This window comes from Miscanthus floridulus, chromosome 7 (genome assembly GCF_019320115.1).
Source record: "Miscanthus floridulus cultivar M001 chromosome 7, ASM1932011v1, whole genome shotgun sequence".
NCBI classification, from domain to species: Eukaryota; Viridiplantae; Streptophyta; class Magnoliopsida; order Poales; family Poaceae; genus Miscanthus; species Miscanthus floridulus.
The window spans coordinates 57,287,945-57,348,892 of NC_089586.1; the positions used below are offsets into that span (position 1 = coordinate 57,287,945).

Genomic DNA, 60,948 nt, shown 5'->3' on the forward strand with positions numbered 1-60,948 from the left:
CGATTGTTGGGACGTCCATACTAGAAAGAATCCCACCAATCCATAGCTGCTCCCTGGAGTTGACCAAAAGCATACAACACCTTCTCAAGATCGCTGCATTGTGCTATGTTAAGTTGCTTCTCTACAGCACGCAACCAATCATCTACCTACATAGGATCTGAGGCATGAGTGAACACCGGTGGACGACCCTTCATAAACTCTCCATGCTTATCTCTGACCTAAACAGGCGGTGGTACTCTTGCAGGTTCATTATCCAAGCGCTGCATTATAGCTTACATCAACTGCGCTTGCATTCCCATTAATTGTTCCATGGTCACAGGTGGCAGCGGTGGTGGATTTATGAGAGCATCACGCCCACAACCATGGCCTCTGCCTCTTCCTCCTCTTGCGGCCATCTATTTTCCAACAAATGCACAAATTTTAGAGATTTCCAAATTATAGAGAGCTTACAAAAGATAAGAAACAATGCTGAGAAGTTCCTGGACAAGATTCCAAAAACAGCAGTTCAGTAAATCTATCATAACTTGAGTTTCAGAGATCCAACAGGGGTGTACCAAGAACGGTTGGAAAGCTTAGGAGATCAGCTACAACTTTTATTTAGATCACTTTTACAGATTCTGACATACACATGGTCAAAAATAGAGCTAAACCGAATCTGTTCTGGTTTCCAGTCTGCGCAGGAACATCAACTTGTGACAGCTAGATCTCACAAACCTAAATAGCTATTAACGTGATTCTAGAGGCATTTGAAAGATACAGAAGTCTAGTTATCTCCACAAAAAGTTCAGAATTTTTGGCAGCCCAGATTTCGAGATACAATATAAAGATCATAGGCTGCTCCAAAAAACAGCACAGCAGAGATAAGATAAAGCAAACCATCTGCATTAAGATTTCATCTAAACTTAAGGTTCCAATCTAAGGAAGTTGTGGACATGCCCACAAACTTTCAGCAAACAACCAAACTCCAAATCAACCAAGTTCACAATTAAAGACATCTGATCACTAAAGTTCACAAAGACACAACAAGACTAGACATGATCTCGAACTAATCAACGTTGCAATCTTAAACAAGGCACCTAACACCTATGGGGCGGTGTCAATCATGGTGAACGACCGGCGCTTCTTCTTGTAGATCGGTGGCTGCCCAAGTTGAGCAGGTAGTTCATCAACTTGCTTCTGGAGGCATCTCTCGGCCCTCTGTGATGCACGCAGCTCTCCTTTGACTTCTTCATCCACCCCCTGCATGGCATGGACATGCTGCACTGTTGCTTCTAGAGTTGGGTCACTCTCTGGTGGAGCCAAGACCTACCAAACGCCCTCATGATCATTGCAAGGAAGGAACCTGAAACGATCCTCCCTCATGGCCTCAAAGCGACGACCATGGTAGTAGATGTAGGTGTCATGCGCTGCATCTTCCATGCCATCCAAGGCATGGGCCCTCCTGGCAGTGGCACGGTGGACAGTCTCCACCTCATGTCCATTCTTAACGTCATTCCAAGCAGTGACAACCAGCTCCACCTTCCAAAAGGTTGCCTCCAAAGGATGCTGGTACTCTGCACAATGATAGCTGATGGAGGCGTGCAGATCAGGGTAGTAGTCATCCAGCACATGGGTGAGGAGGGTGTGGTAGTAGGCCGTCTCAGGGGCTGGCTTGAAGTAATACTTACACTTCCAGCCTATCTCCTCATCCACCACAGGGACAGTTGGGGATGGCGCAGGTGAAGGTGAAGTAGCTGATGACTCCTTAGGTGTAGCTACAACAGGATAGAACGGTGCGACAGCTGGAGTAGGAGCAGGTGCAGGTGTCGGGGTAGCCATCTCCTCATCGTCGGAGATGATCACAATCTCCTTCTCCGCCTATGGAGCACGTGGGGTGAACAAGGCACGGTAGCCAGCAGTGCTGAGGCGGGCAGTCTTCGGGTTATGAGACATCTATAGATTTAAAGTGAGATAGAATTAGAATCAAAAATTTTATATAATAGATTAAGGTATGAAAAGCATAAATGTTTTAATAAAATAACAAGAATAAGACAGTAAGCATAAACCCAGAGGAGCAAAGATGCTAAAACGATCGTTTCTAACTAGGCTTGCGTCCTACAGTCAACACGGCTCCGATACCAATTTGTCACACCCAATTTTAAGGATAAAATTGAATGCACTAACTCATGTGTGCCCAGGGATCAACCACACACACAAGCTGACAAATTATAAAAGAGTATCATCATAGTGTATCTTATATCACTATAATAACATAACTTAGTCTTATACATCACAGCGGAAAATGAAAGATAACTCTCTCTCGTGGAACACCAACACAGGGAAGGTCAACTGGTTGACCACAAGCCTAATAATCCTCAGAAAACTCCTCATACACGTTGTCATCTGTTACCCATCCGGGATTTTTATCCAAATAAAGAAAATAAACAAGCATAAGTACTTCCCGTACTTAACAAGATAACATGAGGATTCATGAGGCTCAAAAAGGATGACATTGGTTTACTGCTGTTAACACTTTTAGTAAGTCAAGATTTTATCATCAGTGATTGTCAAGTTATGCTTAAGCTCCCTTTTAAACCCACTTAATCAGATATCAGCATCATTTGGATCATATCATCATAAACCATCATAAATGAACAACATTGAGTCACCAATTATTCTGTGAGTTTTCCGAGCCGCTCGTGACCGTGAGCACGGCTATTATAACAGTTTGTAACCCTCTGTAGAGGTGGTGCACATTCACCGCGAGTCGTGATTCCCATATGCCCGGGTTAATTACTCCCATGTCACTGCCAAGGTGAGCGGGCAGGGTACACTATGAAGCTATTTTATAGGTTTCTCTAACAAGTTAGGGCCGCTAGGTTTTCTCGGCAGGCAGATGTAGGAACCCCCCTTTCCTATGGCACATATCCATCGTGGCTATACACATAGGAACAGAGGCAGTCCTATACCCAACGTGGCAAGCCCCTCTTGCGCCATAAAGGTAACCTCTAACAAGCTAGAAAAGATCCTATTACTGAGCTAAAGTCAGAGCCATATGACTCTCACGGTTGCACTGTCAGTCCCAGCTTTTGTCGACAGATAAGTCCTTATGAAGGGCCGGGAGCAACATGATCAAAAGTCATTTGCGCCTTCGCCCTATGGATCAGTTGTTATGATTCATGTTATACTTTTAGTTCCATAGAACCATTCACCATCATATAGATCATGTTCAGTTAGAGCACTAGCAATCTACCCATATGCAATTAACCCATAGGAGTCAAGGGAACAAGTCATCAAATGACTAGAATGTCCTTATGGTTATCAAAGTTAGACACATGCACATGAGTAAATGATTAAAGTGAATAGGACATCAAGGTAGGCCCATGCTATACTTTCCTTGGTTCACAAACTCTTGCTGGTCCTGCTGGTCGTCGAAGAACTCTTGATCTACAATGTTCTCCTCACCGTCTAAACGCGACAAACACAGCAACATACAACATTCCACAGGCATTCATGCAAAGTAAACAATCCTACAGTTAGAACAGTACACCAATAGTATAGAAAACAAGATAAAATGTTTATGAAAATAATCTACGTCTCGCTACGATCACGTCAACGCGAAGTTCACGAAAACGGAGCTAACACGCGAAAGTTATGAATTAAACGGGGTTTTCTATAGCACTTTATTTAATTAAAACTAATCATGAAATTCAAAAGTTGCAAACTTGATTAACAGTGGTACTAACACGTAGATTATGAAATTATGAAGTTAACGTAATTTGAACGAATCAATTCGGAGCTAAAATGACGATTTTATAACCAAAACAGTACAAATGGCATTTCTGTAAATACTGAAAACGTGCTTTGGTCTAAAATAGTTTAGTTTACATTTTCAAAAGAAGAAAGCGTACTCGGGAATTTGCGCTATGGACTGCAGGTCCAATTTGCTGAAAACTGAGGGGTTCTTTAGAAATTTGACCCACAAAGGGGTATCGGCTTACGTGAGCCATAGGATCAAGATCGGACGGCCTGAAATAGATCTGGGGGAGAGAGAAGGAGATGCCGGCGCCGGAACAGTGCGGCCACGGCGGCTCAGCCATGGACGGCGGTGAGAGCACGCCGGCAAGCTCGGTACAGGGGCTATGGCCCACGGTTTTCCCAACCGAGAGCACCGGGGGTTATCGGGGAAGCAGGGGATCTCGGCCAGGCCTATTCAGAGGCCGAAGGACGCGGCTGGCGAGGTGGCGGCCATGGCCGGCGACAAGGAGCTCCATGGCGCACTCGTCTAAGGCCCTAGAGGCCACGGTTCGTCAAATTGAAAGCACCGAGAGAGAGAGGGGAACAAGGCGAAGCTCACAGCGGGGAAGAACGGGGTCAGAGTCGGCTCGAGGATGACGGACGACGCGGATGGCGGACGGCGGACCACAGCGTCTCGGAGCGGCGGTTGTAGCCTCTGCTGCGCTAGGTGAATGCGAAGAAGAGGCGGGGAAGGCAGCAGGGAGTGCGCGCGGAGGGATTCGGCTTTGTTTTAAAGAGGTCGGGGACGGGCGACGCGCCCACGACGCCAGGAGTGGGGCGCGGTGGCGCAGCGGTGGTTCCGCGCGACTCGGGCGTGGGGTGCGGGAGGTTGGGGGCGGCGCCGACAGGTGGGGCCGGGTGGTCAGCGGCTGAAGAGGGAAGGAGGCGCGGCGACAACGGTTGTTCGCGGGATGCTGGGCTGGCACGCATGCTGAGCCCATGCCTTTGGAACCACACTGCAGAAAACGCACAGAGCTAAGGCAGCACAAGACCTGGAACGGGAAACGGACGACTGGACGAGGAGCCTACGCAGGAACTTCGTGATGCCGAAACCCTTGAACGCGCCGGCGGCACCACGAGACGCGCCAGGCCGCCGATTGATCGGCCGACGCGTCCAGCCCAACCCCCGACCCCGTTCCCGAACAAGAAAAACAGCGGCAGAGCGCGCGCCGACGCGCTTTCCGGGAGTGGCAAGCTCCAACCCGTGCAGGTTCATTCACTCGCGCCACCCGCCCTGGCGCCGCTTGCTCCTTGCGAGTAGCCACACTCTGCTGCTTCTGCTGCTATAAGCCTATAAACGGACCCCTGGCAGCAACGGAAAAAGAAAGGGAGAACGGAATCTCCCAAGGCCGGTGCGAGCACATTCACTAGCCACCCCTGCTCTGTGCTCTCCCGATCAGGATTCAGGAGCGCGCCATCATCCGCCAGCATGGACCACCACCACCACCTCCTCGCCCGTCGCCTCGGCGTGCCTCCTCTCCTCGTCATCCTCTCCTGCCTGGCGCTCATTCTCGCCGGGTGCAGGTGCAGCAGCAGCGCGCACGCAGCCCCACCGAGCCCGGTCTTCGCGTTCCCGGCCGCCGCCGTGGCCAAGGCGCATGCAGTGGCGCGCCACCATGAGCGCCTGCGCGTCACGCTCGACGCCGCCGCCACGCGCGTGGGCGAGGCGCTCGGAGCGCTGGCCGCCGTCACCGTCACGCAGGCGGCCTCCTCCTCGTCGTCGCCGCTCGCCGCGGTCGCCCGGGAGGACTGCGTGGAGCTGCTGGACGAGGCGCTCCAGCTCCTGGCCGGCGCGAGGGCGGCGCCCCGAGCCGGCCGCGGCGACGCGCTCACGTGGCTCTCCGCCGCGCTCACCAACCACGACACCTGCGCCGACAGCCTCGCGGAGGCCGGCGCGCCTCTCCACGCGCACCTTGCCGCCGCCCGCGTCGTGGTCCGCGACAGCCTCGCCATGTACGCATCGTCCACCACCACTGCGACCGCCACCGGAACAACCGAGGAGGCCGGCGGCGCGGCGGGCCTCGTCCGCAGCAGCTGCAAGAACGAGACGGCGAGACGGCAGGGCCCGTGCGGTTTCCCGCGGTGGCTGCCGGCGAGGGACCGGCGGCTGCTGCTGGCCCCCGCGGCGTCGCTGGCCGGGAGCGCCGACATTGTGGTCGCTAAGGACGGCACGGGGACGCACGCCAGCATCGCCGACGCCGTCAAGGCGGCGCCCGAGTGCAGCGAGCGCTGGACGGTGATACACGTCAAGGCGGGGCGGTATGACGAGAACGTCAACGTGGGGATGAAGAAGACCAACCTGGTGTTCGTCGGTGACGGCAAGGGCGTCACCGTCGTGGCCGGTAACCGCAGCGTCGCTGACAACTACACCACCTTCCGGACCGCCACCTTTGGTACGTGACACCATGCACGATTCTTCTTCCTCCACAGTTCACACTACACTAGTGATTCCAGAATCAAACTTTTACGCTCATTTTCATTCTCACTTTCATAAAAACAGATTTTTGAACGGAATCGAAAGCTTAGAAGTATCCTTCAAAGCTTGCATTTTCTCTGTTACAATAACTTGTAAGTAGTAGCTTTCTGAAAGTTTCATGAAGTTGGTAAGCTTTCTGAAATGGATCGTTTGGAAGTGAAGTGGCAGTAAGTGATCTACCGAGTAAATGAAATTTCATGAACTTGGAAAGGTTGGTGAGTTTTGTGAAATAGACCCGATGGGAGAAATGTGCGGCAGTAATGCCCATACTCTGTTTGTACATGGGGACGACATGGTACTGTTGCCAGTTGGTTTGGGGTAGTAGCGGCCTTTAACTGATGCGCGTTACCGATGGCCCGGTGATTTGGGGTGCCCGGCACTTGGCTGCTGCATGCTGCGACGACCGACGATGTCACGTCGCCTTCGATCGCTCTGCGATTCTGCCACGCATTCTCTCTGTGCCATGCTGCGTGCCTCTACATGTCATTGTCACGGTCTTTTTCATTTGTCTTGGTACATACAATACAACAACAACAACGTATCTGATCGATCCCACATGCATGTAACATGTTGGGGCGCTTGATGGACGTGCAGCCGCGTCCGGGTTCGGGTTCATGATGCGCGACATGACGGTGGAGAACCGGGCGGGGCCGGCGAGGCACCAGGCGGTGGCGCTGCGCCTGAGCGCCGACCGCGCCGTCGTCCACCGCTGCAGCATCGCCGGGTACCAGGACACGCTGTATGCGCACTCCAACCGCCAGTTCTACCGCGACTGCGACGTCTACGGCACCGTCGACTCCGTCTTTGGCAACGCCGCCGCCGTGCTGCAGCGGTGCAACCTCTGGGCGCGGGTGCCGCTGCCAGGACAGAAGAACACCGTCACCGCGAAGAGCCGGAACGAGTCGTGCCAGCTCACCGGCATCGTCCTCCACGCCTGCCGCCTCCTGGCCGGGCCAGCATTGGAAGGGCCCACAGCGGCCACCGCGTCGCCGGCGTCGTCGCCCGCCCCGGACCTGCTCCTCGCGCCTCCGACGTACCTGGGCCGGCCATGGAAGCCCTTCTCCAGGGTGGTGGTGATGCTGTCGTACATCGGCCTGCACGTGCCCCCGCAGGGGTGGCTGGAGTGGAACGCCACCGGCACTCCCGACGCACTCGACAGGCTCTACTTCGGGAGTACAAGAACTACGGGCCCGGCGCGGGGGTGGCCGGGCGCGTGCCGTGGCCCGGCCACCGCGTCATCAACAGCACCGCGGAGGCGGAGAGGTTCACGGTGGCGCGCTTCATCGACGGCGCGTCCTGGCTGCCGGCCACCGGGGTCTCCTTCGTTGCCGGGCTCTCGCTGCTGTAAGCAGCTTGTGTGCGTCTGCCATCTGCGTCGTCTTGATGGAAATCTAGACGACGAACCAGGTAGGCTGACAAGTAGGCGTGAATTGTACCTACGTGGGATGTACTTTGAGTGGCAGCAGTTCAAGTCATTTTGCAGTGAGATTTCAGATAACAAATCTGCAGCACAAACTGATTTGATTGCTTCTTGCGCTCCCTGCTGCGTCGGCTACCCTGAGCTGGCTCCGTGAACTTGGCAAATGCACATACCATCTCCAACTTCTCCCACATTTCTACGTAGTACTAAGTAGTTCACAAGAAGTCAAGAAGGTGGATTCAGACACCGCCGCCGACGGCCATATTCACTCCGGGGCGCGCTTGCTTCATCACCGCCTGCAGAGTCCAAGTGAAGTTGAAGGCAGCCGCCGCCGAGGCCACCGGTTTATCCCGTGAAGATCCACTATACTATTTGCTCAATACAGAGATGGTCAGGATGTGCAAGAGGCATTCTATGTTACGATGCCAGCCAAATGATGACAGTTAACACAACGGTCATCCATTGGACTACTTGTGTGCTATTTGTACCCCTCTAGCCAGCCATTTTCATGCTGTTGAAGCCACCTAAGGTGTAGACACACATATTTGTGAGCTTCGCCAATCGCCATCCAAAGAGTAATCTTGAATATTAAGCCAATTAGCAATTGGCTTGAAACATACAGTTCTGGTTTAGTCTGCTTAGCATAATGTTTTAAGCAGAATTGTACCCTAAAACAGCATCTACAAAGGCCCTTGGCCAAAACTTCATCGAGTAAAGGCAACAGTCTTTTGAAGAGGCAAGACCGAGACTCACTTGATAGTGAAAAGACAACTCCAGCCGTCTTAGTTCCAACATCTAAAGAAAATACAACATGCTTAGGGCAGTTCAAGTACTGTCTTTCAGGCATCTGCGGCATCTATCCTACATTCCTACATAAACTGATTGTAGAGCAATCAATGTTCATGCGCCACAGTCCTATGCGACATCCATATCAACAGCAGCACCAGACTATCACCTACAAGTCCATCGAAAGATGTTACATAATATAAAACGTTCAGATGCAGTCATTTGGTTTTAGCCCCATCTGCACTTTTACGACCATCATCGCAGTACACAGTGGTAAAGAAGGTGCTCTGATTCTTCTGAATAAACCTGACAGAAAACCCATCGGAATGATAAGTTAAAAAAAAAGGTTGGCAAGCATAACTCTGAAGCAAGAAAGCATACTTGAGAATGTCCAGCAATTTTATCTGTAGCTTGTTCGGCGCATCTTTCTCCATATTGACAAAAGCAAGTAACTCTGGCAATTTCACTGCAAACTTGCAAGTCAGCAATTTAAGATATTTTATTATGTAAACAAGGGCATGGTTCCATACTCAACATGCTTGGGTAATAGCCATATTAACATAACCAAGATATATCAATTATAGTAGCCATTAGATTACTAGATAGGAATATTGTGTACTGAAGAACAAATCAACTTTGTCATATTTGTAATTTTTGGGTTGTCTTCTTGAACTGAAGCCTTGTGGGCTAATTACTGTATCAACAAGGTACATTCATCATGACAAAGCACATAAAGATCCCCATCATTCATCAAGAGGAAGGGGATCTGATCTAGGGATTATTTCCCACCAACCCACACATCATGTATTACCAATCAGCACTTCAGCAGTGGACCTTCGGTGTTCAAAAGTTCATTCAAAGTTTCAAACACCTAAATAAAGAACACAAAAGACTCAAAAAAAAACACCTGATCAGTCTACTAGAATACTACTCTCTAAATTTCAAGTATGTATTTTTAGTAGTACCATGACAAACAAAATATATTTTAGGGAAAACCTAATTTTCAAAAGTTTCTATTTATTTTCAGTTTACTTTGGGGTGCGCCAGTTGTTTTCGAAAGTATATATTTGTTTTCAAAAGTGGACCTTCGGAAGCATTTTATCTGTTACCCCTTCCAGTGGAGATCAAATTTTTTAACTGGAAATTTGGAGGATGGCAGACCACTTTGCTTTTTTTCCCCTCCATACACTTAAGGCTCTCCTGCATCATAAGGAGGCCACTTATTACCGTTTGGACTTAATAAGCAAGAAAAATACCAAACTAGTTAGTAGCCAACTCTACTCCCTATGCCTATCTCGCTCTCCCAAGTCCCATCACCTTCTACCATCAACATCTCTGGACTACCACTCAGCACAGTATAAACCTTGTAACCAAATAAAGACACATGAAGATGATCCCACAGGAAGCAAGAAAAATATCAAACTAGTTAGTAGCCAACTCTAGTCCCTATGCCTATCTCCCTCTCCCAAGTCCCTTCACATTCAGCCATCAACATCTCTGGACTGCCTCTCAGCACGCTGTAAACCTTGTAACCCTCTAAGGACACATGAAGATGATCCCACGGGCTTAAGTGCAAAATTCAAAGGCATGTTATGCAAGATTACAGTAACAATAGCAGTGGCCACATTACCAGTGAGCAAGATATACAGTACGTGTGGGAAAAGAAACACTGCAATATCAGCAGCCATAGCATAATCAATATGATTTTTTTCATATTTAGCACTAAGTCAGAACACTGCAATATCAGCGCATGGTTGGATGCTTTTTTGTGGGTGACGTTGTACGTTGCGATTTAAACGCTCTTCGCTTTCGTAGTTTGGGGTGCGCCAGTTGGATGAACCCTCTGTGTTCAGTTCAACGTGGCTTAGGCTCGCTGCGTTTTATTGTCGTTGTAATTTTGTTGCTTTCAAGTAATGAAATTCAGCTTGGCCGTGGTGGAAAAAAAGTCAGAACTCAGAAAGTTCTCACTTTCCCAATTTGAATTCTATTTTGCAAATGGGTCCTGAACAGAAATATGGGCTCACACTAGTAGCAGGGAAAATGAAAAGAATAAACACCTTACTGGAAAAACAAACAATTTGATAATATAACCAACATAATTGTTCTGACCTCTTCGAGAGCATTTCGACAAGCAGAAAGAAATGATCGAAGAATAAACCAAAAACACATAAGAACTCACTTAGTGGACAATTGGACATACCAAAAAGGCGCAATAGGTGCTCAGCTCCATATACAGTTGATGGTGAGACATCACCTTTAACTTCTTCAGCATACTGATCACGCTCTTTCTTATATAAAAGCATTGCAGGCAATGCTTTATCAAAGTAGCAGCGTAATCCTTTCAGAATCTCAGCATAGGAGTCATTTATCCTTCAACACAAAGAAAAGCTATAACAATAGAAGAGCCAAACAATGCTGGTACTGACAACCAACCAAAATGAAACAAAACAACAACAACAACAAAGCCTTTAAGTCCCAAACAAGTTGAGGGTAGGCTAGAGTTAAAACCCAGCAGAAGCAATCAAGGTTCAGGCACGTGAATAGCTAGTTTTCCAAGCACTCCTATCTAAGGCTAAGTCTTTGGGTATATTCCATCATTTCAAGTCTCCTTTTATTGCCTCTACCCAAGTCAACTTCAGGTCTTCCTCTGCCTCTCTTCACGTTACTATCCTGGCGTAGGATTCCACTACTGCACCGTTGCCTCTGGAGGTCTCCGTTGGACATGTCCAAACCATCTCAATCGGTGTTGGACAAGTTTTTCTTCAATTGGTGCTACCCCTAATCTATCACGTATATCATCGTTCCGAACTCGATCCCTTCTTGTATGACCACAAATCCAACGCAACATACGCATTTCCGCGACACTTATCTGTTGAACATGTCGTCTTTTCGTAGGCCAGCATTCTACACCATACAACATAGCAAGGTCTAATCGCTGTCATATAAAACTTACCTTTTAGCTTTTGTGGTACCCTTTTATCACATAGGACACCAGATGCTTGCACCACTTCATTCACCCTGCTTTGATTCTATGGCTAACATCTTCATCAATATCCCCGTCTCTCTGTAGCATTGATCCTAAATATCGAAAGGTATCTTTCCTAGGCACTACTTGACCTTCCAAACTAATATCTTCCTCCTCCCGAGTAGTAGTGCTGAAGTCACATCTCATATATTCAGTTTTAGTTCTACTGAGTATAAAACCTTTGGACTCCAAAGTCTCCCGCCATAACTCCAGTTTCTGATTCACTCCTGTCCGGCTTTCATCAACTAGTACTACATCGTCCGCGAAAAGCATACACCAAGGGATGTCCCCTTGTATGTCCCTTGTGACCTCATCCATCACTAAGGCAAATAGATAAGGGCTCAAAGCTGACCCTTGATGTAGTCCTATCCTAATCGGGAAGTCATCCATGTCTCCATCACTTGTTCGAACACTAGTCACAACATTGTTGTACATGTCCTTAATGAGCCCAACGTACTTCGTTGGGACTGAAAAAAACTAGATAAATGGCAAGTGGGATAAAATGGAATTAGGAAAACTGTAGCATAATGCACAATAAAAAAGTAAAAGCATAATCATAGCTATCAATATGAATAAGCAAACTGGAATTTATAGCTTAAGCTATCATCACATTCATTGATGTAATTGAGATTATTCAATCCAACAGCCAACTAATGTTCATATATGTTAACATTGTTAGCATAACTAAACGAATGCCATGACATACTAAACATTATATTTGTTTCGGTTACATGGTAACAACAATACAATCAAACAGCAAAGGACATCCAACTGGCTATAAAAGTATGCTAAAACTAATGAAAGAAAGCTGTCTAACTGGAAAAGGAATTTGCAGGGGCAGGAGCCAGCTTTGCACAGTCAACAATCTGATGGAAACAACCCTTGCTGCTACGCATAAGTAAATTTGAATTATATAATGGTATACAAAAGGGAGCATGGTTCAGGTAAGGCTATTGCACTAGACCACGAGCAAAATTGCATATCGAAAAAGAATTCATGTCAGCAATAGAACACTCACTTGCCATCCTTCTTTGCCCGGTAGTCCAAATACTTCTTTAGAATATCATCAACAGTAGGTGATCGTGGTAGCTTCACAAGCTGCAGGCCAATGAAATCTCAGGTAGTTGTGTTGAACAAAAATTGGGAAGCAAATATGGTTATCTATTTCGAAGAAGACTTTCATCTGGTGTTCAGATCAGTTTATCACTAAGATTAGTTTGTTTTCTTTCAGCTGATATACAAATTCCCTATTTATCAGTGGGTCCAGAAAAAAATGAATCCAAGCTCAAATATTACAGTGTTCCTTTGGATCCTATTGCACGGACAAATCGTTCTTGAGGTTTGTTGCTTTGGAGAAATAAATAAATATGGAGAATGTTCTTTGGATCATATTGCATGGACAAATCAGGCATTTCTTATTTGACTGCCAGTTCAGCGAATTTCTGTAATATTCAAGTGGTCACCACAAGGGTTGACAAATTGCTGGATTTTCATTCAAAGTAATTGGAATACATGGAATAACAAAGTCTTTTTCTGAATGAGCTTGCCACATGAGGCTGCTGAAATTCCATGCCAATTAACACAAAACATTGTAATATTTAGTCTAGGAGACACCAAATGGTACATGAGACACTAATGAAAGGAAACACAGACAGAGAACTAAATACCTTACCCATCTGCGAGACAAACTCCCAATCATCCACAAGTTGCTTCTTCAGTGTCAAAGGAAACTGCAACACTAGTAGACTGTGTGATGATCTTTTTTCCTTTTCCTGAATCTTCAGATATAGCAATAAATATATTACAAGATTAGCACAGTGGTGTGTCAGTCTCTTAGCTTGCTAGAGCAGATAGCTAAAACGTTGAATTTATGAGTTGCTGGCATTAAGGATGAGTGGGTAATAAATTGATACCGGTAGTATGATAGCTCCAACACTTTGACATTAAGTATGCAACATTTTCGGTGCTTTATTTTGACACATTCAGCTGTGAGTAATTTTTTGTTGAATGTCATTATTATTGATGTCTGAAAAATGAATTCCAGTTTCTCGGATCGGTTTAGAAAACACATCTGCATGGATTGCTCAATATTTCTTTTAAGATGTGGAAATAGAGATAAAATGGTAGAACCATCCTTATAAAATGGAAAAGGAAAGAAGATCTTTGACTTGTCCCAGAGAAGGGAGTAGCCATTTAAAGAAAGGTAGGTTACTAGGTTACAACCAAGGGAAAACATTCACATCCAATGTGACACTACTAGGATTGCAAATACGAGTTTTGGGCCCTCCATAATCTCAAGAAATGAACTAGAACATGGAAGACAACATTCCATTTGGCAAATTGCAAAAAATACTCGAATGGAACCAAACGGTAGAAACAATGTAATAAATTCTTAGTAAACAGTAATTAGCAGAGCATGGGAAGGAAAATTACACTAGCTCGACAATACAATCTGAAAAGGCAGTGTTTTATCACTTTGGATCAAGAAAATGAAAAGAATAAATAATTCAAGGAAGCATAGGCATATAGCACAAAAGGTTAAGCCATTAAGGAATAGTCACCTCAGTCCCAGGCTGACTTTTACGTTTCTTCCCCTTAACTGAAATTTAAAAATGATAAAAATAAGTCACACAATATAACTCAAAAAAATAAATGTGTCGACTGCCATCAGATGGTAACAGACGAAAAATACAATATAAAAGAAAAGCTTGTACTCACTGAGACTCTTAGTGTCATCTTTATCAGCTTTTGCATCTGCTCAACAATGGCAATAGCCAAGTTAGTAAGACATTTCAAGAGCAAAGTACGATCACAAAACATGTAGAAACAGACATGAAGAGGTAGAAAACATGTACTGATGAACAGCATGAACAAGAAGTCTCCGATAAGAACTAATTAAAATGAATAATTGTACTATTATCTAAGGTGGTTCACTTTATATCACAAAATTATTCCAGCAATGGATGATAATTTTACATTAACTTTATATACCCCCCAGCATGCAATTTCACCTTGATCTGTAAATGATAAATGATCAAAATGTCCAGTTGTAGCAAAGTTGTCACAATTCTTGCCATTCTTGATTCAACTCTAAACTAGGCACCAACATGACATGAATTCTTTGCACATGACACTCCCAGACAGTAAGGAATTGAAGATAATAATTTGACAGAACTATTACCACAACTATGACTTAACTGGAGTGCAATCTTAGAACTATCCATGATAGTAGAGATAGATTGTCCTAATAGATAAAGGATCAGTACAACAAACAGACAATGTATCATATACAGGAGTAGAATCTATCAACCTGGTCATAACCAATGCCCTTTATTCTGAAAGACACAACACGGGGAGGGGAGGGCGAGCTAACCATTGGAGCCTATTGGTCTATGCTGTGTTGACCGTCCAGACTTCATTGTTTTGTCAACTACCTGGTTCTTGTCAAGATCTTGTTGTTTGCGCATGTTTTCCTCTGTTAATGCCAACAAGCGGCCATTTGCAACCCATTCATCCCAGCTACAAAGAAAATGGAAATTAAATATGTTGAGAAGAATGTCTGCTTAGTGGAAGAACAGCAGGGAAGGAAAACTAATTAAGTGTGATGACAACAAAATAGCAAGCTGCAATCAGGACCTCACAAATAAGAAACACTACCAAGATATGGTAGTTACTTGTTAACCTTTTTTTCCTGGAACACGCAAGTATCTTTATATTATGAAGAAAAAGGGACAAAACCCTTACAACACACACCCTCGTTACTTGTTAACCTTAAAAAACAACAGTGGTTCACTTCAACAGCAGTCTGCACCTATACTTGAGCCTAGCATGACTTATTTACAAAGCCTATTCTGCAATCCACTCAAACAATGTTCAATTTATCAACATAATCTTTAGCCAAAACAACAGTTTGCTTTACCATGGCTTGGCTTAATAAGGACCCAAATGAATGAAATCTATGAGCCAACCTTTTATACACATCTGTTAAATAGTTTGACCATATTTTACAATCTAACAGAAGGCACAGCCTACAAACACCCAACCCAACTGACCAACTCCCAAAACTATACCATGTGAAGAACATAAAATGAATTCTCCAGCTAAGATAATAACAATATCCTGTATGAACGTAAAAGCTGCCTCAGCCTCTATAGGTAAATCCCCCAGCTATTCGAAATAGGAGGCACAGAATCTGAGCATCAATCAACTATGAAAGAAACAAATAACTCAACAATGTAACTGTTAGTCATCATAGCTACTGGGAATAGGATACATAGAAGCCACAAAATGTTTGTGATGTGCTTACTTTTGATATAAAACTTGCTCCTACCTGCATTGATTATTTCCTTGGGAAATGGTTACATGCTTTTTCTAAAGACCATAGGAATTTGGCAATGTTGGGAGGATTAGAAATTCAGTATTAATTTGGACATTGTGGAAATTGAGGAGCTTGTTTCAAACATCAATTCTCTACTGACCCTATACAGACTACTTTCAGTTTGTGTTATTGGTTTAAATTATGGTCTTTGTTGCAGAAACAAGGCGGGCAAGGAATGTTGCCTGAATGAGCTCAGAGACCAAAGACTCACGATGCGACATGTCACAAGGTTGGGCACCATTGTAGGAAGGGTCAACTATCAGAGATTTTTTTCAGTTTCTGGTACAAGGAAGTTTGGTTGGATCATGTTTGGTTTGATCTATTGGTGAGAGAGTTCATACTATGTTGTAATAATGCTATTCATGTAAACATTGGCCATCCAGTGGCATTGTGTGATATCAAGTCATTCGGTAGTCTGATGGTTTCAGTAGCTACAGGTTTTATTAATGTTCTCTGTCTTTATTGTGCTAGTTCATATCAGTCCACTTTAATATGAAAAATGGAAGGGGTGTTTACCCTTCTATCTCAAAATTAACAAAAAAAATATCATGACTGTAATATGTTGCTTGTAGTATAGATACTTCAATATAGGTGATAACTCTATTTAAATCACAAGACAAGGCAGAATTAGGGAATATTCGCCAGATGGTAATCAACCCAAGCAGAGACTATAAGTGATTATACATAAAAAATGGTTGGGCATAATAAAGTTCACATAATGCAGAGGCACAACATGTAGATCAAAACTTGCTCAACGAATCATAACTTGTAAGACATTTTACATAGGCAGTGTTAATCAGTGGCAGACCAATAGAACAATAAATCATATTATTTTAAGGAAAATATATTTCGTTAAATGAAAAGGCGTCTGGTTTAACTGTATCACTGGCTCATGGCTGAGAAATGAGCAGTGTGTAGTGTCAAATCTCTGAAACAAACTGGTTCAGTGTACGTCAGCATTTATAAAATGGACACAAAACCATCTGATGAGCTAGAACAAGCACAGCAACAATCCATTGGGGTTTTATCACCATGGAGTAGGGATCTAGGAAATACCACAAAAGATATATGTACGAATGTGGGGGAGAAACATGGAAGACTTATCTAACATCCATCCATTCATGGAGTATGAAACACTTACTTCTTATTCCAACCCTACAAGAGAAGTAGCAAAGAATTAGAGAACAGCAGAAATTGCCAGGTATAAGCAGATTTATATGAGTAGGAAATATCTGAATGGCTAAGGTACGAAAGAATGAGGAACAATGCCTTTAAGAATACTTGCACGATGGAGTGAATTAAGACTTACGAGGTAATGGACAAAGTAGCGCCATTCATCTTCATGATTTTCGATCCTTTGGACCTTGAGAAATGGGATAGAACAGATAAAGTTCCATTATCAGTGAATTGAACAAGCAAAGGAAGAAGAGAAGGAACATGAATAGATCTGATGGGATGTGAGTGATATAAAGCCTAAACCTTAACAGCTAGCACAATGTATGTAGAGGGGAAAGTGAATCGAATCGACCGACGGCCTCGACCGACGGGCCGGCCCGATGGTATCCTAACCCTAACAAGGATCCACGAACAGAGCACAACACAAGCGTAACAAGTGAGCGTATCTAGCATCCAGTAAGAGGTCGTCATCCTAGGGCCAGGAAGGGAAGGGGAAGAAACGGCGAACCTTGGCCTCGTAGAGGAGCGGGCCGTGGTAGGCGAGGACCCTTTCGTTCTCCTTGAAGGATGGCTCCGACGAGTCCTTGCCTTTGACCTTGTCCTCCTTCTTCTCCTCCTTGTAGCTGGCCCCGCCGCTCGTGTTGGTATTCGAGGAGCTGCCCATGGATTCGATGCGATTCAACTCGCCTCTCACCGGAGAGCGAGGGGGAGAGCACAGAAGCGGCGACAGGCACAGTCGGGCAGCGGAGGGAGACTAGGACCAACCGACGGTAATAATTCCGGGGCAATGGGCCGTCTTTCTTTGCTTGGACGTGGAAAGTCCCAAATGGCCAAATGCAACTGCCTGTCGTACATGTGAGGAAAAAAGATCCTCTCAAAAAGAAAAAAAGTGAGTAAAAAGATGTCTTACGCCCTTCAATTATTATTAGGTCTGAATTTAAATTCCAACCAAACATTTGAACTCCCTTAGCTATTATAAAACGATATAAAAACAATAATGATATAATTAAGACGTCTGGACTGACGCCTCCCACGGCTCACTCCCGCACACGCCTCTTGTTACCGAAAAAATCTTATCCCTCACTTTCTCCTCCCCATTTTTATCCCTTCTGCGCTCGCGCCCTGCCCCACCCCGACACGTGGCCATGGCTATCTCCCTAGCCAGCGGCGGCGCCCTCACCCACACCGGCGTTCCTCCTCCCCCACCTCGGTGACTCCTTCCCCCCACCCCGACATCCTCACCCACCGGGAGCGTCCAACGCCCACGGATCTGGTAGCCCTCTCCCCCACCCCAACAAGATCCATGGAGGTGGGCCGGCGATGTTGCAGGGAGTGGCCCTCTATCACCCCCCGCGACCAAGCTCCCCCCAACCTCGGCGGCCATGGCGCTCCCCGCCCCCATCCCTACCATCTAAAAAGCCCTAGTTTGGTTTTAGCTAATTGATGAAATCTATTTAGACTAACCCTATGCTCTAAGTATGGATTTGAGATAGGTTGGTCCAATCCAGGTGAAAGGAGCTAGGTGGCACTCATGGATGGTGAAAGTGCATCTAGCCCTTTAGTGGATTTTGGATGATTGAATAACAACGCAATTAAAGATCTAACATTTTCTCTGAGTGTGAAACAGGGAATTGGTTATCTCACAGATGCTTAATGAAGTCAAAATGATGTATTGTTGTATAAGCAGTCTAGTTCAAGCACAAGACAACAATGCTGAGCAGCAGTAGGCTAGGTACGATAGACAGTTTGCTGAGTTCTTTCATCATCAGCAGGCTCAGTAGCAAACTCAACAGCAATAGATTCAGGAGCAGGCACAGCAGCAGCCACGTCCCAATGCTGGAGAGGAGTTTAGTTTCGCTTTCTGGCAGGATATTTTTTGTAGTGGTCCCGGGGCACTCGACCAGTGACTATAGCTTTGGTGGTCAGGGCTTCTACGGAGGTCTTGGTGCTCTAGGTCAGAGTTCTTCTCGCCCACCTAATGCTCCATGCTCAGATGATGACGGAGAAGGCAGAGATGGAGATGATGATGATGATAAGTGATCTTAGTGATCAGATGCAGCTTGCAGCCCCTCTTTGTGCTTAGTTCTTTTTGTCAAACCTTTATGGTGATGAATGACGAAGGGGGAGGATCTATGATTAAAGCTTCAGGGTTGTGCTTTATGAGTTTATCTTTTGTACCTAAATATATGTACTATAATTGTAGTCTTTTCAAGTGGTATCTTCTTTGTTATATCTTGTTGAGACGAGACAGCTTATGAGCTTTATCTATGTATCTCATGAGACATGATTTAATTAGTGGCTTGTGGACTTGAGAAATCTATGTGATGAGTGTTATGTGTGTGATATATATGATGTATTTACTTTTCATAAGGACCATGCATGTTTTAGATTGAAAATGTATGGTGTGATGCTTTCTATTTATTCTTATGTGATATATCATGTCATATGCATCACGATTTTTATTCTGTCACACACACTTGCACCCCCACGAATGCAATGATTTAGGGGGAGTCTCCTATATGTTTTAGTATGTGCAAATTAACATTTGAGGTCATTTGTGAATTCAGTTCATATTGCACATATTAAGGGGGAGCCTTCCATAAATCATTGAACCTAAAATCCTAATTGTTTATATCATTTTGTAAGCTTTAATCGAGTTGTCATCAATCACCAAAAAGGAGGAGAGTGAAAGTGCATCTAGCCTCTTTAGTGGATTTTGGATGATTGAATGACAACACGATTAAAGATCTAACATTTTCTCTGAGTGTGAAACATGAAATTGGTTATCTCACAGATGCTTAATGAAGCCAAAATGATGTGTTGTTGTATAAGCAGTCTAGTTCAGGCACAAGACAACAATGCAAATGTAATTCATGCAAATGCTTAATTATGGTGGGATATCAATGATTGATGGTGTTCTATGGAATTCATTGTATGATTCAACACAAGGTGTGACTTGATGGCTTGAGATGGTGAAGATAGCAGGGAAAGGCTTCGAGGAACTAAGCAAGGGTGAAGGGCAAGCAATGGCTTGGCGGCCGAAGAACCTAGCTAGGGTGAATAAGGAAGTACTTGCATTTAGTTGAGGTACTAATCAAGCTATGAAGGTCATATTGATATGGAGGATCAAATCTATATTAGACAAGTTGATAGAAGTGACTTGATGCATTTGGAGTTATTCATATTTGATGAATGGAATCAAGTCACGTGCTCAAGATGGCTATGCTTAAGTAAAAAGATCAATATCGACATGTTGACACACTCACTTGATGAAGATTGAAAGAGACGTCATCAAGTCGAAAGAAATCAACTCAAGTGGTATAATCTCGTTTTCCCTTTTAATCTTGAGTTTATAGGAACGTCGTACTATTAAGAGGGATGCATCATGTTGATAGATGATTATTCATAAGTGCTCAAGCCAACCTATGTGAGGTTTAAGTGAGAGAGACAAGAGATTCTAACTCTCTGCATAGTACCCATACATACCATACCTGGACTGTGTCTGGTATTTGGGGTGTGCACTTTTCTATCTAGTAGTTTTGGAAGAGTTGTGTGTCGGAAGTCCTGACGAGTGTCAGGAGTTCCGGGGGTAGGAAGTCCCAGAAAGCATCGGGAGTTCCAACACCTTACTGACTTGAGAGTTCACTATCCTAGTCATACCGGATGTGTCAAGTATGGCCGACCAGGGCCCAACGACTAGTTTTCAAATGAGCTGAGGGTCGGGAGTTCCGACTTGAATTGGTCAGGAGTTCCGGCAGTCAGAAGTCTCAGAAAGCATTGGGAGTTCCGACACCTCGCATACTTTAACTTAGTGATTGTTGGCGTAGTGCAAGTCATACCTAACAACGGCTAGAAAATGGCTAGTTTTTTCAAGGAGGCTATAAATACCCCTAAGCCTCTACCTTTAGAGGCTGCTGATTCTGCTGATCCTCTAGCATATTTTTTAGCCTTGCAAACACTCTCCAACCCTCTCTTAGTGAGTGATTCATCCCAATTATCAAATACATTTGTGGGTTAAGAGAGAATTCAAAAGAGAGCAATCGAACCATTTGAGCACTTGTGCATATTATCAATCTTGTGATTTGCATTTGTTACTTTTGGACTCTTCGGTCCTAGATAGTTAGGCGTCACTGGAGAGCACCTGAGAGATTGTGTTGTGCCTCGGAAAGTTTGTAACGGTCGATTCCACCGCCGCAAGGGAAGGAATCAACTAGTAGAAGGAGGAAAAAAAGTTGAAAAAGGCTCCGGCTAGAGTGACCTTCGTGGTACCCTATAGGGATGACCTTCGCTAGGTCGGCCGCAACCCCCTCAACGGAGAGTAGGACTCAACCGAGTGCAAACTTCGATAAAATAAATATCATGTCTCAATTCGCATTTCTTTTGATATTTGTGTTGCTCTAGCTCTTCTATAGGTTCTCTATATATCATATCATTTCTAGTAGGTACCAGCAGCTTGGATTGAAGATTAAAATCAAAAGGAGCAAGTTTGGGGCCGTTCCACTGAACATGTGTATACCGGACATGTCCGGTATCCCTACCGAACACGTCTGGTATTGGTGCCTGTGCAAAACTTAATTGTATTCTGATTTAACTCTTTGGTTGCAGGTGTTTGGCTCTCTAGATTTATTTAATATCTTTTACATACTCTGTGGCTAACTTATGAGGAGTAGTATTACTCTTATTTGTAGTTTCCATTTTAGAAACTCCCATTACTAATCGCTTCCACATTTAAAGGTGTTAATTTTTAGAAACGCCTATTCACCCCTCTCTAGGTGGTATCCTAGGTCCTTTTAAGTGGTATCAGAGCTAGAACTCACCTAAAGCTTCACCGCCGTGAGAAAAGGATGTTGACGCCTATTGGGTTGGAGCCAGTGCCTCTCTAGAATGATGGTTCAAACTTTCTACCTTGGTCAATTCATATACTCAATATTTTTAGGACTATTAGTCCTCTTGTTGAGTATATTGTGTATGCAAGCATACCTCTTCCTATAGTTGATTGGAGCAACTATAAAAATCTATCAAAAGAGGAAGAGATATGCGTGTAACTCAATGCTCAAGCAATTAATATCATTTTGAGTACATTGAGTACAGAGGTTCAAGATGAGGCAATCTTCAATGGACAACCACCTCTAGAGAGTGCTCATCTCATTTAGACTAGACTCATTGAGTTATATGGAAAATCCAAATGTGATGATGCACATGAGCTCAAGTTAATGAAAAAGTTGTCTATTGTGTCTTCATGTAGCAAAGAAGCCTCACAAAGACCTCAAGAGTGCCAAGACAGAGCAAGAAGCGCAAGCAGCACATGATCTGTTGTCTGCCTGCACATACCGAACATGTCCGGTATCCCTACCGGACGTGTCCGGTATGGCCAAGGCAGCAGAGCAGCAAGCAGCTGTTTGCAAGGATGCTCAAGACCGGTGGCGACCAAGTAATCAGTCAACCTCAGTATCTCATAATTCTCATCACTTGTGTCTCATGGCCAAGAAAAGTAAGAAGAAGACTAACAAGAAAGAACAAGCCAAGGAGATAGCACAAATAGATGATCAAGTGGAGAGTGATATTGAAATTGAAGATAGTTACACTCTTGATCATCTAAGTAGCAAAGACAAGCTCATCCTCATGAAGCTAGTTGAGAAGAATGATGAGCTAGAGGAAGAGAATTAGAAGCAAGAACAATCACTTCAACGGCAAGAAATGTTTCTCATCTCCAAGTTAGTAGAACTAAAGGAAATCAATGAGAGGTATGAAAAATTATCAATTGAGCATGCTTTAGTTACTAACTCCTCTTCTAGTGTTTCACAACTAGAGAAGGAAAACTTTGAGCTCAAGACAAGGCTAGATGAACTATCAAGCAAGTATAATGTGCTACAAGCAAACTATACTCATATAAAGTGCTCTCATGAGGAAGAAGTAGAATCAAGCATCATGCTTGAGGTGGCTCATGAGGTTGTGATCATATCGATAAAATTTTCTCAACCTCTCACGCATTCACTCACTAGTACACCATCTCAACTAAATATTTCTTGTACTAATGAGTGTGCTCCTCAAGCAAGTCAATCTTTTATTGAGCTAAATCTCATAGAAAACATAGAGCTCAAAGAAGAGATGGAAAGATTAAAGAAAGATGTGATTCGGTTGAAGGGTAAGGAGAAAGCACAACCTTCTCAAGATAACTGTGATAACATGGTGAAGAAGCTTGAGAAGGGTTCAAACCTTGCTTCCTCCAAAGCCCAACAAAAGAATCACATTTCAAGCAAGGCCAACACAACCAAGAGCAAGAAACATGGAAAAAGGTTATGCTATGGTTATGGATTATATGGACATGAGTGGGCTATGTGTCCACATAAGAGTTGGGGCGACAAGTGTGAAGCGGCCGAACAAAAGGCCTCAAACAAGTTGGCCAACCAAAAGAAAAGTGATGGACAAAGCGCTTGTCTCATGTGTAAGAAATTGGGGCATCCTACCAAGAAATGCCCAATTACAAAGAGGCAAGAAAGGAAGTCCAAGTTGCAACAAGAAGATGCTATGGATGCAATGAGATGGGCCACAAGATTGATAGATGTCCATACAAGCAAAACAAGCATAGAGCAAACAAGGGCCGCATATGCTATACTTGTAGAAGAAAGGGGCATCTAAGCTATTAAAAGCTCTAGTTTGGTTTTGGTGAATTGATGAAACCCTAAGTGCTAACCTAGTTTATCAAAATAATCATGAGATAGGTAGCACATTTCAAGTGGTGAAACAAATGAAGATCATGATATGATGATGGTGATGCCATGGTGATGATCAAGTGCTTGGACTTGAAAAGAAGAAAAAGAAAAACAAAAGGCTCAAGGCAAAGGTATAAGTGGTAGGAGCCATTTCGTTTCGGTGATCAAGACACTTAGCAAGTGTGATCACATTTAGGTTCGATAGCCATACTATTAATAGGGGTAAAACTCATATCGAAATATGGTTATCAAAGTGCCAATATATGCTCTAACTCATTGCATATGCATTTAGGATATAGTGGAGTGCTAACACCCTTGAAATATTTTTGTGAAAAAATATGCTAACACACATGCACAAAGGTGCTACACATTATGTTTAGCACTTAGGAGCAAGGGTTCAAAACTTCACCGGCAGATAGTCTGACAGTGCCACCGACGTCCTATATAGAAAAGACAAGGTTTTACAAAGTGTATCGGACGCTGTCCTCATGGGACCAGACACGCCCGGTGGCTAAACCGAGGCATCGGTTAGTCAATAGAGACTGACCAAACTCTGAGAAGAAAAGTGATCGGACTCTGACTGAACACTATTCGGCGTTCGGTCCTACTGACATAGTAGCGCACAAAGAAGAGAAAGGACCGGATGTTGATGCTGCGTTCGATCGTGATCGACCGGACATGTCTAGTCACAGTTGAGTGCCTCTAGAACCTTATTGGAAGTGATTGGACGCTGGGGTCCTGCGTCCGGTCATGATCAAACTAACACATCCGATTGTGAATGGAACCTCTCTAGAAATGACCGAACTTTACAGAGGTGCGTCTGGTCTTGGCACTGTGCTGCATCCGGTCATCACTTGACCGTTGGGATTAGGTGCTCAGTATTTGAAGAGAGGGATGACGTGGTAGCCATCCATTGATCGGACGCTGGTAGGGTGCGTCTGGTCGATCTGACCGGAGTGTTCGGTCACTCCGAGCTATGCCTAGTGAAGAGGTACAACAACTCTATTTCGTGGGGGCTTCTATTTAAGCCCCATGGTTGGCTCTAGCTCACTCTCTTGGCCATTTGCATTGACAGAGCAACCTTGTGAGCTTAGTCAAAGCCCTCCCACTCATCTCCATTATTGTTTCATCATCTTTGTGAGATTGAGAGTGAATCCAAGTGCATTACTTGAGTGTTTGCATCTAGGGGCACTTAGTGTTCGTATTTCGCTGTGGGATTCGCTTGTTACTCTTGGTGGTTGCTGCCACCTAGATGGCTTGGAGCAGCGATGATCGTTGAGCGGAGGTTGATGATTGTCTCTGGCTCCGATCATGGTGATTGTGAGGGGTTCTTGACCTTTCCCCGGTGGAGAGCCAAAAGGTACTCTAGTAAATTGCTCATGGCTTGTGTGATCCTCATCTTTATGTTGGTTGTGCGACACCCTATTGAGGGTTTGGCGTGTGATTCCAATTAGCGCGTAAACCTCTAAGTGAGTGAATTGCCACAACGAGGAGTAACTTGCTAGTAAGCAAGTGAACCTCGGTAAAAAAATCATTGTGTCATCATTTGATTCTGAGGTGATTGGTATTCATTCTTGTGATTGATTGGTTCATTCCTCGACTCGGCGGTATAACCATCTTGCTCTATCTCTTTACATTACCGCAAACTAGTTGTTAAGCTCTTTAGTGTAGCTAGTCGTGAGAGATTGTTAGTTTGGTTAATGAGGCTCTTTAGTTAGCCTTTGATTGCACACCAACTTAGTGTAGCAACATAGCTATTGTGTGGATAGAGACTATAGAAAGTAGAATTGTGGTAGGTGGCTTGTATTTTTAGTAGGCTAGCGCAACACTCGCTTCACCTCATATTTGTCTAACTGGTTTGCTAAGTGTTGTTGTAGAAGTTTTTAATAGGCTATTCACCTCACTTCTAGCCATTAGGACCTTTCAAATGGTATCAGAGCCGAGGTCACTATGATTTGAGGCTTAATAACCTTTGGTGTAAAAATAGCTCAAATCAACAACACCAAGCAGCCACCCTAATTTGATGGCACAAATTATCCCTATTGGAAGGCTAAAATGACAACATATATCAAGTTAATCAATAGGAAGGTTTGGAAGGTGGTGGAGACCAAGATTAAAATTGATGATGAAGAGGCTCCCACCGCCACCGAAGAGTTGCTACTCTAAAATAATGACATTGCTCTTAGTGCCATCCATGATGTTTTGGATGAGAGAACATTTGAGCAAATCAAGAACATTGAGAGAGCTTATGAGGCATGCAAAAAGTTGGAGGAATCATTTGAGGACACTAAGCCATGAAGGGTGCAAAGGCATACATTCTAAAAGAGAAGTTTGCAAGCTTCAAGATGAAGGAGGGTGAGAGTGTGCCGGAGATGTTCCATAGGCTTCAAGTGCTTGTCAATGATCTCAATGCACTTGGAGAAGAGGTGAAGGATAAGGACTTCTTCCATAAGTTCTTGAGATGCTTACACTCAAGATTTGGTACTTTGGTCACTATTCTAGTAAGGAGTGGTTTGGACACCATGCCACCAAACCAAGTGTTGGAAGATATAATGTCCAATGACACATATAGAGATGATGATGAGAAGGAAAAAAAGAAGGAGAAGAAAAATAAGAAGGAGGATGACAAGAAGAAGAGTGTGGCATTCAAGGCCACATCATCCAAGGGCAAAGCAAAGCAAGATACATAGAGTGAAAATGATGGTTCATGTGATGATGATGATGAGAAGATAGCTCTCTTTGTCAAGAGATTTGGCAAGTTTATGGTGAAGAATGGCTACCATGCTAGAAGGAAGAAATCTTCATCTAAGAACAAGGAAGAGTCAAGAAGGTGCTTCAATTGTGGAAGCAAGGATCATCTTGTTGCTCAATGCCCATACAATAGCAACAATAGTGATGATAATAAGAAGAACAAGAAGGAAAAGGAAAGAATAGAAGAAGGACAAAATGACCTTCAAGAAGAAGAAGAAGGGTGGTTCATATGTGGTCACTTGGGATAGTGATGCTTCCTCAAGTGATGATGATGATAGTGATGATGACAAGACCACCAAGATGAAGGCACTTGCAAGCATTGCTATCAATAAGAAGCCTTCTCTCTTCGACACTCCATTATGCTTCATGGCTAAGGCCACTAAGGTACAAACTTATGATGATGGAAGTGATGAGGAACATGATAATGAAAATAAAAGTGATAGTGATGATGATGAACCAACTAAGGATAAACTACTTGACATGCTAGATGATGCTAAAGAACACTTTGATATTAAGAGAAGGGAATGCAAAAGCTTGCGTAAGGAACTAAAAGCCCTTAAGCAAGTCTTTGATGAGCTCAATACATCTCATGAGAGGCTAGAGGAAGCCCATGAGAAGCTTGGCAAGGCTCACAAGAAGCTTAAAAAGCTCATTCCTCTTTGCTTAATGAGCAAAATAAAATGAAACATGTTGAGACATGTGATGTAGGCTTAATTTGTGATATAATTGATGAATCATTATATAAGCCTATCATTGTTGCTCCCACTAATCCTTCTTGTAGCATTTCTACTTCCACCTCATCTAGTAGTGATGGTTTCACTTGTGATGCCTAACTAATGGTTGAGAATGAAACTCTCAAGAAGGAGGTCAATAAGCTCACTCACACCTTGGCTAAGGCCTATGGTGGTGAGGACCGCTTGCTTATGTGCTTGGGTAGCCAAAGAGCTTCTCTCTATAAAGAGGGATTAGGCTATACCCCCAAGAAAGGCAAGGCAGCCTTTGCTCCTCACAAGACTAGTTTTATGAAGAATAATGGTCGGTTTTGCACTAGTTGCAAGCAAGTTGGTCATAAAGAGCATGAATGCAAGAACAAGAGCAAAAATACTAATGTATCATCCATTAAGCTTGATTCTTTCTATGTGCTTACCAAGGGTGCAAATGGTGTAAAGACTAAGTTTATTGATACATCATGGATGGGCTCAAAGAAGAAAGCCATTTGGGTACCAAAGAGCTTGGTCACTAACCTTCAAGGACCCAAGCAAGTTTGGGTACCTAAAAAGAATTAATCTTCTTTTGTAGGTCAATTACAAAGCCAAAGGAAGGCATTGGGTTCTTGATAGTGGGTGCACTCAACATATGACCGGTGATATAAGAATGTTCAACTCAATCAATACCAATGACAATGATGGCTATGATAGTATCGCATTTGGTGACAATGGCAAATGCAAGGTCAGAGGGCTTGGTAAGATTGCAATATCCAATGACATGAGCATATCTAATGTGTTGCTAGTAGAGAGCTTGAACTTTAATTTGCTATCTGTGGCTCAATTGTGTGATCTTGGTTTCAAATGCATATTTGGGGTAGATGATGTAGAGATCATAAGTGTAGATGGCTCTAACTTGATCTTCAAAGACTTTAGATATGAGAATCTATACTTGGTTAATTTCAATGCTAGTGAAGCTAAATTATCTACATGTTTGTTCACTAAGTCTAGCATGGGTTGGTTATGGTATAGAAGGCTTGGTCATATTGGAATAAAATAATTGAATAGATTGGTTAAGCATGACTTGGTTAGAGGCTTGAAAGATGTTGTGTTTGAGAAGGATAAACTTTGTAGCTATTGTCAATCTGGCAAACAAGTTGGAAACACCCATCCTAAGAAAAGCATGATGAGCACTAGTAAAGCATTTGAGTTATTGCATATTGATTTATTTGGGCCAACACAATACACTAGCATTAGTGGTAACAAATATGGCTTTGTGATAGTAGATCATTATACTAGATACACTTAGGTATTCTTTCTAGTAGATAAAAGTGATGTGTTTGCAACATTCAAATCATTTATCAAAGGCATTCACAATGAGTTTGAAACTACCATCAAAAGAGTTGGAAGTGACAATGGTAGTGAGTACAAGAACACTAGAATTGATGAGTTGTGTGATGAATTTGGAATTACACATCAATTCTCGGCCAAGTATACTCCACAATCAAATGACCTTATTGAGAGGAAGAATATAACACTCATTGATATGGCAAGGTCTATGCTTAGTGAGTACAATGTGAGTCAATCTTTTTGGGCCGAAGCTATCAACACGGCTTGCTATTGTAGCAACCGTCTCTATTGTCACTCATTGAAAGAGAAGACACCATATGAGCTCTTGAATGGTAGAAAGCCTAACATTGCATATTTTCGGGTCTTTGGTTGCAAATGCTATATCTTGAAGAAAGGCACTAGATTGGGCAAGTTTGATAAGAAATGTGATGAAGGATTTCTACTTGGATACTCAATTACTAGCAAAGCATATAGAGTTTGGAATTTGAATAGTGGTAATCTTGAGAAAGTTCATGATGTTGCATTTGATGAAACCAAGGGTTCACAAGAAGAAAATGAGAACTTAGAAGATGTTAGAGGCATTCAACTTTCAAATGCCATGAAAAACATGGATGCTGGTGAATTAAGGCCTAGGCAAGTGAATGATGATGAAGATGGTCAAGTGCAAGTGCTCTCTAACTCAAATGTGCAAGATGATACAAATCAAGCTAGTACAAGTGGCTCTCATGATAATGAACAAAATCAAGTGGCTAGTACATCATTTCAATCCAATGATCAAGCAAGTGTAAGCAATCAAGTTCCAATACTCTAACCAACCAATATTGCAAGGGATCATCCATTGGACACTTATCATTTGTGATATTTCAAGAGATGTGCAAACTAGATCAAGATTGGCTTCATTTTGTGAGCATTTCTCATTTGTGTCATCTATTGAACCAAAGAAGATAGATGAAGCATTGAAGGATGTTGATTGGGTGAATGCTATGCATGAAGAATTGAATAACTTCATAAAAAATCAAGTATGAGAATTGGTAGAAAGACCAAAGAGGACATAATGTGATTGGAACCAAATGGGTCTTTAGAAATAAGCAAGATCAAGATGGGATAGTAGTAAGGAACAAAGCAAGATTGGTAGCACAAGGATATACACAAGTGGAAGGTCTTGACTTTGTAGAAACATATACTCCTGTTGCTAGATTGAAAGCAATTAGAATCTTGCTAGCCTATGCTTGTACTCACAACATCAAGCTTTATTAGATGGATGTTAAGAGTGCATTTCTCAATGGTTGCATCAATGAAGAAGTATATGTTAAGCAACCTCCCGATTTTGAAGATGACAAGAAGTCCAACCATGTGTACAAGTTGAAAAAGTCATTGTATGGCTTGAAGCAAGCACCTAGAGCATGGTATGAGAGATTAAGGGACTTCCTACTCTCTAAAGGGTTCATGATGGGCAAGGTTGATACCACTCTTTTCATCAAGAAGATTGGCAAAGACTTATTTGTATTGCAAATTTATGTTGATGACATCATATTTGGATCAACCAATCAAGATTTTTGTGAATAATTTGGAAAGATGATGGCTAATGAGTTTGAGATGTCTATGATTGGAGAGTTAAGTTACTTCCTTGGTCTTCAAATCAAGCAATTGAAGAATGGTATATTTGTAAGTCAAGGCAAATATATCAAGGACATGATCAAGAAGTTTGGTATGAGTGATAATAAAGCCATTAGTACACCAATAGGAACAAATGACAACTTGGATAGTGATGTAAGTGGAAATATGGTGGATCAAAAATTATATCGGTCTATGATTGGAAGCATACTCTATGTGACCGCATCAAGGCCAGGATGTTATGTTTAGTGTATGCATGTGTGCAAGATTTCAAGCCTCACCAAGAGAGTCATTTGAAAGCTACAAAGAGAATATTGAGGTACTTAAAGTATACACAAAATGTTGGTTTGTGGTATCCCAAAGGAACAAAGTTTGAGCTAGTTGTTTACTCCAACTCAGATTATGCGGGATGCAAGGTTGAAAGGAAGAGCACCTTGGGCACATGTCAATTGTTGGGAAGATCACTTATTTTATAGTCATCAAAGAAGTAAAATAGTGTTGCATTATCAACCATCGAAGCCGAATACATATCTGTCGGTAGTTGTTGTGCACAAATACTTTGGATGAAGGCCACATTGAATGACTTTGGAATCAAGTTTAAAAAAGTGTCATTGCTATGTGACAATGAGAGTGCAATCAAGTTAACCAACAATCTGGTTCAACATGCAAGAACAAAGCACATTGATGTCCGCTACCATTTCATAAGAGATCACTAATAAAAAGAGGATATTTGCATTGAGAGTGTGGGCACCGAAGATCAACTTGCTGATATATTCACCAAGCCATTGGATAAGAAAAGGTTTTGCAAGATAAGGAATAAGTTGAACATATTGGATTTCTCAAATATATGTTGATGCACCCCCACTCATATGACATGCCTCTCCTTCAAGCAATCCAAGATAAAAATTGATTGACATGGCATACATCCTTGCTAAGGACATGTTTAGTGCATCTAGACATCTTTCACATTTACTAGGCTCATTCATGACATTCAAATAAATTTGATGATTATATGGTACCACTATTGCTTCTATGCTTGACTTGATCTAGTGGTAGCATATGACATGTTTGTGGGCTTGTAAAACTAGTGTTTGATCTAGAAAATGAGCTCTAAGTGTTTAACTCAACATGGTACAAGATAACCCTTATTTGGAGGTTGAAGAAGCTTGTCCTTGGATCAAACCGAGTTAAATATCTTTGGCAAATGATCTAAATTGGACCAAATTTGAGAAAATAATCCTCACCCCAGTGATTGACACTGATAATCTCAACCTATCTACATTTTGAACCTTTGTGGTCATTGATGACAAAGGGAGAGAAAAACAAAGATATTAGTGTTAAAGGAAGAAATAGTGTACTAAGATAGTGAAAAGACAACAAGGGGAAAATAAACAAAGATATAAATGATAGGGGGAAAACTTGACATAGGGGGAGAGATATGACAAAGGAAGGGGATCAATTCAAATGGGATTAATTAAAATTTTAAGCACACAAGTAGGGGGAGCAAGCTCATAAACTTGATTGATACATTTGAATGTGCATTTCATATGTTTGCTTGCATGGCATAAGTTTTAAATTTCAATATCCATGCTTGTGTGGTGTATGCTAGTTGTAGGTTTGAATGATGAAATGAAAAACTAGTATGCATATGTTAAAGTAACTAGACTCATGCTCACATTATGAAAATTAGACCCTTACTTCTAAAGTTAATCTCATAGGGTATTCTAGTTTTTATGTATGACTAGTTACTAATGGTGCTAAGGATGGTATATTGGTGCACTCCGATTGGTATCACGCTTCAAAGATCTATCTTTTATACCTTAGCATCATTTGGTAGACATTGTCTCCCATATTTCCTATCTAAGCATATATGCAAGCTACAATCCAAACTCATAGCACATATGTAGGGGGAGCAATTGCTACTATTTGGGATTCATGAAACTTGTCCATATCCTTTTACACATGGTAAATATGCTTGTGCAAGCAACATGGATTCAATTAAATTTTAATTCATATCTTCGTCGAGTGGAGGTTGGTGATTGTCTTCAGGCTCCGATCATAGTGATTGTGAGGAGATTCTTGACATTTTCCTGGCAGAGAGCCAAAAGGTACTCTAGTAAATTGCTCGTGGCTTATGTGATCCTCATCTTGTGTTGGTTATGCGGCACCCTATGGAGGGTTTGGCGTGTGATGCCAATTAACGCATGAACCTCTAAGTGAGTGAATCGCCACAACGAGGAGTAGCTTGCTGGCAAGCAAGTGAACCTCGGTAAAAAATCATTGTGTTATCATTTGATTCTGAGGTGATTGGTATTCATTCTTGTGATTGGTTGGTTCATTCCTCGACTTGGCGGTATAACCATCTTGCTCTATCTCTTTACATTACCGCAAACTAGTTGTCAAGCTTTTTAGTGTAGCTAGTCGTGAGAGCTTGTTAGTTTGGTTAGTGGGGCTCTTTAGTTAGCCTTTGATAGCACACTAACTTAGTGTAGCAACATAGCCATTGTGTGGATAGAGACTATAGAAACTAGAATTGTGGTAGGTGGACTTGCATTTTTAGTAGGCTAGCGCAACACTTGCTTCGCCTCATATTTGTCTAACCATTTTGCTAAGTGCTGTTGTAGAAGTTTTTAATAGGCTATTCATCCCCCCCTCTAGCCATTAGGACCTTTCAGCTATGAATGCCCAAATGGCAACACTCCTAAGCTAAACACATTTGTTTATAATGATATGCTTAGGAAGACCATAAATAGAGTTAGCACTAGCAAGGTGATGTGTTCACCACAAATTAGTACTAAAGTCGTTTGGGTACCTAAGCACTTATTGACTAACCCAAAAGGACCCAACAAGAGTTGGGTACTAAAGTGTACTTAGGTTAATGATATAGGTACTTGATGATGAGATAAAGGCTTCAGGGGTGGTTGAGCAAGCAAATTGAAAATATTCACTCAATCTAGTCAACCAATTCTTATCATAATCTCTTATATGGTTGACCCGAAGATAAATTATTGAACAAATCATCTACTTCATCCTCACCATTGGTAACAAGTGCCTAAACCTTTTAGGATAGCCACTTTGTGTGTTTTGTGCTCAATAGCTCACAAATTGGTCTTTTTGTGAAATATTGAAAGTGACTAATTAGATTCAATTGAAAAGTATTTTAATTTTGCCATATGATGCTTTTAATGGCTCTCTAGTAGAGCACTTCATGTGTTGAGATGCAGGGCATACAAGAAATACTAGATCTAAAATAAAGAATCACAAGTAACACTTTAATTGTTTCTGTCCTATACCTACCGGACGTGTCCGGTATGGCCAGGGATAGAAAGAGAAGTGTTTCTGTTCTGAACATGCCGACATGTCCGGTATGTCTACTGGATGTGTCTGGTATTGTAGGAATCAGAACACTGATTGGATTACAACTGAGTCTTTGATCTATATATTTTCATATATCCTTAATTTACTCAGAGGCTTGTGATTTATGAAATCTAAGTGGATTGTGAGCATCTCTTGAACTCAATTCTAAATATGGCATTATTACTTTGTGTTGGTCAAAATAGAAAATTGACTCCCACAATTCTTAATAGAATAAAGTGCTTGTTGAAAGTCATTCAAATTACTTGAGGCGCTTATTTAAGGGGAGCTCAGTTTCTATTTTGCACCACTGTGGACTAACAAATTTATCTAGCACTCTTTGTAGTCCTTTGGATGAAAACCGATTTCATATATGGCATGACTACTTGGCAAATGAGGTCAACATAATTATTATCATGCTATGTATCTCAGTGGTGATATTGTGGGCTCAAGGCAAAGGTATGTATTTACATACATGCATTGTAAGTGCATCTAAGGACCCTTTATATGTTAGAATGTGCATTTGTGTGACATAGGATAGATGTTTTTCAAAATCCCTAACTAGAATGCATAGGTGGTGTGATTTTGGAAAACCTATTTGGTTCTTGGTCTTTGTGACCTAAGTCATGCCATTTGTGATTATTGCTCACATTGCTTGCTTGCTTGACTAATCACAAATGGAATGACTCTCTCAAGTCCATAAACTCATATGTATCTCTTTATCATATCTCAATGTCTCACTAAGTCTCTCTCAAATAGTCAAAATCATAAATATGCTAAATATTTGGAAAAGAGAATATCAAATCATGGCATTGGATAAGGAAAATAAGTATACTCAGTTTGGATAAAGATTGTATATCTTTTGGACTGAGTTTTTGACCTAGAAGGGGTTTTGGAATAAAACCGATATGCGCAGGGTAATAAAACCGAGCGTACCCCTTCAACCACCGTCTGCCCTATCCTTCTTTCTCCTAGAAAAAGCACCTAGCCGCCCTTTCTTCTCCCCATATTGGCAATCCATTGATTCAACCATGCAAAGATGAGAGTAGAGATTGGATTGGAGGAGGCTTGCATCTAGATTGAAGGCTCCAGGACTTGGATTTCGAATCTCATCTTCATCCTCACTATCAAGATACCCTAATCCCGGACCTCATCCGATCTAAGTGGTTAGGGCTTGTTTTTGAAATCCCTATGGTAGAGATGCTATATTACCTGTCTAGAAGCAATGCCTAAAGTTTGGATTGGATTGGTTGAAGATTGAGCCAAGGGCCCTGGTTAGGGTTGCTATCTACTCGGTATGCCTACCGGACGTGTTCGGTATGAGGCGGTAGAGTAGGTTTTGCTCCCTTGTTTCATTCTTAGTGGTTGATTCTTAGGACTAAGTTTAATTGTCTATTATGTTTTGTGAACCTTGAGACCTAGTTTGGTTGAGGTGATTGCAAAGCATAGGATAATTAATCTTATTTCTATATTTCAACCAAAATAAGCTTTCTCTTGGGCATGTATCTAAAATTCTTTGCAAATTCATTTGGATACAGGGCAACAGACATGAGTGGAAGAAAGGAGCATAGATCTAAGCATAGGCATGATCCAACATTGGACAGATATAAGAAAGCAAGGCAGGACATGCACCCTAGACTGAGTGAGCAGACCAGGAGGAGGTCTGCTAGAGCAGCTGCCAGCACTGGTCCATAGTACAGAGAGGGAGATAGCAGTTCTTCCTCTAACACAGATACAGAGGAGTATAGAGTGGAGCCCAGAGATAGAAAGAGGAAGAGCACTAACAGAGGTTCTGATGGTGACAGCTCAAATGATGAGCAAGAGATTGAGGAGGAGCAGACAATACCTCTAGTTCAGCACCAACTAGGTCAGGTTATGCACTATGGCTTACTTGAGACACATCCACCTAGTGTACCCTCTTATGTTTCTAGAGTTGACTATCGAGGGAAAGGCATAACCAGAAGAGCCAAAGATGAGAGGAGAATTGATCCAAGGAGCTTGCCTAGGATTCAGTTTGATCATCGATTTCAGACAACCTTTCACATGGATTTCTACTCTAGTGTTATACTCACCAGGAATCCTGTGGTTTCTAGATCTTAGTGGATTGACTAGCAGTACGTCAGAGAATTGCAGAAGCCCTCCATAGATCATGTAGTTGCCATTTATCAGCGTATAGGGGTATATGAGATCATGGAGTTCTAACATGACTAGAACACAGAGGTGATAGCTCAGTTCTATGCCACCCTATTTGTTGAGGAGGATGAGAGGTGGATGCACTGTATGCTTGAGGGCTAGTGGTACAATGTTGATTACGATGCCTTCATAGCTCTACTTGGTTTCTCAGAGGATGATCTCCAAAGAGACAGGATCCACTCAGAGCAGGTGCTACCACCAGAGCAGCTCGCCTACATGTATCCACTAGGGGGTAAGAGAGGAGCAGTGGGAAGGTTCTAGGTCTTCACCCTACCTATAGATACCTAGATAGGATGTTCAGGAAGACCATTAACTACAAGGGTGGAGACAAGGGCAACATAGCAGACTATTCTAGGAACTTACTCAATAGGATGGCACCAGATGCACGACCCTTCAGTGTATTCGGATTCATCTGGTGTGAGGTTAGGAGTGTTAGAGAGAGGCCCCTCAAGGACTGTGGTTTTGCTCCATACTTAATGCATACGATTGAGCATGTGACAGGGCATACCTTCGACTATGACAAGATTCATAAGGCCCTGAGGATAGTTGTAGATCTACCTAAGATTGGAGTACCTTGAGCAGGTCCAGGGAAAGCAGCTACAGTAGAGGTAGATGCACCTACAGGTGGTGCAGCAGCAGGAGGAGCTTCCCCTCTGCCACATGCTTCTCCACGTTCTTCTTCATGTCGTGGCAGTCCTCCTTCGCCTATCTGCATGTTTTTAGCTCCATATTTGGAATGTGCAGAGGCATACAGGTTAGGCAACAGAAGGAGAGGGAGCTAGGAGGAAGGACACTTGAACTCTGAAGCAGATTGCTGCTAGACTTGAGCTTGAGCCTCCTAGGTCTCCACTATTAGATGAGGCAGCTAGTGAGCCTAAGACTGAGGAGCAGCAGCAGGCCAGGTACGATAGACATTTTGCTAAGTTCTTTCAATCTCAGTAGGCTCAGCAGTAGACTCAGCAGTAGCATATTCAGGAGCAGGCACAATAGCAACAATGTCCCAGTGCTGGAGAGGAGTTTGGTTCCGCTTTTTGGTAGGATATTTTTGGTAGTGGTCCTAGGTACTCGACCAGTGACTATGGCTTTGGTGGTCAGGGCTTCTACGGAGGTCTTGGTGCTCCAGGTCAGAGTTCTTCTCGCCCACCTAGTGCTCCACGCTCAGATGATGACGGAGAAGGCAGAGATGGAGATGGTGATGAGTGATCTCAGTGATCAGATGCAACATGCAGCCCCTCTTTGTGCTTAGTACTTTTTGTCAAACCTTTTATAGTGATGAATGACAAAGGGGGAGAATCTATGATTAAAGCTTCAGGGTTGTGCTTTATGAGTTTATCTTTTATACCTAAAGATATGTACTACAGTTGTAGTCTTTTCAAGTGGTATCTTCTTTGTTATATCTTGTTGAGACGAGACAACTTAAGAGATTTATCTATGTATCTCATGAGACATGATTTAATTAGTGGCTTGTGGACTTGAGAAATCTTTGTGATGAGTGCTATGTGTGTGATATATATGATGTATTTACTTTCATAAGGACCATGCATGTTTTAGAATGAAAATGTATGGTGTGATGCTTTCTATTTATTCTTATGTGATATATCATGTCATATGCATCACAATTTTTATTCTGTCACACACACTTGCACCCCACGAATGCAATGATTTAGGGGAAGTCTTCTATGTGTTTTAGTATGTGCAAATCGACATTTGAGGTCATTTGTGAATTCAATTCATATTGCACATATTAAGGGGGAGCCTTCCATAAATCATTGAATCCAAAATCCTAATTGTTTATATCATTTTTGTAAGCTTTAATCGGGTTGTCATCAATCACCAAAAAGGAGGAGAGTGAAAGTGCATCTAGCCTCTTTAATGGATTTTGGATGATTGAATGACAACACGATTAAAGATCTAACATTTTCTCTGAGTGTGAAATAGGAAATTGGTTATCTTACAGATGCTTAATGATGCCAAAATGATGTGTTGTTGTATAAGCAGTCTAGTTCAAGCACAAGACAACAATGCAAATGTAATTCATGCAAAGGCTTAATTATGGTGGGATATCAATGATTGATGGTGTTCTATGAAATTCATTGTATGATTCAACACAAGGTGTGACTTGATGGCTTGAGATGGTGAAGATAGCAGGGAAAGGCTTTGAGGAACTAAGCAAGGGTGAAGGGCAAGCGACGGCTTGGTGGCCGAAGAACCTAGCTAGGGTGAATAAGGAAGTACTTGCATTTAGTTGAGGTACTAATCAAGCTATGAATGTCATATTGATGTGGAGGATCAAATCTATATTAGACAAGTTGATGGAGGTAACTTGATGCATTTGGAGTTATTCATATTTGATGAATAGAATCAAGTCACATGCTCAAGATGGCTATGCTCAAGTAAAAAGATCAATATCGACATGTTGACACCCTCACTTGATGAAGATTGAAAGAGACGTCATCAAGTTGAAAGAAATCAACTCAAGCGGTATAATCTCGTTTTTCCTTTTAATCTTGAGTTTATAGGAACGTCGTACTATTAAGAGGGATGCATCATGTTGATAGATGATTATTCATAAGTGCTCAAGCCAACCTATGTGAGGTTTGAGTGAGAGAGACAAGAGATTCTAACTCTCTGCATAGTACCCGTGCATACCGAACATGTCCGGTATTTAGGGTGTGCACTTTTCTGTCTGTGTAGTTTTGGAAGAGTTGTGTGTCTCTGTAGTACCCGTGCATACCCAACTAGGTCAGGGTATGCACTATGGCTTACTTGAGACACATCCACCTAGTGTACCCTCTTATGTTTCTAGAGTTGACTATCGAGGGAAAGGCATAACCAGAAGAGCCAGAGATGAGAGGAGAATTGATCCAAGGAGCTTGCCTAGGATTTAGTTTGATCATCGATTTCAGACAACCTTTCACATGGATTTCTACTCTAGTGTTATACTCACCAGGAATCCTGTGGTTTCTAGATCTTAGTGGATTGACTAGCAGTACGTCAGAGAATTGTAGAAGCCCTCCATAGATCATGTAGTTGCCATTTATCAGCGTATAGGGGTATATGAGATCATGGAGTTCCAACATGACTAGAACACAGAGGTGATAGCTCAGTTCTATGCCACCCTATTTGTTGAGGAGGATGAGAGGTGGATGCACTGTATGCTTGAGGGCTAGTGGTACAATGTTGATTACGATGCCTTCATAGCTCTACTTGGTTTCTCAGAGGATGATCTCCAAAGAGACAGGATCCACTCAGAGCAGGTGCTACCACCAGAGCAGCTCGCCTACATGTATCCACTAGGGGGTAAGAGAGGAGCAGTGGGAAGGTTCTAGGTCTTCACCCTACCTATAGATACCTAGATAGGATGTTCAGGAAGACCATTAACTACAAGGGTGGAGACAAGGGCAACATAGCAGACTATTCTAGGAACTTACTCAATAGGATGGCACCAGATGCACGACCCTTCAGTGTATTCGGATTCATCTGGTGTGAGGTTAGGAGTGTTAGAGAGAGGCCCCTCAAGGACTGTGGTTTTCCTCCATACTTAATGCATATGATTGAGCATGTGACAGGGCATACCTTCGACTATGACAAGATTCATAAGGCCCTGAGGATAGTTGTAGATCTGCCTAAGATTGGAGTACCTTGAGCAGGTCCAGGGAAAGCAGCTACAGTAGAGGTAGATGCACCTACAGGTGGTGCAGCAGCAGGAGGAGCTTCCCCTCTGCCACGTGCTTCTCCACGTTCTTCTTCATGTCGTGGCAGTCCTCCTTCGCCTATCTGCATGTTTTTAGCTCCATATTTGGAATGTGCAGAGGCATACAGGTTAGGCAACAGAAGGAGAGGGAGCTAGGAGGAAGGACACTTGAACTCTGAAGCAGATTGCTGCTAGACTTGAGCTTGAGCCTCCTAGGTCTCCACTATTAGATGAGGCAGCTAGTGAGCCTAAGACTGAGGAGCAGCAGCAGGCCAGGTACGATAGACATTTTGCTAAGTTCTTTCAATCTCAGTAGGCTCAGCAGCAGACTCAGCAGTAGCATATTCAGGAGCAGGCATAATAGCAACAATGTCCCAGTGCTGGAGAGGAGTTTGGTTCCGCTTTCTGGTAGGATATTTTTGGTAGTGGTCCTAGGTACTCGACCAGTGACTATGGCTTTGGTGGTCAGGGCTTCTACGGAGGTCTTGGTGCTCCAGGTCAGAGTTCTTCTCGCCCACCTAGTGCTCCACGCTCAGATGATGACGGAGAAGGCAGAGATGGAGATGGTGATGAGTGATCTCAGTGATCAGATGCAACATGCAGCCCCTCTTTGTGCTTAGTACTTTTTGTCAAACCTTTTATAGTGATGAATGACAAAGGGGGAGAATCTATGATTAAAGCTTCAGGGTTGTGCTTTATGAGTTTATCTTTTATACCTAAAGATATGTACTACAGTTGTAGTCTTTTCAAGTGGTATCTTCTTTGTTATATCTTGTTGAGACGAGACAACTTAAGAGATTTATCTATGTATCTCATGAGACATGATTTAATTAGTGGCTTGTGGACTTGAGAAATCTTTGTGATGAGTGCTATGTGTGTGATATATATGATGTATTTACTTTCATAAGGACCATGCATGTTTTAGAATGAAAATGTATGGTGTGATGCTTTCTATTTATTCTTATGTGATATATCATGTCATATGCATCACAATTTTTATTCTGTCACACACACTTGCACCCCACGAATGCAATGATTTAGGGGAAGTCTTCTATGTGTTTTAGTATGTGCAAATCGACATTTGAGGTCATTTGTGAATTCAATTCATATTGCACATATTAAGGGGGAGCCTTCCATAAATCATTGAATCCAAAATCCTAATTGTTTATATCATTTTTGTAAGCTTTAATCGGGTTGTCATCAATCACCAAAAAGGAGGAGAGTGAAAGTGCATCTAGCCTCTTTAATGGATTTTGGATGATTGAATGGCAACACGATTAAAGATCTAACATTTTCTCTGAGTGTGAAATAGGAAATTGGTTATCTTACATATGCTTAATGATGCCAAAATGATGTGTTGTTGTATAAGCAGTCTAGTTCAAGCACAAGACAACAATGCAAATGTAATTCATGCAAAGGCTTAATTATGGTGGGATATCAATGATTGATGGTGTTCTATGGAATTCATTGTATGATTCAACACAAGGTGTGACTTGATGGCTTGAGATGGTGAAGATAGCAGGGAAAGGCTTTGAGGAACTAAGCAAGGGTGAAGGGCAAGCGACGGCTTGGTGGCCGAAGAACCTAGCTAGGGTGAATAAGGAAGTACTTGCATTTAGTTGAGGTACTAATCAAGCTATGAATGTCATATTGATGTGGAGGATCAAATCTATATTAGACAAGTTGATGGAGGTAACTTGATGCATTTGGAGTTATTCATATTTGATGAATAGAATCAAGTCACGTGCTCAAGATGGCTATGCTCAAGTAAAAAGATCAATATCGACATGTTGACACCCTCACTTGATGAAGATTGAAAGAGACGTCATCAAGTTGAAAGAAATCAACTCAAGCGGTATAATCTCGTTTTTCCTTTTAATCTTGAGTTTATAGGAACGTCGTACTATTAAGAGGGATGCATCATGTTGATAGATGATTATTCATAAGTGCTCAAGCCAACCTATGTGAGGTTTGAGTGAGAGAGACAAGAGATTCTAACTCTCTGCATAGTACCCGTGCATACCGAACATGTCCGGTATTTAGGGTGTGCACTTTTCTGTCTGTGTAGTTTTGGAAGAGTTGTGTGTCTCTGTAGTACCCGTGCATACCCAACTAGGTCAGGGTATGCACTATGGCTTACTTGAGACACATCCACCTAGTGTACCCTCTTATGTTTCTAGAGTTGACTATCGAGGGAAAGGCATAACCAGAAGAGCCAGAGATGAGAGGAGAATTGATCCAAGGAGCTTGCCTAGGATTCAGTTTGATCATCGATTTCAGACAACCTTTCACATGGATTTCTACTCTAGTGTTATACTCACCAGGAATCCTGTGGTTTCTAGATCTTAGTGGATTGACTAGCAGTACGTCAGAGAATTGTAGAAGCCCTCCATAGATCATGTAGTTGCCATTTATCAGCGTATAGGGGTATATGAGATCATGGAGTTCCAACATGACTAGAACACAGAGGTGATAGCTCAGTTCTATGCCACCCTATTTGTTGAGGAGGATGAGAGGTGGATGCACTGTATGCTTGAGGGCTAGTGGTACAATGTTGATTACGATGCCTTCATAGCTCTACTTGGTTTCTCAGAGGATGATCTCCAAAGAGACAGGATCCACTCAGAGCAGGTGCTACCACCAGAGCAGCTCGCCTACATGTATCCACTAGGGGGTAAGAGAGGAGCAGTGGGAAGGTTCTAGGTCTTCACCCTACCTATAGATACCTAGATAGGATGTTCAGGAAGACCATTAACTACAAGGGTGGAGACAAGGGCAACATAGCAGACTATTCTAGGAACTTACTCAATAGGATGGCACCAGATGCACGACCCTTCAGTGTATTCGGATTCATCTGGTGTGAGGTTAGGAGTGTTAGAGAGAGGCCCCTCAAGGACTGTGGTTTTGCTCCATACTTAATGCATACGATTGAGCATGTGACAGGGCATACCTTCGACTATGACAAGATTCATAAGGCCCTGAGGATAGTTGTAGATCTACCTAAGATTGGAGTACCTTGAGCAGGTCCAGGGAAAGCAGCTACAGTAGAGGTAGATGCACCTACAGGTGGTGCAGCAGCAGGAGGAGCTTCCCCTCTGCCACGTGCTTCTCCATGTTCTTCTTCATGTCGTGGCAGTCCTCCTTCGCCTATCTGCATGTTTTTAGCTCCATATTTGGAATGTGCAGAGGCATACAGGTTAGGCAACAGAAGGAGAGGGAGCTAGGAGGAAGGACACTTGAACTCTGAAGCAGATTGCTGCTAGACTTGAGCTTGAGCCTCCTAGGTCTCCACTATTAGATGAGGCAGCTAGTGAGCCTAAGACTGAGGAGCAGTAGCAGGCCAGGTACGATAGACATTTTGCTAAGTTCTTTCAATCTCAGTAGGCTCAGCAGCAGACTCAGCAGTAGCATATTCAGGAGCAGGCACAATAGCAACAATGTCCCAGTGCTGGAGAGGAGTTTGGTTCCGCTTTCTGGTAGGATATTTTTGGTAGTGGTCCTAGGTACTCGACCAGTGACTATGGCTTTGGTGGTCAGGGCTTCTACGGAGGTCTTGGTGCTCCAGGTCAGAGTTCTTCTCGCCCACCTAGTGCTCCACGCTCAGATGATGACGGAGAAGGCAGAGATGGAGATGGTGATGAGTGATCTCAGTGATCAGATGCAACATGCAGCCCCTCTTTGTGCTTAGTACTTTTTGTCAAACCTTTTATAGTGATGAATGACAAAGGGGGAGAATCTATGATTAAAGCTTCAGGGTTGTGCTTTATGAGTTTATCTTTTATACCTAAAGATATGTACTACAGTTGTAGTCTTTTCAAGTGGTATCTTCTTTGTTATATCTTGTTGAGACGAGACAACTTAAGAGATTTATCTATGTATCTCATGAGACATGATTTAATTAGTGGCTTGTGGACTTGAGAAATCTTTGTGATGAGTGCTATGTGTGTGATATATATGATGTATTTACTTTCATAAGGACCATGCATGTTTTAGAATGAAAATGTATGGTGTGATGCTTTCTATTTATTCTTATGTGATATATCATGTCATATGCATCACAATTTTTATTCTGTCACACACACTTGCACCCCACGAATGCAATGATTTAGGGGAAGTCTTCTATGTGTTTTAGTATGTGCAAATCGACATTTGAGGTCATTTGTGAATTCAATTCATATTGCACATATTAAGGGGGAGCCTTCCATAAATCATTGAATCCAAAATCCTAATTGTTTATATCATTTTTGTAAGCTTTAATCGGGTTGTCATCAATCACCAAAAAGGAGGAGAGTGAAAGTGCATCTAGCCTCTTTAATGGATTTTGGATGATTGAATGACAACACGATTAAAGATCTAACATTTTCTCTGAGTGTGAAATAGGAAATTGGTTATCTTACAGATGCTTAATGATGCCAAAATGATGTGTTGTTGTATAAGCAGTCTAGTTCAAGCACAAGACAACAATGCAAATGTAATTCATGCAAAGGCTTAATTATGGTGGGATATCAATGATTGATGGTGTTCTATGGAATTCATTGTATGATTCAACACAAGGTGTGACTTGATGGCTTGAGATGGTGAAGATAGCAGGGAAAGGCTTTGAGGAACTAAGCAAGGGTGAAGGGCAAGCGACGGCTTGGTGGCCGAAGAACCTAGCTAGGGTGAATAAGGAAGTACTTGCATTTAGTTGAGGTACTAATCAAGCTATGAATGTCATATTGATGTGGAGGATCAAATCTATATTAGACAAGTTGATGGAGGTAACTTGATGCATTTGGAGTTATTCATATTTGATGAATAGAATCAAGTCACGTGCTCAAGATGGCTATGCTCAAGTAAAAAGATCAATATCGACATGTTGACACCCTCACTTGATGAAGATTGAAAGAGACGTCATCAAGTTGAAAGAAATCAACTCAAGCGGTATAATCTCGTTTTTCCTTTTAATCTTGAGTTTATAGGAACGTCATACTATTAAGAGGGATGCATCATGTTGATAGATGATTATTCATAAGTCCTCAAGCCAACCTATGTGAGGTTTGAGTGAGAGAGACAAGAGATTCTAACTCTCTGCATAGTACCCGTGCATACCGAACATGTCCGGTATTTAGGGTGTGCACTTTTCTGTCTCTGTAGTTTTGGAAGAGTTGTGTGTCTCTGTAGTACCCGTGCATACCCAACTAGGTCAGGGTATGCACTATGGCTTACTTGAGACACATCCACCTAGTGTACCCTCTTATGTTTCTAGAGTTGACTATCGAGGGAAAGGCATAACCAGAAGAGCCAGAGATGAGAGGATAATTGATCCAAGGAGCTTGCCTAGGATTCAGTTTGATCATCGATTTCAGACAACCTTTCACATGGATTTCTACTCTAGTGTTATACTCACCAGGAATCCTGTGGTTTCTAGATCTTAGTGGATTGACTAGCAGTACGTCAGAGAATTGTAGAAGCCCTCCATAGATCATGTAGTTGCCATTTATCAGCGTATAGGGGTATATGAGATCATGGAGTTCCAACATGACTAGAACACAGAGGTGATAGCTCAGTTCTATGCCACCCTATTTGTTGAGGAGGATGAGAGGTGGATGCACTGTATGCTTGAGGGCTAGTGGTACAATGTTGATTACTGATGCCTTCATAGCTCTACTTGGTTTCTCAGAGGATGATCTCCAAAGAGACAGGATCCACTCAGAGCAGGTGCTACCACCAGAGCAGCTCGCCTACATGTATCCACTAGGGGGTAAGAGAGGAGCAGTGGGAAGGTTCTAGGTCTTCACCCTACCTATAGATACCTAGATAGGATGTTCAGGAAGACCATTAACTACAAGGGTGGAGACAAGGGCAACATAGCAGACTATTCTAGGAACTTACTCAATAGGATGGCACCAGATGCACGACCCTTCAGTGTATTACGGATTCATCTGGTGTGAGGTTAGGAGTGTTAGAGAGAGGCCCCTCAAGGACTATGGTTTTGCTCCATACTTAATGCATATGATTGAGCATGTGACAGGGCATACCTTCGACTATGACAAGATTCATAAGGCCCTGAGGATAGTTGTAGATCTGCCTAAGATTGGAGTACCTTGAGCAGGTCCAAGGAAAGCAGCTACAGTAGAGGTAGATGCACCTACAGGTGGTGCAGCAGCAGGAGGAGCTTCCCCTCTGCCACGTGCTTCTCCACGTTCTTCTTCATGTCATGGCAGTCCTCCTTCGCCTATCTGCATGTTTTTAGCTCCATATTTGGAATGTGCAGAGGCATACAGGTTAGGCAACAGAAGGAGAGGGAGCTAGGAGGAAGGACACTTGAACTCTGAAGCAGATTGCTGCTAGACTTGAGCTTGAGCCTCCTAGGTCTCCACTATTAGATGAGGCAGCTAGTGAGCCTAAGACTGAGGAGCAGCAGCAGGCCAGGTACGATAGACATTTTGCTAAGTTCTTTTCAATCTCAGTAGGCTCAGCAGCAGACTCAGCAGTAGCATATTCAGGAGCAGGCACAATAGCAACAATGTCCCAGTGCTGGAGAGGAGTTTGGTTCCGCTTTCTGGTAGGATATTTTTGGTAGTGGTCCTAGGTACTCGACCAGTGACTATGGCTTTGGTGGTCAGGGCTTCTACGGAGGTCTTGGTGCTCCAGGTCAGAGTTCTTCTCACCCACCTAGTGCTCCACGCTCAGATGATGACGGAGAAGGCAGAGATGGAGATGGTGATGAGTGATCTCAGTGATCAGATGCAACATGCAGCCCCTCTTTGTGCTTAGTACTTTTTGTCAAACCTTTTATAGTGATGAATGACAAAGGGGGAGAATCTATGATTAAAGCTTCAGGGTTGTGCTTTATGAGTTTATCTTTTATACCTAAAGATATGTACTACAGTTGTAGTCTTTTCAAGTGGTATCTTCTTTGTTATATCTTGTTGAGACGAGACAACTTAAGAGATTTATCTATGTATCTCATGAGACATGATTTAATTAGTGGCTTGTGGACTTGAGAAATCTTTGTGATGAGTGCTATGTGTGTGATATATATGATGTATTTACTTTCATAAGGACCATGCATGTTTTAGAATGAAAATGTATGGTGTGATGCTTTCTATTTATTCTTATGTGATATATCATGTCATATGCATCACAATTTTTATTCTGTCACACACACTTGCACCCCACGAATGCAATGATTTAGGGGAAGTCTTCTATGTGTTTTAGTATGTGCAAATCGACATTTGAGGTCATTTGTGAATTCAATTCATATTGCACATATTAAGGGGGAGCCTTCCATAAATCATTGAACCCAAAATCCTAATTGTTTATATCATTTTTGTAAGCTTTAATCGGGTTGTCATCAATCACCTAAAAAGGAGGAGAGTGAAAGTGCATCTAGCCTCTTTAGTGGATTTTGGATGATTGAATGACAACACGATTAAAGATCTAACATTTTCTCTGAGTGTGAAATAGGAAATTGGTTATCTTACAGATGCTTAATGATGCCAAAATGATGTGTTGTTGTATAAGCAGTCTAGTTCAAGCACAAGACAACAATGCAAATATAATTCATGCAAAGGCTTAATTATGGTGGGATATCAATGATTGATGGTGTTCTATGGAATTCATTGTATGATTCAACACAAGGTGTGACTTGATGGCTTGAGATGGTGAAGATAGCAGGGAAAGGCTTCGAGGAACTAAGCAAGGGTGAAGGGCAAGCGATGGCTTGGTGGCCGAAGAACCTAGCTAGGGTGAATAAGGAAGTACTTGCATTTAGTTGAGGTACTAATCAAGCTATGAAGGTCATATTGATGTGGAGGATCAAATCTATATTAGACAAGTTGATGGAAGTAACTTGATGCATTTGGAGTTATTCATATTTGATGAATGGAATCAAGTCACGTGCTCAAGATGGCTATGCTCAAGTAAAAAGATCAATATCGACATGTTGACACCCTCACTTGATGAAGATTGAAAGAGACAGTCATCAAGTCGAAAGAAATCAACTCAAGCGGTATAATCTTGTTTTTCCTTTTAATCTTGAGTTTATAGGAATGTCGTACTATTAAGAGGGATGCATCATGTTGATAGATGATTATTCATAAGTGCTTAAGCTAACCTATGTGAGGTTTGAGTGAGAGAGACAAGAGATTCTAACTCTGTGCATAGTACCCGTGCATACCGAACGTGTCCGGTATTTGGGGTGTGCACTTTTCTGTCTTTGTAGTTTTGGAAGAGTTGTGTGTCGGAAGTCCTGACAAGTGTCAGAAGTTTCGGGGGTCAGAAGTCCCGAAAAGCATCGGGAGTTCCGACACCTTACTGACTTGAGAGTTCACTGTCCTAGTCATACTGGACGTGTCAGGTATGGCCGACCAGGGCCCAACGGCTAGTTTTCAAATGAGCTAAGGGTCGGGACTTCTGACTTGAGTTGGTCGGGAGTTCCGGCAGTCAAAAGTCTCAGAAAGCATCAGGAGTTCCGACACCTCACATACTTTAACTCAGTGACCATTGGAGCAGTGCAAGTCATACCGGACGTGTCTGGTGTGGCAATGGCTAGAAAACAACTAGTTTTTCCAAGGAGGCTATAAATACCCCCAAGCCTCCACCTTTAGTGGCTGCTGATTCTACTAATCCTCTAGCACATTTTTGAGCCTTGCAAACACTGTCCAACCCTCTCTTCGTGAGTGATTCATCCCAATTGCTAAATCCATTTGTGGGTTAAGAGAGAATTTGAAAAAGAGAGCAATCCAACCACTTGAGCACTTGTGCATATTATCAATCTCATGATTTGCATTTGTTACTCTTGGACACTTCAGTCCTAGATGGCTAGGCATCATCGAAGAGCACCCGAGAGATTGTGTTGTGCCTCAGAAAGTTTATAACAGTCGATTCCGCCACTGCAAGGGAAGGAATCAACTAGTGGAAGGAGGAAAAGGAGTTGGAAAAGACTTCAGCTAGAGTGACCTTCATGGTACCCTCTAGGGCTGACCTTCGCTGGGTCGGCCGCAGCCCCCTCAACAGAGTGTAGAACTCAACCGAGTCCGAACTTTAGTAAAACAAATATTGTGTCTCAATTCATATTTCTTTAGATATTTGTGTTGCTCTAGCTCTTCTATAGGTTCCCTTTACATCATATCATTTCTAGTAGGTACCAGCAGCTTGGATTGAAGATTGAAATTGAAAGGAGCAAGTTTGGGGCCGTTCCACTAAACACGTGTATACCGAACACGTCCGGTATCCCTACCAGACATGTCTGGTATTGGTGCCTGTGCAAAACTTAATTGTATTTTGATTTAACTCTTTGGTTGCAGGTGTCTGGCTCTCTAGATTTATTTAGTATCTTTTACATACTCTATGGCTAACTTGTGAGTGGTGATATTACTCTTATTTGGAGTTTCCATTTTGAACACTGCCATTACTAATCGCTTCCGCATTTAAAGGTGTTCATTTTTAGAAATGCCTATTCACCCCCCCTCTAGGCGGCATCCTAGGTCCTTTCAGATGGAGATAGCCACATAAAGTGAAGTCCATGGTGATGGTGTGGACATGTGATGATGATCAAGCTCTAGGATTTGGAAAAGAATCAAAAGAAAAACAAAATGGGCTCAAGGCAAAGGTGATATCCATAGGGCCATTTTGTTTTTGGTGATCAAGACACTATAGAGAGTGTGATCACATTTAGGATAGATGATTGTACTATTAAAGGGGAGCTCTTATTGGACAACTCAATCATCTAGTGCCACTAGGTGTTAGAAAACTTGTATATGCATTTTAGGCCTAGTGCACAATCGGTGAGAAAGTGATCAACCTTACAAAAATGATTGTGAAAATGCTAACACACTTGCACGTGATGGTGAAACACTTAGAGTGTTAGCACATTTGCAAAGGTGGTGAAAAAGACAAAGAAAAGGAGGCAAAACTTGGCTTGGGGTGCTACCCTAGGGGCACCGCAACCCCTTGTCCGGTGCACTGCCACCCCTGCAGCGGTGACTGGCTGAGTCAAGCCGAGAGGAAGGTGTTTGGGTGGCATCGCCACCCCTAGGGCAGGTGCCCACCTAGACCCGGCAGCGAAGAGGCAGAGATAAAGGTGGCACCGGTGTGTCCGGTGTTCACCGCCTGGTCACTGCCACTGGTGGGGCGGTGGCACCACCTCTTTTATCCAGAGAGCAGGGGAAGGAGAGCTAGGCACCGCCGCGGGCACCGCCACCCCTAGGGCAGTGCACCATCACTTTTTCTTAGAGACTTGGTCTCTCGGGGGCTCAGCTAGGTGGTCATCACCACCCTTAGGGCGGTGCCACCGCCGACTGTCCAGTGCCCAATGGGATGATTGTTGTAGTGGCACTGCCACCCCATGTTCGGTGACCAGACCAACATGTCCGATGCACTCGCAAAAACTGCTTCAAAGGGATAACAACTCTATTTGCTTGTGGGCTTATAAATAGAGGTAGTGGTAGGCCTTGGCCACTCTCTTGGCACTTCCCACACCTGCATACACCCTTTGGGAGCTGAGCACATCACTCCACTCACTTGCACACTTGATTTCATCATCTAGAGTGAGATTGAAGAGCCTCTAGTGCATTGCTTAGTGGTCTAGCATCTTGTGGCACTAGTTGGGCAATTTGGGCTAGTGGAGAACTTGTTACTCTTGGTGTTTGCCGACACCTAGATGGCCCGGTGATTGGTGAATCGTTGAGCAGAGGAAGGTGATTGTCTCCGACTATGATCATTGTGATTGTGAGGGGTTTTTGTGCCTTCTCCAGCGGAGCACCAAAGACAACTCTAGTGGATTGCGCGTGGCTTGTGGATCCTCATCTCGTGTTGGTTGTGCGGCACCCAGGTTACGGGTTAGGCGTGTGATGCCTATTAGCGCGTGAACCTCCAAGTGAGTGAATCGCCACAACTAGGACTAGCTTACCGGCAAGCAAGTGAACCTCGGAGGAAAAATTGATTGTGTCATCATTTGTCTCATTGGTATTCTTTGGTATTCATTGATTGATCACTTGTCATGGCGGTATATCTCCTCTACCACTCTATCGCATTACTTTGTATTTACCTTGTAGTGCTTGTGGTAGTTGTAGCTAGTAGTGTAGCTTTGCTTCTTAGTTGTAATTAGTTCCTAGCTAGCTCAACTAGTGTAGAGAGTAGCGACATAGCCCTTGAGTGCTTAGTGATTATAATTGACTAGAATTGTTGGTAGGTGGCTTGCATTTTGAGTAGGCTAGTGCAACACTCACTTCACTTTATAATTGTCTAACCACTTGGCTTAAGTGTTGTTGTAGATTTTTTATAGGCTATTCACCCCCCCTAGCCATTAGGACTTTTCACCATCACCGTCGAGCCAAGCCCGGTGTCGTTAGTGCTGCTGGTGGTGGTGCTTGCGTGCGCCACTAGTGCTGGTGCTAGGTGGTCCGTGCACGTAGTCGCTTGCCGTCGGCTTCTACCCCTGTTGGCCAAAATCGACCAGCTCAAGTCTCTCTCTCCCCCTATGTTGCAAATGTACATTTCAATTATTCTAGATGTTTCAGAGGCATGTTGCAATAGCTGCATATGGTTGTTGCAAAAGTAGATCAGTGGATGTTTCATACGTTGTAAGTGTTGCACGGGCATGTTTCAAGCGTTTGTTAAAATTGTTTCATATGTTTCAGATGTATGTTGCAAGCATTTTGATCTAGATGTTGCATATGTTTCAGTGGCTATACACATATGTTGCAAGCGTCTATTTAAAATGTTTTACCTATTTCGAACATATGTTGCAAGTGTATGTTGTAAATGTTTCACCTATTTCAGACGCATGTTGCAGAAGTGCTTCATCTTGCAACATTAACAAGCATAGGAAGCAGCGATCCCCATGTGCGTGGCAAATGAAGCGGGCGTGGGTGGTCCTTACCTGCATGCACATCAGCAGGCATGGCGCGCGCAGCTCTATGTGCACCAGCATGTTGTGGCAGGCGTGCAGGCACAACAGGTGCATGCGGCATGCGAGTAGGGTGTGCAAGTGCATGCGGGGTAGCAGCGCAATAGTTTCCATGTAGGGCAGGCTTTATGTGGGTCTGGCGGGCAGGCGCGAGCGTCCAGACGTTCGGGTGCTAGCCACGCCGTATAAAAAAACTATCAAAACCATATAAAAACTATCAAAACCATATAAATAATCGCCTTCTCCCTTACAAAAGTGGTTTTGTGGCTAACGTGGCACAAAGATAGAGGTTTTTGCCATGAGGGTCATGATGACATAGCAACGGCTCAGCAAGCAAATAGAGGAAAAAGAAAAAAAATAGAGGAAAAAAAGAAAAAATAGTGGGATCTACATGTCAGTCTCGCTCTTCCTTTCTTCACTAACTCGTCTTTTCCTTCCTTTTGTCCATCAACACTGCTTGCACCCAAAGTGAGCACATGTTTTCACGTCACCCTACTCCTAGGACGACTTCACGTGCTTTATCGAGTTGGTTCACTATGTCTTAGCAAGCTTCCTCTGACTTGTCTTCCTTGTAGGCCTTGACTCTTAGTGAGTCATTGTCCAAGTTAGTCGACATAACAGCTTCCACTTCTTAAACCATAGAAGGGCATAAAATCAGCCATCCGGTCGTTTGGCATAGGCCCTGTTTGCTTCTGCTTACTTGGATCTCGTTTATAAGCTGAGCATGATTACGAGATAAGCCATGATACGTAGAATCTAAGCTAAGAGTTTGGTTGGGGTGGCGGTGTCCTAGAGGCCGGATTATATGCCCTTCTTCCTAGATGTCAGCGGCAGGGGAGGGAGCCACAAGAGAGGATGGGGATAGCACGAGGACGCCTTCTTCCTGGACACTGGTGATGGGGGAGGGAGTTGGCGTTGGGAGGACGCCGATGGGAGGCTAGTTCCAGTCAGAAACTACTCGTCGCCGGTGGATCTAGGCTAGCCGTGGCCGGGCCAGAGGGTGGGGAGCGGAGGTGGCGGTAGGGAGGGGAGCCGACGGTGGGTAGGGGACCCACCAACAGGGATGGGCGCACGGGAGGAAGGGGCCGAGCGTACGGGTGCTAGTGGCAGGCAGGGAAACGGGTCCGCGATTTCCAAATCATGGGGCTAAGCTCGCAATTCTAATTGCCGTTACGATGCTGAAATCAAACACAAATGCGGCGTTGGCGATGGAGGCGGTCGCGATCCGTTTGGCAGGCTTATTCGGCTTATTTCTCTTTGAATTTCAGTAAACGTGGTACCAAACAGGGCCATAGTCTTGAGGCTCCAATGAACTGAGGGCAACCTTGCCACCTATCTCTCATCGAGCTTTGTGAGTCGATGGCATAGTAGCTTTGTGCTGCGGCAGCATGCAGCATGCCACATGGAGCATGGTCATTGGTGGTTAGTGGCTAGTAGAGAAGGGGAGGAGGGGGGGACGAGATAGGGATTAGGAGAACTAGGGCTTTGGATAGGTATAGTATGTCTCAATTGGGCATTTGGGCTAGGTCATCAAGATGTCTTTTAGACCAACTAGATTTGATTGGATTGAGTGTCTAAGTCCAGACTTTCTATGATAAAATCAGTATATATTATCCACGAGTTTTGTAGTATACAACTGCACCCATACCAGGTGTGCCCAATGGGTACCTCATTTTGCTCATTAACCTACCCGTATGTACATAATTTGTTTCATACCTACGTTCAAAATCCACCTTGTTTTGGGTAATCATTGACATCTTCCCTCACTACGAGCAAATATAAGCCTCTTCGTACAACCGCAGTGTGGTGCAAAATCGATGCTCGGTCAGTTGGTCTTCTCTCTCCTACTTAAAGCATCGATTTTCCCATTGTAACAATTTCGATATAGAGTCAGACTCACCCCTCTAGCAAGTCGTGACTTGCCGCCGCGGCCACCGCCCCGCCTTCCACCACCGCTGGTCCCCATCCCTTTCCCCACTGGCATCACGCCGGAGGCTGGAGGGAGTGGGGATCCATCATTTTTAATAAGTTTCTAGTAGATCGAGTGCTTAGGGTTAGGATCTCTCCATGCCAAATTTCTTGGTACTGGGGATTTGTCTCCTCCACCTCCTCTTCAGGGCGAGAGGGGAAGGTGGAATCATTTTCTCTGTAGCGGCTCTGTTGAAGATGATGGCGATAACTACGGCGTCAACAACTTCACCAGCATGACGACATGGAGACCTTTCTTTTTGGGTGGCGACATCAAGGCGGAGATGATGTCGTCGCCATGGAATAATTTTCTCCGGTCACTTTTCCGTTTTGTTGTGGTTAGATCTGGCCACGACGAATGACTAGGGAGAATAATTTTTAAATCAGTTTTCCTCAATCTTCGGCGGAGAAGAAGAAGAAGACAAGAGAAAGAAGTTTCTCAACTCTACCTGTAGGGATGTTGGCCGTCCTTCATTGGGCATTTGTTCTCAGGCCTGCTGCCGAGTGTTTACCTGTGCGGTCATCTATACGAAGCGCCAAACAAATTTGGTGTTGAGATTTGGAGTTATTCACAGCGTGGGTACAATTTAGATAAAAGTCAGTTTCTAGATGTACTGTAGTGTTTTCTAGAGTACTTGTAACGTGTTGATGTACCCGACTATTATCTAATATAATTATTCTTTCGTCGAAAAAAAAGATTTTCCCATTGTAACTTTCGATGCTCAGTTGGAAAAAACAGGCATCGAGGAAATTATAGGGTATAAAATCTAATATAATTTATTTTCCAGAGATACTCCGTAGAACACTAGAACAAAGAGGCTAAGATATTAGATCCGGTTGTTGTATTTTATTCGCATAGAAAGGTTTCCGTGTTGCCCTAGACACCGATGCCGAACGTTGCGAGGGGAAACCAATCAAGCATCGAGGATACATGCAGTTGAAATGATGTTTTCTGTAACACCGCGGGTGCTCTTATAGTCTTATGTAGCCTCCACTCTGTAGCCAGCAGTGTTGTTGTGTCGGACAGTCTGTACTCCTACAAATTTGCTAAACCATCGCACTACACTGTTTACCTCAACAAGCCTAATCAGTTGAACATTTTTTTTTTTTTGTAAAAAAAGAGAGGATGAACTCAGGGGACCAAAGGCGGGAAATATTTGGAGCTAACCCGAACAATACATTCAAGATTTAAATCAGATCACAATGCTCTCGAGATGGATGATCCTAATCGATTCCTTCCCATCGAGAGCACAGCGGATGATGCACCAGCACTTATTTAAACTCATAATAAACAAGTAAACTTACCATTGGATATGTTCTCGTGAGTATATGACTTGCTATGTTGTCCTGAACAAGAATCAGGCAAGGGGCTAACGTTATCAAGGCATTTCTCATTTGAATAAAAGAACACATTATTTTGCATTTTCTACAACAGAGCAAAAGAAAAAGCAACAAGTACATCGAAGTACAGAAATCCAGATGATGTGATCATTAATCAATGGATAAATATATTGTACAGGGCAGATACATGATGGATGTCAGAACTTCACTCCACATAATCAACAGATTTTGCAGGTCAGGAAAATGCAGTCAATATGTCTGAAATAGTCTACCACAGCTGGGAAACCAATACTACCCAAATAGAGTGAACCACATGAATAAACTAAAGGGATAGAAAGGATAACTAAGTTTTTAAGATATACCTATGAGTACCGATATTTACTGTACTGCAAATTCAGCTCAGGTTGCCACCACTGGCTGATGCCATGAGCATATTTGAAATCAGATGAAGGGCTCACATTGATGATTAAATCAGCAGATGGAAGAAGGTGCAGTGGTTCTGATTCCCATCCTAATGCCTTGAAGAACAGGTCTCCAATGGAGTTCTGGGTCGCAAGCTTCTCGATAAATCCAGCACCAAGATCTTCCATGTTCTTCCGGTGCTGGAAGTACCCAATGTACTCTGAACAGATGTGATCTCCTGGATTAACGAATAGATATGGTGTCCATGGTGACAAAATGCTGAAAGATTCTTCAGCAACAGATCTCTGACTGTTACCCTCACTTTTAGCTTTCATGGCAATAGTTAATCCAGCAGTAATTACACTTCTTGCAATACGAAAACCGTGCTTTACCCTTTCATCCCTGATCCTTTCAATTGGAGCAGCAACAAATGGTGGGTTGAACTTGAAGAGAAAGCTTTCTAAAAACACACCCTTCTTAACCATGTTTCTTCCAGTAAGGATGGCCATGCCTGCACCTAGTGAATGCCCTGCTAGCCAAATCGTGGATCCAGGGAAAACTGAGGCTACGTTTTGAACAGCTTGCATTGCAATATTAAATCTCGAGGTCCTATGGAGACCATTTTGAACAAGGTGCAGGTCTAGGGAAAGATCCCTGGAGATGGTATCCTTCTCTGTTATGGTGCCTCTGAAAGCAATGACAAATCTTGGAGCATTTGCAACAGAAGCTTCTTCACTTGAAGGAGGATTGAATTCAAATATTGCACCAAATATGGACATATCAGCATCATCAATCAGCTTGCGAATCAGCTCAAAATGGAAGAATTCCCACCAAGCAGGTGCCAAGGCTTCAACAGATTGATGATTCAGTTGCCGGTCTCTCTCCAACACATATACAGCCTGAACTAAGCTTGCTGCCACAGATCTCCGATTATGCTCACAGTTCCTTTTGACAATTGATAATGAGAGATAGTTACTTCCCCAAGTCAATGAATTGTGAAAACTGTACTAACAAAAGAATCATATGCCTGTACCTATACCAACAATCACATAAACAAACTTCTGACTATCAAGGATTTAACCTAGACTGTTCATAGTGGTCAAAATTAAGAATGCAGAAATATAGCGAAACATGGGTCTAACAGGGACTAGAATCTGTCCACTGTGCGTCCTGAAAAAGTGAATAAGATGGAAACTGCTAATGCCATCTAAGCTAGCAATGATTTCTGAACAATGTTGATAAGACAACAAATGAACTAGGTCGCTTCGGAATTATAAAGCATCTATATTCAGTGTTTTAGCACTACACAATACAAACATGATATATAGTGATGCATTCACATCGCTTCTTTTCTCTCTTATAAACCATCTCTGTTATATATATAAACTACTATTACTATTTCCTTATGTACAAATGATGTTAAAGAATACATTAGCTCCAGACTTAAGTCTATATTGCAGAAGATAATGGCTTATCGTTGATGCTTAAACATTCAAAGAGACTCAACTAGATTCATAAGTCACAGTGTCACACCATAAAGAATTAAAGAGTAGCTAGAGGACCCTGTGGTTAACCAAGCACATAGATTGGGCAAAGCCTGTAACACAAGAAGCTATATTTCACAAATTCCCATTGCTCTTAGAAGTATGGTATGTTCTATAGTCCATCAATTTCTCAGCACAAATTGCAGTAAGTATTACTTCCCTGTATTCTGCTAACCAGAAGAACCTAATTCTCAATGATGAATGTTTGCGGTGACAATGTAATCTCATTAGAGAGACTGGATCTCAGTACAGTAGACAAGGAGAGGTTCATTGAGTCTTAAACCACTTACAGTTAGACAATAATGCTCATAATGGGAGTGAGGTGGAGTAGGCGGGAATGGTTAGTAAGAGTTAAGGGTCATAATTTTTCCAAGTTTGACATGACAGTGACCAATAATGGAAGACATGAGATTTAGCAGCTAGGTACATGAAAGTGATGCCATGCCATCCAAGTCCAATGTTGTAAGATAGACTGAAGATTAATTCCAGGTACACAAAATTAACAATTATACCTATTTCTAGCGTTTCTCTTTCTTCATTGTTCTTGACTATCTGCCGTTCATTAGAATGAAACAACTCTCTAATTCCCAGAAAGACTGGATTGATTACAGTTAATAATGTTGCAGCTCTGTTGCTAGAGGACATGAGGAACATCTTTTTTCAAAACAAGTAAATGCAGATTTTTCTGCAAACCCAACCCTTCGATGACCCACGAACATCCTGAGAAATGTCATCTAGAATTGTTGACGGTGAGAGGAGCTATTAAAAACATACCAATCGATTGATTTCAGATACGTCGGCCCTGAAATTCCAAATATATCTCTTTCCACAGCCATGGCGCTACAAAAATCTGTTCTTCACTCCTTAGTTGAACAGTTGTGCCGCTGGACAAAAACAGAACACTGCAATAGGCATGGAAAATTTCGGCATATGTAAGATGATACTTGCGGTAACCATATTATAATGATGGACTTAAAATAATAGATAGGAGTCCCGACTAAATAAATGGAGGTCAACTTAAGTCTGTATCCGGTATTCCTTGGGCAGAGCAGAAAGAAAGGTAAAACAAGCAAACGTGGATGGTGTCCGAGCATTTTAAGTTGAAAAGATGATTCACTAGCAGGGGTGGAGATGGAGGATTCAATTTGCGGAAATAACCCGCTGAAACCAGTCGATTGGCTACGCCTTGGAACAAAAATACGCAACAAAACTACATGCGCAGGAGTATGCCCCGTCCCAGGAACAGAGATTTGGAGAGAGCGAGAACGAGGCGACTGTGCAGCGGGAGGAACAATCCGTGGAAGCAAAGCTACGGCAGCCTTACCGACAAATGACGAGATCAGCTCCACGCGCAGTCTCCGCGGGGGCACGCTGCAAGGAAGGAAGGGAGGCGCGGTTGCCAGTTGGCACGGAGACAAGAAAGGATGGCCGCCCCCGGAGCTAGAAATGGAGGCTTCAGGCGTGTGCGCGGCGGGGAAGATCGGTGGTTGTTCGGTCGGCACATTTTGGGGAAACGAAGGGACAGCGGCGCGAGCGGCCTTTTTATGAATCTGGCTCGGTGGGAGGACAGTTGGGGGGAAATTGACGTGTGTACCCCAGTGGCCAGGGCACTACTGTCTACTGGTACTAGGAACAGATTTTCGTCATACTCCGTTATGATTATGAAGAAGACATATACTCTTCCGTCACAGAAACGTCACAAAATTTACTTAAAAAAAGTAACGTCACAAAATAAGTCTATGGCTAGTATTTAATTTTTTTTTTCTAAAATAAATGCACTTCTAGTATAGTCCACCTATAGTAGTTTTTTTTTACTTTTTCTACTTTCAAAGTATACAATCATTACAGGGCTGAGATAGCTTTTGATAGTGATAAATATGTATTTTTCAAGTAATATTGATCTCCTCTAAGAATCCTATAAGTACATTTATTTTGAGACGGAGAGGATAATCATAAAAAAAGAGAAGAAAATTACTAAGTTATACTTATCACATGTTTTCCATTGCTGGCATCTAGAAATTTAAGTTACAATCGTGAGCTTACGGGCTATATCCCTCTTCAATGATGCTTGATCACCTGGTCCTCTATTTGATTATAAACATGAGAACCTCACTTTTGAAATTGAGGTGGTGTTTGAGCGGAGTATATATACACTTGCATTGGCTTAGCTAATTATGTTAACCATTTAGATGATAGACCCTTAACCATTGATGTTAGATATGGTGACAATAACCAATAAAGGAAGCAGACTTAAGCCTTGTTTGGATCTCATGATCTAAAGTTTAGCTATAAAACTTTAGACTACCTTAGCTCTTGAAGCTCCAAATGGATGGTCTGAAAGTGGTGTCTGAACTTTAGCAAAAGTCATAAAAATAGCATTACTTCATTAGACCTGCCAAGCGAGCTAAACTTGTCTAAAATTTAGCTTTTAACTTTAGCTAACTAAAATTTGGATATGAAACTCAAACAGTGTGATGATAACCACCACGAGGGTTATGCCTTGGCCCACCGAGCTAGCACCTCGGGTTGTCCTCCTCGACTGACGTGGTGCTAACCCCCTGGGTCATGCAGAGGTCCTTGGAGTCGCTACTCGCAACCTCCACTCGCATGAGTTGTACCCGTAGGATCAACCTGTAAGATTTCACTCCACGAACCAATCATCAAGATTCACATAGCTCGAGATCATTCATCAAATTAATTAAAGATTGTTTATATTGCCATTGTAGTGACATGAGATAAATAGATATTACAAACTAAAGGATGGCTATTCAATCAACTATATCTATTCTCCCACCATTCTAGTTTCACACTCTTACGCATAACCACTTTATCATCAGAGTAATCTCTGTAGCTTTGGGACGCCTATCCCATTGTTTGCTAACCTTCGGCTTCACCCAAGCTTTTGGCTCACGGTGATCACCAAGTTTGAAGTACATGTGAAAGCTTAAAGGCAGTAACATGAGTACGATTGTACTCACAGGACTTATTCCAACATAAATATTTGGTGGATGCAAGGGGAATTCAATAAGTATTTGTAAATTTGTGGAAAGTATGGTGTAAGTTAAAAAGACATGCTTATGAATCATTAATCTAGTTTAGCAATTCATTGTTAATAACTTTATACAAGACTGATAGTGATCAACATACATCTCATATATAATTTCATCTTAGTCTCACTACTCTGGATCTAGAAGAGAGAACAACCAAAATTCTGTCCGAAAACTTCAGGCATTTGAAGATGGTATGAACCCGCTAGGGTTGAATCTTGAACTTTTCGATGAGAGGGCATGGGATAACTCGATTGGTGGATGGAGACGACGTTCACGGTCCGACTACAGCCTTCCAAGCTATGCCTTAACAACCTGATACAACACCTCCAATGGCTGCCGCTGATCTTGTGGAGCGCAGTCACCCAACCACTAGGGCACTTGTCCTTGCAAGCAATCGAAGAACTAGCAAGAACAAGTATAACAAGTACTGAATTTACTAGATGAAGATGAAGGTTTTCAAACTCAATCTCAAATAAGGTAGGGTTCCAGAGACAAGAAGACGGGTGGCTGATCCAGCACGCGCGCTTACAAGCAAGTAGCGAGAGCTAAACTTGATCTAAACAAAACCCCTCTATTTTTGGTGGTGGCTAAGGGGTATATGAAGGTGGAGGGACGACCACCAGGATGTTGGGGTCATGCTCCAACCCTAGGACATGTCCCTAATGGACCCGACTTGATACACGGCCCATTGGCCAAACTAAGGCGATGCAGCACCTTTGGACAGAAAACCTCTCGGTAGTAATTCGGTCATTGCGACCGTCCTCAGAACTAGATATGGACGTAATTCTAAATTCATGTGAAGATAAACTTCATAAGGATTCCATGAAGTACTTCAATACCCCAATCCGAGTCCGTATGCGACCGTGGTGAGCATCACAAGTTGGAGCTTGTCCTGGAGTCCGAATCTAGCCTGCACGAATCCTTTTCCCTTTTCGGTCCTCTCCCTAGTTCCTAACCAAAACAAGAGTGCATGCGTCTTCATAGTCTAAATATGATGGATAGGAACTCAAGAGTGAACTTACTTGATGATTAAGTTGACTGAGCACAGGCGTGAGTAATAGGACAAGAAACTGGTACTTGTGTTGGCGTGGATGTATCGTTGGTGTTGATGTCCTCATCATCCTCCCCTTCTTGCATTTGAGTCATCCTCGACTCAAGCTCTTCTTCTTCTCCCAAATATGGCTTCAAATCTGCAATGTTAAATGTGGTACTAACCCCAAAATCCGCAGGCAGATTGAGCTTATATGTATTATCATTAATTTTCTCTAACACTTTAAATGGACCAGCAACCCTAGGCATCAATTTACACTTTCTCAATTCAGAAAACCTATCCTTT

The 60,948-nt window shown here is 42.9% G+C and overlaps 2 protein-coding genes and 1 pseudogene across 3 annotated transcripts; 1 reads left to right on the top strand and 2 right to left on the bottom strand.

Moving 5' to 3' along the window:
- Nucleotides 1–5,117: 5,117 nt before the first annotated feature.
- On the top strand, nucleotides 5,118–7,724 carry LOC136463291 (probable pectinesterase/pectinesterase inhibitor 34; annotated as a pseudogene).
- A 510-nt stretch (nucleotides 7,725–8,234) lies between these two features.
- On the bottom strand, nucleotides 8,235–17,825 carry LOC136467022 (protein MRG1-like). Of its 2 annotated transcripts, none has more exons than XM_066465577.1 (11): nucleotides 17,547–17,825; nucleotides 17,172–17,225; nucleotides 17,004–17,017; nucleotides 14,858–15,003; nucleotides 14,203–14,238; nucleotides 14,046–14,083; nucleotides 13,152–13,262; nucleotides 12,503–12,582; nucleotides 10,660–10,829; nucleotides 8,841–8,925; nucleotides 8,235–8,765 (listed from the first exon to the last, which is right to left on the bottom strand). In XM_066465577.1, exons 1-11 carry the CDS (start codon nucleotides 17,700–17,702, stop codon nucleotides 8,678–8,680), a joined length of 978 nt encoding a protein of 325 aa, XP_066321674.1. In that variant the 5' UTR covers nucleotides 17,703–17,825; the 3' UTR covers nucleotides 8,235–8,677. The 2 variants fall into 2 exon arrangements, with proteins under 2 accessions (XP_066321674.1, XP_066321675.1); XM_066465578.1 differs by having other exon boundaries at nucleotides 8,841–8,932.
- A 36,924-nt stretch (nucleotides 17,826–54,749) lies between these two features.
- LOC136463292 (GDSL esterase/lipase At4g10955-like) lies at nucleotides 54,750–58,053 on the bottom strand. The gene is made up of 3 exons (XM_066462300.1): nucleotides 57,887–58,053; nucleotides 57,337–57,464; nucleotides 54,750–55,963 (listed from the first exon to the last, which is right to left on the bottom strand). The coding sequence occupies exons 2-3, from the start codon at nucleotides 57,396–57,398 to the stop codon at nucleotides 54,979–54,981; spliced, it is 1,047 nt and encodes a 348-aa protein (XP_066318397.1). The 5' UTR covers nucleotides 57,399–57,464; nucleotides 57,887–58,053; the 3' UTR covers nucleotides 54,750–54,978.
- Nucleotides 58,054–60,948: the final 2,895 nt, after the last annotated feature.

Bases quoted from the DNA above. Each gene is read 5' to 3' on its own strand.
- LOC136467022 (XM_066465577.1), bottom strand. From the start codon at position 17,702: ATGGGCAGCTCCTCGAATACCAACACGAGCGGCGGGGCCAGCTACAAG. The intron at 17,226-17,546 runs GTTCGCCGTTTC...CCATTTCTCAAG, and splicing joins CGCTCCTCTACGAGGCCAAG to GTCCAAAGGATCGAAAATCA. The intron at 14,084-14,202 runs GTGAGTACAAGC...TTTAAATTTCAG, and splicing joins AGATGACACTAAGAGTCTCA to TTAAGGGGAAGAAACGTAAA.
- LOC136463292 (XM_066462300.1), bottom strand. From the start codon at position 57,398: ATGGCTGTGGAAAGAGATATATTTGGAATTTCAGGGCCGACGTATCTG. The intron at 55,964-57,336 runs GTATGTTTTTAA...AATTGTCAAAAG, and splicing joins TATCTGAAATCAATCGATTG to GAACTGTGAGCATAATCGGA.